Source organism: Anas acuta, chromosome 1 (assembly GCF_963932015.1).
Source record: "Anas acuta chromosome 1, bAnaAcu1.1, whole genome shotgun sequence".
In the NCBI taxonomy this organism is placed as follows: domain Eukaryota; kingdom Metazoa; phylum Chordata; class Aves; order Anseriformes; family Anatidae; genus Anas; species Anas acuta.
The window spans coordinates 122,185,952-122,246,899 of NC_088979.1; the positions used below are offsets into that span (position 1 = coordinate 122,185,952).

The following is a 60,948-nucleotide window of genomic DNA, read 5'->3' on the forward strand; positions in this document are numbered from 1 at the left end:
TGTGTTAATCCATGTATAAGTTTATAAGTATAATATGCACGCGTGCCCGGTGGACATAAATGCGTGCCTGGTGGACATACATGCTCAGCCTCAGTAGTGGCAGAACCTGAGGACATGGAGGTGCAGTAGTTTTGCCACTATCAGATCTGGCAGCTCCTAGATGTTGACGGCACATAACCCACTACAGAGGTTTTCTGTAGACGCTGTGAGTGTAGGACAGAGATGTAAGAAATGTACCATGCTTGAATGAGATCTCTTTTGTACCACATCTACTCCCATGGTGATAGACTCTTGTTAACTTCTGGCATTTCCCACTTTGCAATGACCATGTTTTCCCTAGCTGTCCATATGTCAGTTGCCTCTACTGTCTTTTTGACAGACACACACCAAAGATGTGTTTTGAAGCATCTTATTGAGAAGGATATTAACTCAGCATTGGATCTCTGTACATGGCACGTAGCCCTTCCTAGAGTGCATCACTCCTTCTTCTGCACCAGTACAAACTCGGTGTGTTGCATGGGGCACAGGAGGTGGACAAGTACGTTCTTGATCCAAGATCATGCCATTGCGCTTCTCTCCAGCTGAGGCATACTGGGACCTTCAGGGTCCTGGGATGAGGCTTAGGAGGCTGCTGAGATTCATTCTCTAGGACTAGAACTGAAGGTAGTGGCTCTGTTAAGCAGTGATAATTTCATAGTTACTGAAGGAGTTAAGGCTGATGAAGTTCTTACAGTCCAAATCCTGGGTTTCACCTTATTTAAGAAATAGACCTTTCTCTCTTTTATGGTGAAGTTTGTTCCCATAGGGTCAAACTGCTTCCTGCTTTGGACACCTAGATAGCTTTCTCTGCTGATAGCACTGGAGCCTGTGAATGACTCGCCAAACTGACAGTCATAACCCTGTCCGTAGGAAGACTTGCCTTCATTGAAAGATCATCAAAAAGATGGAAAGCTATACTTACTATATTGCTGCTTTGAGACTTTCAAAGTGGAGGCCTTCAGGTCATCAGAGCAATCCCAGCCATGACTCAAGCTGCATCTGCACAATCACTGAGTACAATACTTATTGCTTAACAGCTACCGTTATGAGCTCTGTCTATAACTTCACTGGTCACTATGAGAGATAAGTGGAAATTAGTTCCTTTGTGTGTTACTTTGCAGAACATGAGGAAGGGCAAGGTGATGGTGTCCTTTAATTATACTTGAAGAATAAGAAGTTCTTCATCTGCATATAACATATACATATGTGCAGCCAGAAGGTGGACATTTGTGTAGATAACACATCTTGAAGAATGTCACCCGTACATAAGCCCACATTTTATTCCAGAATATATCAGAAAAGTTTTAAACAGAAAGTTAAAATATTTCAAATATCTTGTGCAGCAGGGAGGCATGCAATTAGCATATAATTTTCCAAAAAAAAATAGATTAAATGGGGGAGAAAAAAATAAGTTTGGGTTGTTTTAATTCAATGTAAGGAGTACAAGTTCTGAGTAAACAACTTCTTCAAGAGGCCAGTTCAGTGTGAAGAAACATTTTTGAGCTATTAACCTTGATTTTTTAAATTCATCTGTAATAGGAATAAGGACTCTGGAAGATCTCTTTCAGTATATGTGCAGGCTTATCTACTTGAGAGACTGAAAAAGACTTCTCTGTTCTGGCACAGAAGGACAATGAAATGCTGGTACATGAACCGCTTCTACACTCAGAAATTTCATCAGTTAATTTAAGTTAGAGAACAACTGAAAAAGGCTGAAAAGTAACTTTTTTGTTTGTTTGTTTAATTTGCTTTAATTCTTCACTGATTACACTAACATTATTCAAGGGCTCCACACATTTAGCTATAGAAGTTTCTAAGCTGATCTGTTGAATCTGTATGACCTCTGTGTGCAGAGATAGCTATAAAAAGAGAAAAGACAGAATCAGTTAGACTGCTGATTCTGTTCAATGTAAAAAAGAAGATGAGCGAGACTTTTAATTTCCAGCTTTATACACAGTGCCGACAGGAAACAGTGCATTTTATTTATATGAGTGTGTTAATTTTGGTTCAGAAGTTAATAGCATAAATCCCTTTGTGGGACCTGTCATACATTGAAACTAAATCATCCCCTGCGGTGTAATAGGAAAGGGGGACTATGGACTCAGGAGAGCCATTTCCCTGTCATTAGCAAATTTCATCCTTATGTCTGGATACCCAGTACACTGTCCACAGCATGACTGAATCTTTTTTGCTAGCTTCAGAGAATGTTGTTGCCTTTGAAGAGCACAATAATTTAGCAATTTAAAATTCTGTTTTTAAAAACTCCTTCGAGAGGACAGTCTGAGAATATTTCCATTCCCCTGTGTTTGCAAACCATTCTGCCATTAAGGTACCTGAGTTTTGTTTGTGTCTCACCACTAGTCTACTATACAGCCTGCACTGACTTTCTCTTCCTTGGATTTTCATCTGCAAACTGACGATATCTACTAAAGTACTTTCAGAGCCTAGGATGAACAATATTAATGGATGATGAGGGATAGTGGCAGTGCACATTTTTAGGGACTTCTGAACACTGCAGGGAGAAGTGCTGAAGTTTGTTTCTCTAAAACTCTCCCTCTGTCTCTCTTTCCAGATGGTTGGGCTGGAATTGCCAATTAAAAATAAAGAGAACATTAGGGAAATGAAAGAGAAGAAAAGTAAGATATACAGAGCAGCAATTAGAAAAGAGACAGCTAAAATAGGTTCATGATGGCAGAGATTCCTTCATGTTTGTGGAATGTGTGTAAGGTGAGGCTTTTCTACTGTAAAGCCAATTTTGTATTAATAAATGGCCCCCCACATTCTTTCATCCTGAAGATAATGTGATGAAATGAGTAGATCTGAAGTAGTCTGGGAACAGCTGAGCAATTACAGCTGGGTCTGCTGTGAGCAGAGGAAGCAAGAAAAGGTCAGCCTATTTATGAAACTTGTGTGTTGCTGGTTCGCACAGAGTTAAATGCTTGAGCTTCTATTTGTGCCTTTGGAAATCTCCCACAAAGCCTCCCAGGAGGCATGTTTGCGAGAAATTTGCATCAGCTTAGAGTAAACTGGTTTAAAACAATAATGAATTGAAACTATTATAAACTCTTGTGTGACTATTTCACTGTTCACCAAAGTGCATGGCCATACGGAATTTAATCCACAGGTCTCTCCCTACATGAAGGCATATGATTTGTCACTGATTCAGCTGAACATGTGGACATTCTTAACATGCTTTAGAAATGAGTTACATTGATTTACTACCATAAGCTAAATTGATTATAGAAAATGTTAAAATGTTGTGGACACCAGCACCAAAAGTTAGGAAATACCCCACTTAAGGTGACCATTATAACATGCACATGTTGCAGTCCTTTGTCATGAGATCACATCACATTCTCTCCAAAGACACCCCCCACTCAGAGCATGGTGTTCAGTTACTGACAAGTTTTTGGTGTTTGGGTTTAATCCTCATTGTTCAGTGTGTGGTCCCTGCATTACTGATTGCTGGTCAGCCCTGCGTACAAAGGCAAAACTGAGTCTCCATGTAGGTTTTGTATGGAACATGTCCTGTGAACATGAGTGCCAAGCGGTAATAAATAAGTGGAAGTGGAATAAATAAGTTCTTGCTTGCTTTTACAGCACCTCCCATCTGCAAAGCACAGCTCTTGCTGGCTCAGCTCACCGCTCTGCAGACCAGAGGAGGTGGCAGAGATGCATGGAGAAGTGTGGCAGTCTTGCTGGACTTGCTTGTCCTGCCCTGCCCTGAGGTGCCACCATCACCCCTCCTACTTCAGGGCTGTGTTGTTCATTTCCAGAATGGTGGTGCAGAGCTGCCCAGCCCGATGCAAAAACAACCTGGGGCTGTCAGGGCTCAGGACTCTGCATCCAACATGCAGCAGGCACTGTGCAGCTGTACTTCTGCCTCTGCAGCAAATACCACTTTTCTGACGTGGAAGCATTGGCTCAAGCAATTTCAGGCACTTATATTCTTCTCCCCTCCCAGTTTACCCATGACCCTCCGAGCCTGACCTTGTCCTGTTCCTGCTTCCCCTACACTTCAGCTCCCTCATCTCCACCTCGTCTCTCCCTCATCTCAGTTTCCAGACAGTCACCAGCTGCTTCCTTCAGTCCCAACCTTCCTTTCTATTTCTAGTCCTCTCTTTCAACCTCTCCACATGATGTTCTGTCACGACATGTCTCTACCTCTCCATCAAGCACTGGCTGCTGGTCATCCTGGCACCAGCTTCTTGATGAAAGTCCTGCCATAAAGTTACACTAAAGATAAAACTGAATTTTTCTGCCATATTTTTTTTCCTGGCTAATAGATGAATTTTTTGTTGTTTTGTTTGTTTTTAAAAAAATGTACGAACTGCCCCTCCAGCATCTCATTCAACATTTCCAGCAGTGGCTCAAGATCAGCACAGTTCATTAAAACAGAGTTGAAACATATGATAGGAAGGGCAGAGCAACATTTAGTGTAGGTGTCCTTTTGAGCTTCAGTTGCAATATCCCCATGTGGCCTTCATTTCCAGAGATGAGGGAAGTGAAAAGCAAGACAGTACAGTAGATTATAATCTCTATGCCAGGTTATAATGCTGTCCTGTCCTGAGAGACAAAATGCCATACCCAAATATATATGGTCATGCCCACCAGTAATCACTAGTTTGTTCGCTATGGAATAAATACTAGCATATATGGACTTCTTCCACAGCAGTTTAGGAAGTTATTAGCTTGCTGCCTGTAAAGCCTGTTCAGAAAGCAGACAGTTCAGTTGTTAGCTTCCAGGTCCAGGAAAACATTTTTCTTGATACTCATGTGTACTGCATCTTTCAGTGGATTTCCAAAAGCTGTTAATAGTTCTGGAAGTGAATTGCTCTTTCCAACAAGAGAGGAAAGAAAAGCTTTGATTCTGTTCATCCTGTCTAGTTTATCACCCATACTAGTAGGAAAAGAAAAGTCTCTAGTTGCCCATTTTGTGCTGTGCTCATATATCTCTATGCATGTGCACGTGTGTGTGCACATGCATATGCGCATGAATGTGATTGTGCATGCAAGAGTATGTGTGATAACATCATCCAGATGCCACACCATACTGTTGGATTATGTCAGTCTCACCCAATGAAGCACACTGAGCAAATGCTAATAGTTAAGAGCTAATAAACACTACACTAGAAGGTCAGTGCTGAATCGTTCGGATTGTGCACATGGTTCTCAGATACTTTCCCCCAGTATTTCCCTGTAGCTGTAGATAAGCTGTGTGGCTGCAGATCTCCCTGTAGGAGGGATGTTTAAAGCCCTACACTTTACTGAGTCAGCTCAATATGTACAGAAAGGAACAGCCCCAGTACAGTTGGACAGCATTATTGCCAGAAAACAGACTTCACAGGTTTCCAAAGGATGCTCACAATGAGAATTCCCGTGTCTTTGATATGGTTGTCTCAAAGCAAAAAAGAGGTCACATGTACAGAGGTCAGAAATAGGAGAACATACGATTCTTTGACTACTTTGTTTTATTGCTCAGTAACTTTTTGCCTGTGCCTTCAGTCCATGTACATGATGTATGATCATGGTAAACTTCAGGTTGTGCTTCTTTCTTGACCGTGCAATCTTTATGTAAATCAAAAGAAAATATCTTTGCTACCTGCATGATGAAGGACTCTGCTTCACTGTGTGCTATATACTTTTGGCCACCTGTAACAGTTAATAAACTGGGGCCTTTGTTGCCCAAATCACTGCCCACTTCCTCCCTTCAGCTGACCGTTCTGTGAACTGCAAGGAGTTCCTGCTGACACAGTAGATGCAGTTAAAAGTCGACCACACAGTCCTGGAGACAACTTTGGGAATAATAAAAACATAGAAAAAGTTCAAAAGAATGTTGAATTAGTAAAAGTTTGTATTAGTCTTCAACTATTCATTTAACCCCAGACCCAAACTCCTTCTTCTGCTTTACAATTATTTAACTTTTTAATCTAAAATCTGTGTGAATGCCAACAGACAAAACAAACAAACAAACAAAACAAAACAAAACAAAACAAAAAAACACAACATTTTACTGCTTAGGATGGTAGCAGACACTTCTGAAGTCCCACTCAAGACAGATTTCCAAAAAGTCAATGTCTCTTGATTTTTTGGTCTGTATTGAGAAACGAACTACAACTATTTCTAAAGTCAAGGCAACTTCCCAGCCATAGAGGCAGTTTGGGACCCCTGTTCAGAACAAGTTCTTCTGTTTTCTTGATGCCCCTCTAGAATATGTGCTCTCCCGGCTGCCCACTGTGCACTGCTTGGCAAGTTTGGAGATGATTGGTCAGGGCCGAGGTGGATGGAAGCTCATACCAGAATGAGTCAAAATAAGGTTGGGAGAATAAAAGATTCTTATAGGTAGAGAAGTCTCCCAAGAAGACTGACGTAAATTCAGACTGGGGACTCCAAATGCAAGAAAAGAATGAGCAGTTGACAATGGCTATTTTTCTTAAGATTCATGATGCAGATGTAGGAGGAAGGGTTTACCTTGTTCAGTGATCCAAAGGTTAAGATTCTTCCCACCTGTTTCCAAGGGTGAAGCACTCTGTCCCACAGAATAGCCTTTAGCCTTTATTTTTTAAACTGAGATGGCCAACTGGAATCTGGCAGTTGAAGTTATGTAACTAGTCCTGGAGGTGTGAAAACACAGCTCAGTGCTAATGCCTGTATGTCAGCACCCATAAATAACCTGTGAGTGTGTGAAGATGCTGTTTTATCCCACAGAAGTGCCTGACCCCCTCAATACCAGTAAAGATGCTGTGCGCAGCTAGGGAGCAGCAAGTGCAACCTACATTCCTTAAGGGTAGATGCCCTTACTTAAACTGAATCCCATAGGGCAGGACTTCTACTGCTTACAGGGGGTCTGTCCACATCTTAAGGAGTTATTTCACCCACTAGCAATGTGGTCAAGCTCAAGGGCTCAGTTCTCAGGTTAGTAATTTCATAGACTGTAAAGCCAGAAAGTACTTTAATGATCATCTGGTCTGGCCTCCCACATAGCACATGTTAAATAATGTCACCAAGTAAATCTTGCCTTAACTCCAACAACTTGCAGCTGAACATTTCTTAAGAGAGAGAGAGAGAGAGAAAGAAAGAAAAGAAAGAAAGAAGGAAAGAAAGAAGGAAAGAAGGAAAGAAAGAAGGAAAGAAGGAAAGAAAGAAGGAAAGGAAGGAAGGAAGGAAGGAAGGAAGGAAGGAAGGAAGGAAGGAAGGAAGGAAGGAAGGAAGGAAGGAAGGAAGGAAGGAAGGAAGGAAGGAAGGAAAGAAAAGAAAGAAAGAAAGAAAGAAAGAAAGAAAGAAAGAAAGAAAGAAAGAAAGAAAGAAAGAAAGAAAGAAAGAAAGAAAGAAGAAAGAAAGAAAGAAAGAAAGAAAGAAAGAAAGAAAGAAAGAAAGAAAGAAAGAAAGAAAGAAAGAAAGAAAGAAAGAAAGAAAGAAAAAGAAAGAAAGAAAGAAAGAAATTCCCGTTTTTCAGTGTAAAAAGGGAGAGGGGAAAAAAAGTAAAAAAAAAAAAAGTTGGGATGTGGAAATTTTGTGTGGGAACAAAAAAAGTTCTGAATATGTTTCCTCTTGAATGAATCAATATGTTTTGATACATTTGGATTAACATTGATCTGCATTTGTCGGTTCCTGTGGTGCCACACCTGCTTACTGCTGGTCTTGGCAGCCAGTGGACCAGAAATTTAAGACTGGCAACTGCACCGTGTCCTCAGAGCAGGGTGCCTGAGCCACAGCATAGACCTGAAGGACTCCTGTAGATCAGACACAAAGTTTTGGAGACCACAATCGCAGTTCCTCGAGCTGCTTAGTATAATTTCCTTTTTGCTAAGGCTCAACATGCTCAGTCTGTGAAAAAAACAGATCGGAAAAGCCCATCCATGTCTGACCTTATTCTATAATAAATTGTAGTCCTCCTTTGTGCATGGCTTCATGATAGTAGGGTACCATGGAAGATGACGGTGAGCCTAAGCTAGCAATACACTTCTGACACACTAAATAGCTAAGGGAATTTGTATTATTCAAGATGTTCTGTTGAGTGAGACTCTTGGTTGCTAGAAGTAAATTTGGGGTTTAGCTAGTAGAAGTTCCTCCATAGTTTCTTAAGGGCAGAGATCATCATTATTTTGTCCTAACAAATGCCAAGTTAAGCAACTTAATTTGGCTACCCTATGTTCCTGTGCTGTTTCAAATATCTGCTCTTTGCTACATAAGCAGCTGCTGAGTACTGTTCTTTCTGTTCTTGGCAACTCTTTTACTCTTTCCAAAGTGTCTTCTCAAATCAGAATAAATTTTGAGCTCTCGAACTCTTGACTGACAAGAATTTAAACATCAGCAGAGGCAAATGTCCATTACTCTTCAATTTAATCTTTACCACAGGAAACTGGCTTACCATTTTAAAGATTATCACACATTTCTGTTTGATTCACAAATGATAGTAGCATTCTCCCTTTCCCCTTGTGGTACCGATTTCTAGTCAACCACAAGCAGGAGCCTGGAAAGAAAAAATAAATAAATAAAAGGAAAGGCAAGCCTGTTAATCCACCATGACACATACACCTTGATTTTATTTTATTGGAGGGATTTTATAAGGGCTATTATCTCCTGGTTTACATAATCCAACACTTCCCTTAGGGCAATCAAAATTGAGATTCATATGACTTGGAGTTTACAATCCAATGCAGCTGGCAAAACCAGGATTCTGATTCATGACCACAAATGCAATCCTACTGCACACATACTAAGGACAAGGAAAAAAAAAAAAAAAAGAGATAGAGAATAAGAAAAACCCTGGTGAAGTGATCTATCATATTGTCTGAGCAGGAGTGTTTGAGAACTGGTATCATTAAATGAGTTGAAACTTCAGTTAATTTGATTCAAAGGTTGCATGACCTCTATTAAGTAAGGGACTCCCTTTCCCTGCTGTCTTTGTCTGTTCTTAATAATCTAGCCAGCAACAAGGTAGGATCCAAAATTGACTTTTTCTGCTATGAACATGACTTCAGTCCAAGTATTTTAGCACCTGAACTCAAGTGAGGATAATAAATGTCAAAGAAATATTTATAGCTTGGTATATGGAGAATTTCCAGTTCCCTATCCTGCAATAACACACATCCATCTGCTAACAGCATTAGAGTTGCAATTTTAAAGCAGATAGTGCCTGAAAATAGACCACTGAAGTATACGCAGATAGCTGTTGCATTTAAGTGTTTAAGTTGATAATTAAATTAGAAAATAATTATCCAGCCTTGGGAAGCCACTTTCTTCCTGGATTTGGACATGCCCAGAGGTTCAGAGCAAGCTCTGTGCCTCTTTCACTTCTTCTGTGTGTATTTAGAGGAAATCCATTCCTGCATGTACCCAGTTGAGTGGAGTGAGCCTACAGAAAAGAAGGTCACACAGCAATAATTGAAATTTAGAAATGGAAAAAAAGATTTCTTATCCCATCTAAAAGATCCCTCTGGCCACTACAAGTGAATTATTCTTCAGGGTTTTGTCAGATCTAGTTTTAACTGACCACAGTGATGGAAGCCCCATCTCTTCCTCTGGGAGAAAGTTGCACATTTGAACAAAGCTCCCTGCTAGCAAATATTTCCTGATGTTAAGCCTGTATTTTCCTTCTTTTTTAAAGTGATCCCTTTAATGCTGGCTTGATCCAGGATTTTTTCCCAGTGAACTCAGCTCTTTGAGACCTGGAATGTTTACTGGAATGTATGTCTTTTCACCCTGAGATTATGGTTTAAAATCCATCTTAAGCTCATACTGGCAAGAGGCTGCAGTTGAGCACATGCTCTCACAGGTCTGTATGCTATAGGTGGAGGTGTGCAGTCCCCTTCTGAAGGTGCTCACATTCACACAGCACAAGCAGTGCACAAAACTGCTGTCACTCCCTGTTGCCAATCCAGGGGCTGGTAGGAGCTAAAATATCTTTTGGAGACTTGCAGAGACACCAGACAAGTGATGAAATGCTAAGGCACAGGTGGTATCAGGGGGATTTTGCTGTTGCTGTACTAGGTGTAACTAGTGCTTTGCTTTTCATACTTCTCCACTTTCTGGCACCCTTCACCAGAAATTAAAATGTAGGCATACTGTAGGAAAACTGAGAATTTGGCAGAACTGGTCTCTCTTCTGTTTATAAAGGATGTCTATATGTGGGGTTTTCTTTTGAGATCCAAGGTACATAACTGAGTAACTTCCTTACTAATGAAGTGTTTAGCATCTTTGGTTGCAACAGAAATTGAGATGGAGAACCACGTAGTAGGCTGGCTGAAGTGAAAGCACACTCTGATCATACTGGTTTTAACCCTTATAGGACACCCTTGGTTATGGATGAGAAAAAATATGGGAAATGATAGAGGCAAATGGTTTCTGCCCTGTGATTGGATGGGGTTGAAGGGTTTTTCAGCTGTGGTTACAGCACTGATATGCTTCAAAGCCCCCACTACACCAAATTAGGATGGGTGCCACTGGATCTGGGTGGTCTGAGGGAGTCCAGTCTTTCAGTAGCTCCAGCTTCAGCCTAAGTTTAGGCGAGTTTAGCAGGGGACTGAATGTGCCAGGGCAAGTGGTGGTGCCCGAGGGATCTGAGATGGGGACTGCAGGAGGTCAGTGCTGCAAACCACCCTTGGCAGCTACTGCAGGGCTGTGAACCTAGTCTGCTGCCAAACCAGCATGACATTTGGTCAGCCCAGGCTCAGCCACAGAAGGTGAGATGGCACTGTGCTCAAAGATGACATATGACATGGCTTTGGCACATCAGGATCTTGCAGAGATCTTGTCCTGGGAGGATATGGGAGTATCTTCTCAGAGAGCTGAAGGTTTTGTTCTTCATGTTTTGCTCTACAGAGCATGAGGAAATACCAGCAGGCACTTGGTCAGTCTTTTCCCTCAGGGTCTAGGAGCATTTGCAATATGTCTCCTCTATCACTTGTGCATCATCTTTTTTGTGCATCTATCACTTGTGCATCATCTTTAATACTTGGCTCATGATACAGGTGAAAGTCTCACAGGGAAAGTGTTCCTCATCCACTATTTGCCCTCCCTTGGCTAAACCACAATAAGTACTGTAATAGAGTTATTCCAAAGTTTTACTGCAATGAAAAAATGAGGCTGCTGTTTTTTATTTGAATGTCAGGAAAATCTCCTAGCCCCTGCTGTATAAAGAGGTTGCATAGAAAAGTTATTGATCCTGAAGACTACCCAGGTTAAGTCATGAAAATATGCCAGTGAGACACTGTTCATATAATTACAAATGAGAGCTTACTTAGTGATTTATTCCTCCTTCTTACTTCACCTCTTGGTTATTTATTCACAGATTGCAGTCTCCTTGCAAAGCACACCTCATTCAAAGTTATTTATTTTTTTTTTTCTTCGTCTCTCTCTAAGAAATTGCATTCCTATCAATTAAATCCCAACTGAAATATTGCTTATTAGCTATGTTCACTTTCAAAATTTATAATTGTCTGTGTGGTGCTCAAGTTAACATTTCTCCCTGTCACTAAGGAGGGCTAGAAGAAGCTGCTGCATCTTGTCAAAAGACAGCAGATAACTCAGACTAGCTTGGTGTACAGTATTTCAAACAATAAAATAAAATTCCCTCCTGGGTGAGCCAGACTAAACCATCATCCTCTAGCAAACACTGCTGCCCATGAAGTTTAGGGTACAAGTGCAATGTTTCTTTTTCTTTTCTGTGATCGCAGTCACATAGTGTTATAATTATTGTGGATCCTTATTTGAAGAGGTAACATAAGAACTTACAAGCTCAAAAGCTGCAACACCATGGCTCTGATAGAGGGCTTTGGAAGCACTTTCCTGCTTTTCTTAAGCCAAGACCAGTTTCATATCAGACTGTAAATTCTGAGGGCAATATTAAAATACATCACTGCTGAGTATGTGAGGAAGCAAACTGAAAATGTGCCTTCTGCAGGAATTTGTGTGGGTAAAATTTGATCACTCTGATGTTCATGGGAAACGAATGAAGAAGCAGTATAAGCATGGCCACAGTGAATTAATTTGGAAAGTTACACAAATTCTAGCCAAAATTATTTTTTTCAGCTTTTGCTGAGCTTTGCTGTGAGTCCAGTTGTGTAAAACCATCTGTTCTCTTAATAAGAGGCACTGATAATATTTCATCTCCTTCCTATAGAGAATGTCTCAGCCTTTATTACAGACTCTCAAATGCAAGGAGCTGCAATCTTTCCGTCTTGTTTGCACTCAGAAAATTTGATGATGGTAAATCTGTCATCTCTCCTCAAATAAAATCATTCATTCCTCACACTGTCTCTCTTATTTAAGGTAAATTCCTCTTGTGCTTTAAACAGTTACTTATTATTGATTGGCATAAATTAATGTCTATGCTGTGACTTATAGTAGCTCCCATATTAGATTTATATGTCTAGTAATTGCTCTGATAAAATATGTTCCTACTGTAGATGTAGGGGTGAAATGTGTCCTGGAGACTGCCTGTTGCCAGCTGTAGTGCTTTGAAACATTAGCTCAAAAGGCCACTTTATATAGTGAAAAGCCTTAAAAAAATTATTCAAAGTTCTCATACAGCATCTTCTGGAGAAAAATTCTAATCAAAATAAAATGAGTTGTTTTATTTCATGTCATGGTGAAGTTTTCATTTAACTTTGATTCCTAAAGAGAAACACATTTTATTTTAGTTTTTGTTCCTTGCTTCTTTTCTCTTCCCCTTCCCTCTGCAAAAAGGCAAGAAAATGAGAAATACATGTACATGAAATATGCAGGAAAGCACAGGAGAAATCTTTGTTACGATTTTATTTTTGTCAAAGGCAAAAGTTAAAGAAATGTATCAAAGTTTTATTACTATTATTAATGTTATTATTATTGTTGTTGATATTATTAATATTATCTTCCAAGAGAAGAAAATAAATATGTCAAAATGCTTGTCCTTTACTTTCTCAGGCTTTCAAATTACTAAAAATTCTTTCTGGTGAAGAAAGAATGGTGAGAGAAGAGAGAAGAAGAAGAAAGAAGAAGGAAGGTGGAAGTGACAATCTAACAATTTAATACCTGGAAATTCCATAAAAAGAGAAGTTCACAGAAAACAAACACACTAAAAGACAAAAAATAAATAAAAATGGCCACACTGACTTCATCTGGGAAGTTGCACATTAAAAATACATCTGCAAACTTAGATTGTTTCTAGGCAGAGACTTTTCTGACCAAAAAAAAAAAAAAAAAGAAAAGAAACAAGTTTTTCATCAAGAAAACTTCCTCCATCTCTACTCCTTTGATCTGCAGTGAAAGATTATTTTTTTCCAGGAAACTTTTCCTCTGTTAAGCTTTCTGAATCTTAAAACAACACCTTCTCTATTTTATCTGATTACAAATACACGGTATGTTTCTGGAGTGGATTCATCTCAGAGGACTGCTGTGGAGAGTACAGCATATACACGTAACTACTCTGTAGGCTGGACTGCCATAAAAAAACTCTGTGCAGGATAGCACACAACTGCACAGAAGGGAGTCTGGAAAAAAACTTAACCAGAGCCACTGAGCGAAACTTCTGCTCTTACCACTAGCATCATGAGGTCTTTACTTTCCGCAAAGCCCAGCAATGAGCTCAGTCTCTGAGGCCTCATCTAAAAGATCTGAGCGCAGCAATTACATGATATGCATTTTATCTGTCCGAGGATAAACTGCTTAATAGGCTCTGCTGGGATTTGAAACTGTGGTTTCTTGAAGTCTATCTGCCTCAAACCAGTCACTTAGGTTTCTAGCTATCCCCAGTGCATGACCCACACTAGCCTTGGGGAGAACACTGTCTTGTCTACTTATGGAAGAGACTCGGCCAGACAAACAACAAAAATATCTATTTGTGTGGAGGGGCATCTCTTGTTCACCAGTGTATCTGGAAGGACTGGGTCACAAATTTTGCAGTTCCAGCCCATCTTTCCTCTGTTGGTCCTGGCAAAAGTGAAGGAGCATTTAGCTCCTTTCCAAACACTTGCGATATTTTTCCACCATTACTATACTGCATGTAGCGTGCAGTTTTTCATTGACTGGAAAGCATTCAGAGGATGGGAGAAGAAGACTGTTCCTTCTTTCCTCCAGGAGCAGGAAATGCTTTAACTGGGAGAATGTCAAGGGCACTGTATGGTGGTGGGCTCTGACCTTGAGACAGAGCAGGGGGTGTTGGTCTACCAGAAGGTAGGGATCTGTTGAAAAGAAATTGTTTCTCTAAAATCAGACCAGATCACTGCCACCTTCTGACTGTTTCCCTCACTTGCTCCTGTTGACCATGCTCAGGGAGTCTGTCTGGAAGAGGGGGTCAGAGGTAGTGGTGCACAGGTGGTCATTCCTGTGTCCCCCCTGGTCTGACTCCTCCCGATCTAATAAGTTTTTCTTGGCAACAACAACAATAACAGAAGACCTCTTTTCTCTTTTGGTCAAGGGTGGAAGCTGAGCTCACGTTTGTGTATCCTGGCTGTTGAGATGGAAAGTGTGAATTTTACAGAAAATTAAATCTGCAGAAAAGAAGAATGATGAAGGGAGAGAGGGGTCATTGTGCAGAAAGAGACTTGCAGACGGAGTTCCCATTATGTCCAGACCTCACAGTGTCTCCCCACTCATTCATGCCAAGTGCAATGTGTGCTGGGTGAGAGGCAAAAGTCTTCAGACCTAGCCAAAGAAAGAGGCCTCAGCATGTGTTGCTGTGTTTAGTGCTGAAGTCAGTATGGACCCTGGCCAGCTGCCAGTCACACTGGCATTGCTGTTATTAGATACCATTGTGTTAAGCTTAACACTTTTTTCAGGCCAGAGAAATTCCTTTTGTGTTTTCCCATACTCCTAACACATTTAGAAGAGTTTCAGCTTCAGATAGAAAAGGCACACGTAGTATAAACAAACTTCTGACAACCAACAGGCACAGATGGGAAGAGAAGGTTAAGGCAAGATGAAATCACCCTTGCTGTACTCAGTGCAGACTGAGGTTCATTTGCAATCAGGCTTGAGGTGACATTTTATAAATAGCTACACAGGGAAAGACATTCCCTGAATTGCCTTTTGCAGAAGTGCCATTGGATCTCTAGAGCAAATTGTGGAAAAAAAAAGAAAAAAGAAAAAAAAAAAGTAGCTAATTAGAGCTATGGGGAACTGCACGGTGGCCATGCCAGTTGGCTTGTGTTGACCTGTTTGTGACTGGAAAGTCAGTTTGGATCCATTTTTTGGTGCTCCGTGACTTTTCTTTCTTTAAGTGATGTGATTTTATAGCTTAGGAAGAGCCAAAAATAGTGGAAGAAAAGAAATAAGTAGTGTGTGCTTTTTCCAACATTATTCCATGAGGCAACCCTTGACCGTCCCAGTCTTCAGCTCCAGGCACCATGGTAGCCAGCTGCATGAGTTAACCTCCTCGATCTCCTCAGACACTTCCACTTTGCATGGCAGAGGTTGCAGATTCTGTATTTTTTTATTATTTTTTTTTTTATTTTTTTGTGGTGAACTGTCTTTTCTATTAATGACTGAGGTAAAGTAAGATAAGAAAAGGTCTCAGATTTGTACAACTGCTTTTAATGACAGGACTCTCTGGAACAATACCTAGGCAGACTCCTGCAGATACTAGCAAAGGCCACAATGCCTGCACCCAACTGTGCATCTGCACCAGTGCACTGTCATGTTAGACCTGTGAATCCATGCAAAGAGCAGATTGAAAGCAAGGCAAGGCATGCCTATGTCAGAAAGCATGTTTATATTTAAGATTTCAGCATGTCTGAAGTTCTTTGATTTCTTAAAATAGAAACACTTATTCTTGACCTGTGTGAATCCAATGTTTTCAAAAATTTTCTCATCACCATCTCCACCTCCACAGTTTTCCTGCTCAGCCTTTCTGTAAGCCTACATTTCTGCTTGCTTTTCCTTTCTTCTTCACCAACACAACCACTCATTTTATGTTGTGTGTGAATTCAGCTTCCTAAACATGTACCCTGAAAGCTTTGTTCTTCTTCTGTCTCTCCTCTCCAGACTATGAGAAAGCAATACCAACTATGCCTGTCCATGTCCCTCCAAATGGCAGCACAGCCTTCTGGTGTGTCAGCCACTCCTCCCACCTTTGTGTCATCAGCAAACTTGCTGAGGGTGGGCTCTGTTGCATCATCCATGTCATCGATGAGTAAGTTGAACAAGACTGGACCAAGTACTGACTCCTGAGGGACACTGCTAGCTACAGGCCTCCAATTAGGCTGTTCTGAGCACAACCTTCTGAGCTCCACCATCCACCCTGTTCTCAGTCCACCTCACTGTCAACTCATCTGTGCCACAGTTACACAGTTTGCCTTAGGTAGCAGTAGGGTTACTATGGGGTCCCAAATAGACAACTGGAGATTTGATGGATGTAAGTGGGGTTGAGGCAAGCCCCATCACAGTGTCAAATTCCTTCGTCATTTCTACCTTAGGCAGAAATCACTTCCTTCTAGACGTGCAAATACAAGATGCAGAAATAACAGTTGCAGCCACAATAAGATGTACAGCTGTCCATCTAAATGTGTCTTCTTTTAAAGCACTTCTCCATGAAATGCTCTACCAAATACAAACAGTACAAATGGAAGATTTCCATGCCAAGTGTCTACCTAATGATCATTTTTGGAGGATGGTTATCAACTGTTTCACTTAAACTGGAGCAACAGTTTCCAAAAACTGAGAGGGACAGATATTTCATTAAGAAACTCTGAGCTTTTAAGCATTGGCTTGAGATCTGGCATAGGGTTGGAGCCTTAACATATGAGATGTGCTTTTCCCCATAGCCATGAAAATTCTTCCAAGTTTGACCTACATACTAGCCTCTAAATTAGTATGTCTGTGCTTCCTGAACAGGGTTTTTTTGGACACTGGCAGCTTTATCTCCTGAAGATCCAATATTTTCTGGGCATGTTTCTGGCCCCATAGCTCCAGTGTGCTAGTGAACAGTGTGCACTGTTGAGTTGCAGATTCCTCTCTCCCCCACTTTCTCCCCTCTTCCCTTCTGCCAGCTTCCTTGTTTGTGCCTTAAATGACATGGGTTGGACCAGACAATTTTTCAACATATCAGTTTGTCTAGAGGTATCCCTTAGTGTACCCATGGGCTTGATTCTTGATGTGCAGAAAGAACGGAGATGAACCTGTGCTTCTCCTTCTTCCTCCCTTTTATCCAAAAACATAGAAGAATACAAAGCATTCAGTATGAATCTTACTGCATATGGGTATGCATCAGTCCACTGAATGAACATCTGAGAGAGTTATGAATGTATTTGAGCAACGTTATTATAGAAATTGTTTTGTAGTTTGGTCATGTTGCTATCTGCAGTAGCTATAAACCTGTTCTAAATTTGTTTCTCAAATGTTTCAGGAATAGGGTAACTGGGAGTCATGTTTTTTAAAAATCTTAAACAACATGTTAAAGGCAGACATCTTCACATAGCCTCAAAGTAAAATTTGTCTGGCAATCAAATATGACAGTAGATTGGAAATAAAGCTGTGACCAGACAATAGATATTGCACACAGCCCAAAGGAGAATGCTCTGAATCATCAGGACATGAGGAAGGAATGCTCCAGTTGTCCCACAGTAAGTTGGACTGTCTGGGAGGGACATTCAGATGTAATTCTGCCATCTTCACTGCTGCTCAGAAGTTGGAATTTAATGACTGAGTTTAAAGGAATTAGACAGGATTCAGAGTTTCTGTTTGACACAAGCATTGATTTGAGCTGTTTTAGGCACCACATAGTTTTACTTAGATTTGCTCAGACATGCGAATTTCCCAACAAAAGTGCATGAAAGTCTGTGACATTGCAATAAGAACAATGGCTGAGAAAAAATGAGACCAGGAGATGTTAACAATTCCTTTGCTAGCTGATGATTTAAAATCAATTAGAAAACAGCAGAGCAGTGACAAATCCTATTAGAAAATCATAAGACAAGAGCTCAGTTCAGTTTGAGTTATCATTAGACTCTTTGCTAATGCGTGTGTATTTGTATGTAAGCATAAATTCTAGGCATTCAATAAATGCTGTGTTAAAAATAATGATATTTAGTTTTAAAAATCTATTGTGCCTGGATTTGGGTTCATTTTATTCTTCTTGTTTTTATACCATCTTTAAAAGTTTTAAGTCTCAAAGTAGTCATGAAACAGTTCCAGCATGATATGGTTGAGGTCAGCAATTATACACCATAAAGTTCAAGGAGATTACAAATTATCTATTATATGAAAGAAATATGTTTCTCATTATTCTTCAAGGCTATACTAAGTGATCAATAGCTATGTAACTGCTTGTATCTAAAATGTTGATTCACAGTTAGTAATCCTGTAGCTGATTTTGTCATATTAAAAGCTAAATTTAATTTTCCAAATTATTAAGAAAAAAAAATGCACGGTTAGATATGCTTAACAGTGGCTAATATAATTAAGATTGTAATGTATTCCATTACCAAAAATGACAGGAAATAAGGAAGTACAATGAATGCTCTACAAAGGGTTATGCATAGATCAGTCTGGAGCTCCCCAGAGATAAGTTACCAAGTCCAGGAAAGATTGACATATCATGAAATTAGTTCAAAAGTGTTTTCTAGAAGCATTTGTTTCTCTGCCTTGAAATTGCTTTGCTATCCCTCCTAGTCATAAAACCTCAGTCAATCATTCAGAGATTGGAAATATCCTTGTTAAGTGAGCAAGGATAGACTACTCAAAGTGAGATGGCAAACAAAATGATTTTCAGGATGAAAAATAGTGACAGAAGTATCTAACAAGCAATTTAATACAAAACAAAAATGTTTGCGGATAAAAGAAGGCTTTCTTTACTATTTTTGTTGAGATTTTTTATCCATATGTATCCTGTAACATAATTAGCTGGATATAGAAAACAGGAAGGTAGAATTCAGACCATCAAGCCTTCACTGAAGACTGTACAGTGGATCCAGGCAGGTTGTTCAGGCTGTACGGGCATGTGCAGAAGATGATACAGGAGAGCAGTGTGATACCAAAAGGACAGAAGGAATGGAGGAAAGAGCAGGCGAGCACTGAGTGTATAGACGGAATATGTAAACATGCCACTGATTCTGAAACTCTTGGTTATTTCAGAATCCTATGTAAAAAGTACAAACAGCATTTTGAGCTACAAGTGCTAGTTAAATAGAAGACAGTAGGAAAGCAACCTTATTTTTTCTTTTACTTTTGGCTTCTTCAATAATGCTTAATGAATTTCATAGTTTTTGCTAAATTTAGGAAGATAACTCTAAAATAATAGAATTACAGATTTTGAAATGTTAATTAAATATATATATATATATTCAATACTCAGATAGTACGGAAGAAATTCTAAAAGAGTTTATAACTTCCCTCTTTTGGGCACATAAAGTCCTGAGTAACTGAAAAGAGGCCAGGTCAAGGTAAAAGTCTTTTGGAGAAATCTTAGATAGAAGTTACAGAAAACTGCTTAATTACTTTTGTCAAATAATTTAAGAATTACCACGCAGTGGAAATCTCTCTTTTCCAATCCCCACAAAGAATAGACACTATGATGAGTGCTTGGATATGCAACACAACAGAGATTTCACCTACATTGAGAAAAAGATGAGGAGCAGTAGAAATGTGCACAGTTCAGATGAAGTCAAACCAAACATCAAAACAAGCCGCACACTGTGATAGTGTTTATTAGGTAGAAGATAAAATGAAGCAAATGTAACGGCTCCTAGCACTCTGCTAAACGTACTTTCCAACAAAGTATCTATGATGTGGTGAGAAGACAACAATAAGAGTACACAGATGACTTTCATAAAATCAAATGCTGTTCTTGCTGTAACTCAAGAAGATAAGACTCTCCAAACCATATCCAGTGAGACATATTTTTATACTGAACACTAACTTAAAAGATTATCTACACACAAAAGAGGGTAAAAATGTAGTGATTTTATTTACACTGAAAAGTGTAGATAAGAAGTAGATTTTATGTATGTAACAAATTGGAAGTCTTGAATAAATACAAGTGCAAAGAAGAACAGCCCTTATTGGACTAAATATGGGCTGGTCCTTCAGTTTTTGCAGAAAATTGCCTTTATTGTAGGAGGGAGAGAGCAAGACACTAAGGAAGAGTTTGAGAACATCGATCATCTTCATCTTCGAGACAATAAGGAAGCCACTAAGCACAGTAAAGAATAAGGATAAAAGTGTCCAACTTTTATACGATTCTCTGCAACATGAAAAATACTTTTGCCTTTAAATGGAGGCTTAGAGAAGATCTTGGATAGGCAAGCCATGCTGAGAATCATATTGGCAGTGACAGAAGTGAGATTGCTAGTACATTTGATGAACTTTTGATCCCTGAAAGAACTGAAAATGTAAAAAGTCAAGACTTCCATTACCTGAAAGGAGAAAAATAATGGGGCCCATTTCTGAAGCCAAATAGTTTCTGTGCTAGATGCCCCAGCAGGATTCTGGCAAGAGCCCCTCAAAATACAAGGCATATGTTTGTACATGTTCAACATACACTTCAGGAGACACTGTTTCTGCAGGCTGTGTTTTGGGCTATTCAGTATTCCAGGTGTTTTATTCCAGGTTCTGGGGATAAACATAAGAGACATGACCAGAGTCCTCAGGCATCTTTAGAAAAAGTCAGTGTTGCTGGAATAAAACAACAACAACAAAATCACAAATATAAATTATTTGCAGTATAAAAAGGAGTGGAAAGAGCTGTTAAGACAGCAAGACATGAATGCATATCTCAGGATGATCAGAAGAAAAGCAAACAATAAGCCTGTCCCAACAGACTAGTAAGACACAGAGAGATTCCTTGGACCAGTATAGCTCATACAAAAGTTTGCAACTAGCTCATTTGCTTGAAATAGCAACTATAGATCACAGGTGTGTAAAGGGTGACCGATCAATAAACCCCTGCAATGGAAAAAGGCACAGAGAAAACAGACAGTGGTGATGCATTGATGAAGTTCAGAAAGGAATGCAAGAAATGGCCACCATGAGATGTCCAGAAGGCACAGAGTGCAAACTTTCAACAGCTGGCAAAGCAAGGAGTCAATGAAAGAGACTGGAGTCTCAGGAGACTATAACGGTAAATGCAAAAGCAAGTTATCCACAGATTCCTCCAAGTAGGGTATCAGTACGGCTTTCTTATACCAGTGTGGTCAAAGTTGGAGACCAGTGGCTTATATGTCACACACACCAACAAAAACAGAGTGTCAGCATGTTCAAATAGAGAAGGCGGCTTTGGCCCTGGTCCACAAGTGTAAAATTTCACATCTTTATTTATGGGAGGACAGTGTTAACTGAACTGACCATAAAACATACAAGCATTGCCAAAAGGGACCTGGTAACCTCTCATGTTGTACAGTACACATTTCTTTTTTAGGTACAAGATTACAATTTTAAGATTAAAGACAAATCTGGGAAAGACTCAGTGGTTTCAGAGATGTTTTAGAACATTAAAGAAAAGGGCAGTGGAACAAAGTTCAGAACTAGATAACATATATGATATCTGGTTTAAAATTAAACAAAGTGAAAACAAAAACATGACAACTCTCAAATGAGACATAGACTCCAAGTATTACAGCTGCGGATACTCTTCAAACTACTAGTTGATAATGCAAGGACAACCACCCCTCCCTCCCCCCCAGTTTGAGGGTAAGATCTCATTACAAGGTGGAATTTTGTTTGTGAGGTTGATAAAAGAGTAGGAGATATTTACCCTTGTAAAAGAATAATTGCTCCACAGGGAAAAGTAAGCATGTGTTTGTTTGCATTAGCTGCAAACACAGCTATCCTGCATTACTATTCTAACCAACATGAGATACGCTTAGTGTATGCTATTGCAATTTAAACAGTTGTCAAATCCAATTTTCTTTTACATGGCTTTCCTGATGCAGTGAGGTTTGATAAATTAATGTCAATTTGTGGCCATGGGTTCAACAGTTGTAAGTGAATTTGGGGTTTGGACATGAACTACTAATCACTATTATTCCCAGTACAACAGATGGGTGGGAAATGGTGTAAAAATAATGAAAGAAGAATGCTTAGTCAGACTCTGATCCATATTTAACTCTGTTAAATTGCAGATTGTCAGCATGGCTTGTCACTCTCTGATGTTTTGCTGAGAAGAAAACTAAAACCAGGAGTAACCCAAAGTGCTAGAAGCTGATGTCAGAGATACTAGAGGCTTTTCAAAGTGAAAAAAAAAAAATCTGATGAGGCAAAAAGAAATAAAAAAGGATTGGATTAATGAAGTTGGAAACTGCCTCCACTTCTTGAAAATGATGTGTTAATCCATAACGATTTGAGATCATCATCTGTGATGGACTGAGTCTGTGGGAGGACAGTATTCACCTTACTCAGTGAGAGCTACCTTATTCAAGGAGAGCCAGATGTAGAGCACTGAGCCTGAGAGAAGCTCAGGTGGGCAACAGCAGACTGAAGTGCAGTAGCCCTAAGATGTGGCATCAGTAGAGCAAGAATTGTCTCCTGAGATCAATGTCACTGACAACCTGGTTATACTTGCAGATCCTTGCACCTTAGCACCTTGTAGACCTGACCATTCTTAACCAACTTTGCTAAATGCTTGATTATAATAACTATGCATTCTATTAATTATGGGGTTTAGGTCTTCTGACTAACTTGTAGATTGGAAGGGAGGTGGTGGTATTGAATGACACATGGAAAAACTGTGCTCTCAACACAGACAGTCTTGTCTGTGCACTAAAAAAATAATGGTTACTGTCATATACAGCTGTGGGGAATGAGAAAAAACATCTCGCGTGTAACTCCCAGATTAGACCATGAATCAGGGACTTGGGTGGAAGCATGATGTGGCAAGCAGCAATGACAAAATGAAAACTAGATTTTGCAGATCGCTGCTGACAAAACAGCAGTGGCCAACCATCTTGGTGGTGCATGCACTGTTTCACCAGGCACTAAGTCCTGGTGGATCCCAAGAAAGTAGTCAGGAGCATGCCCTTCATTACAGGACAGCAGTCAGTAGGTGACTTTGAAAAGGACATCCCAGAGAAATACAGATACCTCTGGAATGTGGCTAACTCCATGGTTCAGTGACATGTGAGCTGCAGTTTTAGAAACATAGATGACTCTTTCGTCATGAAACTTAGTGTTCTTGCAAGCACTAAATTATCTTTTTAGAACTCTGTCACCTTCTGCCATCTGCAGCCAAGACCACTTCTGTATTCTCAGGCCATGTTTTATGGGGGGCTGCAGCGCACTGGAGCTTTGCCTCTTGCTGGGATTTGCCTTGTGACTGCTTTGCACAAGAACTCCTCTCAACTACCACTCTGCTGGTGTCTTCTCACATTCCACAAGTAGTGTATTCAGCTGCAAGAAAGTCATCAGCAAAATGAACCATTGGGCTGGATGAGGCACTTCAGAGGCAAATTCCGGAGTGGGAAGAACGGCTGAGTTTGAGCACGAAAGCTGAGGAGAGAGAAGGTCAAAGTCTAGACATTTGGGAGCAAAGATTCACTTTGAACAGAGAAGGGGCCCTGGTGGCCTCTAAAATTACCATAAATGTCTGTTTACAGGAAATGGCTGAACGGAACAGATCAAGTTAGGGTACCCAAGGGCCTTTAAAACTCAGAGAAATCCTGTGTTTATGAGGTAGACGGGAATTGGTCAAAGCTGGGAACATTGGAAAGTTGTTGGTAGACAGACTGGCTTCAGCCAACCAAAGCTCTGGGAAAGCAGGGCTCAGCTGACACATCCATTTGCAGATGGTAGCCCAGAGCGGTGTCCACACTGCAGAGCATATGCAACCCACAGGCAGCTTAATCTGCTAGCAAAATAAATGGGAAAATATCCCCACAGGGGAAACCTTATATACACTCAAGAGGCTCATTCCAGTTGCAATCCGTGCTCCCTGAGCTGTTGAGCTTGTTCTCTGGAGTGCCTGAACAGCAGTGATCTAATACAAAAGGTCTTACCAAGTTGTCTGAGTCTTTGCTCTCTTCAACCATCATATGGCTAAATGAGACTAGAGGAAAGAAATGGGGGTGGGGAGGAGAAGAAAAGTAAAGCAGAAGAAAAATGGGGCTCCCAATTACTGGCACACACATCTCCACACAGACTAAGCAGCAAGGGCTCACAGTTAGCAAACTGCTCATTAGAGCCAAGGCATTAAGTCATTTCTCCAGGGAAGAATAAAATTGAACTCAGAGTCCAAAACTCTGACAGAAAATGCAGGGTAGGGGGAGGGGAGGAGAAGTGGTTTGGGGGAAGAAAGTAAAAAGGAGGCATGGGGAAAAAAATACCAAGCAGAGAAAATGAATGGATGGTGGATAAGCCAGGAGAATGAAGGGGTTGAAGGGCAGGGAAGGAAACAGAATTAAGAACAGCTGAACTGTGGGATAACTAAGGTGTTACAGTACCCAGTAATTTCTTAGACTATGTTCTCTCTAGGCTGTGGTGTAAACAGTTAAGCAGGGAATAATTTCTGTCCTGATGGAGAAAACAGCAAGTGCTTAAGCAGCTTTGTGGCTACAGGGTCTGTCAGCACCCTGGACCTTTTTTCAGCATTGCCTACTAAATTAGGCCTCCACAGAAATGTTTCAATGCAATGCGGCAGCAAAGCCATGCAGAGCCCTGACACAAGTGCTGTGGCTGCAGTGCCCAGGGACACATCATAGACTTGGCTTTCTGGGAAGGCTGGCTCCCTGTTGGTGGCTCAGTGGTCCTGATAGCAACTGTACAGCACCAGGCTCCCTGCTTTGCTTAGGCTGTCTTTATATTTTCAGCAGCTTTTCTCTTGAATTATACAAAGGAATAAGTTAGTGGAGAATCAGGCTTATGGTGCTTTGCCTTTCGCTAGAGCCTCCGTCTGGCAAACCCCAGGCATTCTTGAGAGGTGAAACCACCTAGCTGGCTAGCTATCATCATGACTGCACTAAAGTTGGAACTGTATGGATAGGTGACGTGTATCATCCACCATCACCAAGCTATGCAATCAGAATTGGAACAGTTATAAGACTTCTTGCTTTGCAGTTATCAGCTGAAAGAAAATCTTTTGACCCAGAGTCAATGCGTGCATCCAGTTGGATCTGCAAAGTCCATGTGGGTGGTGATGTTAGGTTTCCATATCTGTATCTCCCGGGGAATGCCCTGCACATGCATCTGACTGGAATGGAATCATTACGCAAGACAAACATTAAATTCACAGAGGTTGTGAATTAACTCAGAGGTACAGAGGATTTTATTCATAGGAAGCTGGCCAAGAGAAATGTTCTCTCCAAAGTGGAACAGGCAGTTTGTAATGGGCCTAGCCATTGGTGAAGAAATGTCACCTTAGGCTTTCTAAGATTGCGTCCCTTGAAGGTTTTCAAAACACAGCTGTACAAGGCCCTGAGCAATCTGATTGAGGTTTGCCTACAAGATGCTGCTTACTCCAGAGAGCTGGCAAACCAGACTGTGTGAATGACCTTTGTGTTAGGGCAAAGTCAGACTGTTATATCTCAAATCATTGATAAAGGTAATTTTTACTAATCTGCCTAATTTACATTAGAGCAGATTAGCTCTGGCTCATGTTATGCCAGCTGAGCTTCATTGAAAGTTTGGTTGAAGGAATTGGATATGATAATGTGTTCAACTTTCACCGATGTCTTGAAGATGTCTCCCTGCTTGGCCAGTGATGACTGAATGTATCTATTACTCAAAAGAATTCTGAGAGGTTATAGTATCTCCTGGATGAGTGTCTATGAATGTGGAAATGAGAGTTTGGTTAACCACCATTAGACTATTTTAAAATAGTTTGTAATAGATTTCAAAAGGAACATGATATTTTGCATTGTGTTTAACTTCTAATGAGCTCTGACAGAGTCTTGGGTCTGGATTTGTGTGAGGTTTGCACTTTATTCTTATGTTGAAGATGAATTGCATTTAGTACGTGTCTGTTAGTACAGCAAGGCATTAAGCTGCTACGGATGTTTTAAATTAGTCTTCTTTGCAAAATAGTGGTAAACAATGGTAATACTAAACAAGGAATTGCTATGAGAAATTCCTAACTTTAAAAAGTTATTAAAGTTACATAGGATTTTCCATCTTCTGATCAGCCAGTCCATGATTTGCCTGGGGTGGTTGTCAAACTAAATGGCCTACAATTCCCCAAGACACCACACTTACTCTTCAAGCATTGACACATCTCTAACTTTTTACAGTTCACTGGAACTTATTTCTTCCAAGATACATTAAAAGTTACCATTGTATCCAACAATGCTGTTGACCATGCGGTGAGGACCCTGTCCTGACTCCTGACTGTACTTTAGACCTCGGTGGTGTTATTATTTGCCTGCGTACATTGCAGTAACTCTCAGACCACTGTGACCCAGACCATAGATAGCAGCCTTAAACAATGTGACCCTGGCTTTGTGTAATCTTTGCACTCAGCCTTCCAGCTCATGTTGCAACTGCCTTATGAGGTCTCTGTTATTTTGGTATGGGATCATTACGTGTAAACAGGTAAGCAAGGTCAGGATGGGCAGGAAGACCCACTGAAGTCTCCCATGCTTCAAAGGCAGACAGATGCAATACATGGACCTTGTACTCTCCTTATTTTCCAAACAAAGGATCAACAGGATTGTTTCTGAAGGCTCTGGCTGTGGAGGCCAGAAAAGCCAAATGACACATGATCTGAAAAAGATCTTGCCAACCTTATTTTAATTCCATGTTTAGGAGAGATTTTCAGGCAGAGCTAGGAAAAAAAAGAAACTAGTCTTCCTGACTCCTCTCCTGCAACAAGATAGAAAGAAAACCAAGTTATAAAGAAAAGAAAGAGGTCTGAGCAGTCCCCATTCCTGTTTATTTTTTCATTGGCACAAGACACCCTTGCTTAGCATGGGCTAGGTTGCTGCTATGGGACCCTGCTAGGAGCTCAGAGGCTCACAACACACATGAGGCAATGGAAAAGCAGCAGGCAGGAACTGGAAATGGCTGAACTTTTATTTTTCCAAAGTGAAGATCTTTGGTGGGCCACAGATTACTTGGAAATCAGACCCTACGCCCCAGGATCCTGCAGCTGTCCTCCTCCCCTCTAATTTTTCTCTGTCAGATTTCAGAGCTATAATTAACTGCAAGGCCTTAGTGATACCATGTGAATGTGTGTGTGTGTGTGAGTGTGTGTTTGTGCCTAGGTTCCCTCGCTGTAGTGGGCCTAATCCTCTATGGAAGATTGACAGGTTCACATGGAGAGTAACTTTTTAACTAATTCATTCCTAAATTCTCCTTTTGCTCTCTCTCTCTCTTTCTCTCTCTCTCTTTCTCTCTCTCTTTTTCTTCCCTTTGCTGCCCTCTTCCCTCCAGACTGCAAAGGGCATAGTGAGACTAGGGAGATAGCAACATCTTGCTCTACTTCTGTCCTGCATCTTTGCTGAGGTTCCTCCATACTGATCTGATGAACCACAGTGCAATTCCCATCCCAGGCATCTCTTGCTGCTCCCACAGTGACCATCACAGCTGTCCAGGAAAGGGGTAATCAAGGGCAGTGAAGAGCTCCAGGTTAAAATTCAGGTGCTGGAGCAGAAGAAGATGGAGTTCATTTTTCATTCATTCTTTGATGCACTCTGGACATGTGCATCTATCCAAGAAGATGCACCTTGGACTGCTCTGTATATCTTCTGACCACACCACCAGTGAGATGGAGCTCAGAAGTTGTGCATTTGCAAATACTTTTTTTTTTTTTTCTTTTCCTTCTAGTTGTGCTAAAATACTTTGGAGACCTTTGCTGAAGTGTTAGCAGCATATCAGTGCTTTGGTCCAGACGCATGGCACTGACTGCTTGCCAACTTTCACACACAGCCTTGTCAGTGGGGTCTTTGCACTGAAAGAGCAGGTGTGATCCTGTCCACATCCAAGAACTCCTTTGTATTAATCATGGTACAGATAAAAGGTGCTTACTGATGTGCTGCTTCCTCTAGTTGAGCCAGGTTTCTGTGAACAAGCCTCTCAGTATTTTGTGAGGTATCAAACTACGTTGTATTACAACTTGTTGGATATGAAGGGTCTGTCTTCACAATGTTTTGCCAAAACCTTGAACTAGGCAAAGAAAAAGTATCTAAAGGCCAAATTCTTGTAGTGTTTCAAATTAAAGTGTCCACAGTAATCACAGGAGTTCCCAACTACTACTGCATTTTGTTGCATGGAGGAAGAGGTGGCTTAAACCATGCTTTCATAGAACTGCCATTATGGAAGTAGATCAATGTGCTAATAGGAGAGTCTGTCTTGTAAGAGAGCTATTGTAGTGGGAAGGAAAGACTGGAGAAGTCTAAAGGAGGACACTCCTTGATGTTCCAATGCATGGTAACATATAGCCATAAATTCCTACAATCCTTTCCACAGGTTCCTACAAACTGCAAAATCTGCTAAGCATTGTAGGCCTTTTTCAACACAAAAATGAGGTACAGTGAGTACATCTGTATCACTACTTGAATTTCGGTTGGTTTTACTAGTATGCTGAGCTGCTGGTGCTTCCACAGCATGGATTATTCTCAACTGATTAATATTTATTCATTAAAAACAAAACAAAACAAAACAAACAAAGAAACAAAATTTTTTTATTACCTTGAGTTAACATGGTATAAATCACATTTTTACATGACCAGGACTGCCTGCTTGCATGGGTTCTCTGATTTTAAATCCCAACATAAGAGTAACATGCAATTTGGCCAAAGTCACAGAAAGTAAGTGGTGTACTGGCCATCACAGAATGAGATGAAAGGGATCTGGGAGGAGAATTCAGATTGTTCGATTTCTGACATAATCTGACATAATCTCTTAATGATCCTCTGCATTAAGCACAAAAACTGTTGTGCTACTAGCCCTAGATATGAACACATGGGGACATGAAAACCACATCAGGGTTTTCTGATTACCAGTGGGAATGCCACATCAGTGAATACTTACCCACAAATAATGTTTGAATTTGTTGGAGCTGTATGCAAAAAGCAGCATTGCACGACAATCTGTGCTGCTGTTTCCTTTATCTGTTTGTGCTGGTGCAGCTTCAGCTTTCATACTGGCAGTAGACAGAAAGAGTTCAGATGTAGAGACAATAATTTGCCAGGCTACATAGGACTTCTCTGAGTGAGTCTTTGGATGACAATCTGGATCCTTTCACATGAAAGCTCACTGCCACTGAAAAGCCAGACAGTGACTTCGAATAGCTTGGTCTATCTGGCAAGGCAAAAAAACAACATTTTTTTCTCTGTGTGACTGTTTTAATTTAAACAAAGCATATGTATGCCTAATCCAACCTAATCTATCTCAGTTCTTTTATCTCATTAATCACTGACTTGTATTAGCACCTCACAATGTCATTCCTGTCACTGCAGAAAGCTGCTGAGACCACTGTCTCATCACAAGCATTCTGATGATTTGTCACTGGATTTTGTGTAAGCAACAAAACACCTAAGAAGCCAAAACCATTCCCCTCTAACACTATTGGCGTTAGAGGAATGATACAGACAAGAATCCATGTAAACTAATGGTCTCAAATACAAACGGCAAATTCAGTAGGGCAATCACTGCAAAAACATGTCATACAACACTTATTTCTAGGAATTTTTCACTAAATTACATCACCTGAAAATACCGCTGTTTTTTTTTTTTTTAAATTAAGGTGCCTTTTAATCTATCACTCCATTTTGTACTTAAATATTGGTTAAGATCACATGTTTTTAAAAAGTTTTATTAAAAAGTGAAAGTAGCCAAATAAATAAATAAGCAGTGACATAATCTAGGACATATATAGAGATGCTATATATTATTTCATAGGTAACTGTCTTCCCACAGAGAGAGTTGAACAACACAACAGAGATGAACTTTTTAAAAGACCAGCTTTTAATAGCTCCAGCTATAATCTGCATTATCTCAATTGTTGAACTGAGTGGTTCAGAGTATTTTTTTCATGGGAAAAAATTTGGTAAAGCCCACATGCAGGCCAGGTTCCAATTAAAGCAGGTAGATTGACCCTAATTAACATTAACTCCCTCAGTTTAAGTTGATATTTTTCACTCTCTGGCCTCTTCTATCAGGGAAAATTAAAATGTTATGAATTCTTGCCCAGAGATGGATTCACTTCAGTTGTACACAAAGATCTAATCTATTTTAGACAGGTTTATTTACCACAAGCACCAGGATAAACTATTTCAGGTCTTGCAATTGTGAATCTTTGTACTATGTACCAATTTCAAAATCTTTGCTTCTTTGTTCAGGGCTCCAACACACACATAACTCTCCCAGGTCTGGTACTGGGAATATGGGATGGCTGGATCAGTCATTATAGGTCAGTTGTGAAGAGCTTACAGTCTGAGGAAAGCTTGGACAAAGCATCTGTTTAATAATTTCAGGCAAGAAAGAAACCAATAGAAATCCAAGTCTGTCTGAAGAAAATTTAGAAATAGATTATTTATTTATTTATTTATTATTTTTTATGAATGTGGCTAGCTTTAATCACAGACACAGGTCTATACAAAACAAATAGCACATTAGCCTAAACTATGACTGAGCAGTTGACTATATTTATAATCTTGATATAGACCTACAAAAAATCAAATTAAGGATATAAAAATACAAGAACCACTTTAACCTGACAGAAAGTGAAACCTATTTGTCATTAAATGTAACGTGTTTTGACTTGAAATAATTCAATTATATTTTCAGTATAGCTTGTAGTCAGTGTAGAGCTGACTGTACAGTAGAAGGAATTTTCTTAAAATTTAAATGCAGCAGTTTCAGTTCAATTAGCTATAATATTACTATCTATATTGTGAAGTGTTCACTAAAAAAATTACAGTTTTGGATGTGCAGGTCACAGGTGCATCTTGTAGGTATGGCTCTTAAGCCGTATGCTGAAAGTCACTTTGGATTTAATTTTGAAAATTTCTCTTATGAAGGATAGATGTGTAAAGCCATTTAAAACAGGGAAGGGTTAAGCTGTTCCCTTGAACCTACTTCTGATATCCGTATGGGGCTGAAAACGCCAGCTCGCTGATTGATGGGTTCACATGGGGCGACCTTCACATTAGCAACGCGACTTTGGTTGCTGGGTAAACACAGGCAGATGGATCCAGCCCCAGTGATTTTGAGCAGTGACGGATGGTGAAGGTATTTCTGATCCACATCACACCGTGCAGATCCCATGAAAATTACTTGGCACAGGGCAGAAAGTATTAGATTCGGGTGACAAATAATTACCTGATATCAGCTGAGGTTTCTTTAGAAAGGTTATGCTGCAAATAACTAGCTTTTACATAACTTTGTTTTTACGGAGTGATAGAAAGTCAGACATATACAACTTATTTATTTGAGGAAATATAATCACCCAGTGACTAGTAAATACAGCTCATTGGGAGCATATATACAAGTTTCTTAGTAATTGTATTCCAGGATTGCTTAGGGTTTGGGGTGTTTTGGGTGGTTTTTGTTTTTCTGTTTAAAACATGCATGTTTTTCCTTGATGCTATTGTGCTTTTTCTTTGGCAAAAAATAACATTTAGATGACATTTACTGAGATTCACTGTGATTTCATAAGTTCTTACTTTTCAAGAGCTTTAGTTTAAAAGTTCTTGACTTTATTCCTTCTATTTTCCTGGGTGTCATGCTTTGGCAGCCAAATCATTATTTTAAATAGGTGTGTGCCCAATAAATACCCATCTGAACTTCTGTTTTCAAAAGAAGTACTTTTTTTTTTTTTTTTTAATGAGAATGCTACAAACACTTTTTACCACTCTTTTGCTGATAGGTATTTCTTCCTCCTAATAATGTCCTCAAAACACGTTGTGTGAGAGTGCATGTATTTCTATGGTGAGTTAAAATGACTGTTTGCACCTTCTGTGCTGCATGCTACCATTCCTGCCAGGATAATCTGGTGTGGTTGTATCAGCTAGGACATCAATAACAAGCCTCAAAGTTGGTATGTGTCATCTCCCCAAGATGGAGTGTCTTGTTTCTCTGTCTGTGTTGTGCTGTAAAGCTTCTGTCACTATTTAAACCTTTCTTCACTAGAGATGGCAAAATTTCAGAGTGGCCTAAAGTTCTTCCCTTGTCTATATGGTAAAGTTGTTCTCCTGTTTTACAATGCAAAGGAGTGCAAATGAGTAGAAGCAATTGACTGTAATTTAAGTTTCTGGAATAGCTGAAGAAAAGAGGAATTGGTATAGCATTCTATCCATCAGCGAAGAAACTATCTTTCAATTTCTTCTTCATTCTGGAATAGGTTACTTGTCTAGTTTTTAATTGGACTTATATGTGTATTGAAAACTCTATACAAGCTGTTAAGTTTGTATGTAGTTTCAGTAATCATGTTTACAGGCTTTTTTCCTTATGTTTTTATTATAACTTATTCATCTTCCCTCTCACCTTTTTCTCTCCAGTTCTCTCACATTATTAGTCTCCAGTCTCCTTTATTTTTTCCTTTCCTTTTTCTCTTCCTTTCTTTTTATTTTCTTTCTTTTTCCTTTTTCTTTTTAAATTTTCATTTCCTCCTTCCTTCCTTCCTTCCTTCCTTCCTTCCTTCCTTCCTTCCTTCCTTCCTTCCTTCCTTCCTTCCTTCCTTCCTTCCTTCCTTCCTTCCTTCCTTCCTTCCTTCCTTCCTTCCTTCCTTCCTTCCTTCCCTCCTTCCCTCCTTCCCTCCTTCCCTCCTTCCCTCCTTCCCTCCTTCCCTCCTTCCCTCCTTCATCCTTTCTGTTTCTTCCTTTATTTCTCTTTTCTTCATTGAGGCAGGCAAAAGAAAAGAGTTTCTTTCTGAAGGTCACTCCATATGGGACCATTCTCATCTCCTGCAAAATCCATGCCTTACTGCAAAGAACATAAGCAACTTTTGCCCTTTTGACCTAGGAGATAGATGACAATGGTTCTCACAATATGTCTCTTTCTTTGTTATTACAGAATCTATTAAACTGAGATGTGAGACCTGAAAAGCTTAGTGTTCAAAGATGAGCAGAGAAGTCAGTAAAGCATTAATATGATGTTCTCCAGTGTGTATAAGCAGGTAAGCTGCTCTCTCCAAGACTGGCTGGTCCTTTTCTTTCAGATCACTCCAGACTACAAGAAGTTTTATCTGTTGGGTCTGAAGACTTCGATCTCATTCCTCGGTCACGGTCTGATAATAACTGTCTTTGACTTTTGGCTATTGGTACCAGTATTTAGAGGCTGTGAACAATTTAGAAAGGCCTCTAGCCCACCTGAGAACGTCAGTGGTTTTCTCTCAGTAAACACTCTACTACTTCCCTACATCTTTCGTGTGTTTTCCCTTTTTCCTGTGGCAGTGCTCTCCCTAGCAAACTTTGCTGCAATTGATTTTCAGCCCTATCCCTCACATCCACATGCCTGTCTCCACCAGGCAGGGATCTGGCTGAACAAAAGCCAGACGTAGTTCAAGAAATAAATGCTGAGTACAGCCTGCTGCAGACAGCAGGCGTGTTCTTCTGCAGCACACCAAGACCTCCCACACTGGCTTCCTGCAGACGTCAAAGATGGAGAAAGAGAGCTTCAGCATGAATCTCCACAGGAAGATTCACTGGTGGGGAAGGAGCAGCTGTGTCACTCCTCCCCATATACTTGGGCACTCAGAGCAGTAGAGTGCAACACCGAGCATTACACAGTGATTTCTGTATGGGTGTCCTTTGCAGAGAACTCCCAAACAGCCAGGCTGGATGGTACCCTTTCTCCAGTCTCACTGCAGGGTGTTCATAATGGGCAGATGAAGTGTGAGGCAGTTTTTTGTTACTTTTGTCTATATGGCTAACATTATTTCTTTTTAAATCACAAGCTGAACACTGTGACATTTTTATTGAGGCCTGCAGGCTCTAACAATGAGTTCTTTAATACAGCCCCAGGGTATTGTGTTCATCCAAGAATAAGCCCTAATGTTTAGAAAGGGTGTATCAAACATAGATGGTGTTCTGTTTGAAGCTGCCTTTTGAGAATGAATGATGGTCGCTACCCAGGGGTGTGTGGCAGGGGCACTCTTGTTTCAAAAAGCTGTTTGCAGTCTTAAAAATTCAGCTGAGTTTTGCTTAGCGTCATCTAGTCGGAATACTCAGAAAAGCAGTGTGATGCTGGAGGGCAGTCATAACCAAAACGGATCCAGCTGTCAACACAGCAGAGAGCCCTTTAATTTTGTGGGCTTTTGCTAAAGGCCAAAGTTGGTGGCTGACTCAGCGGTGCACATGGTTCCCCATGTCTGGGGCTGAAGGAGGGTGTGGTGGCTCTGGGACTCTGTGCTTGGCACCGCTGCAGCAAATCCAACAGAGACAGCATGGTCCTTGCCAATGCAGCATCAAGGAATCAGAGCAGAGCACAGGTATCTCTAAAAACTGATACCATTGTGTCCTGAAGAGTCTCATGCTGCAGTTGTCAAGGCTGTATCCTGTGCAGTGTCGCTCCACAGGAAACAAACTCATCTCTAATTTACTGTCATCTGTAATGCCTTGTCTTCCATGATCTGATCAACAGCTAGTGTGCAGCGTGTATGGACTGTCCATCTTTCCCCTTTGTATTGTGAGGCACATTCATGTGGGCAGGAGAGAACAGCGTGCCCTGCCTGGGGAGCTGCCCTGGGTGACTGTGTCATTTGCAGGTTCCCTCCATTGCAAAGAAACTGCATCACATTCAGGTGAGAAATAGTACAAAATCAGGCCCACTATATAAATAAATGGCATGTTTATTCAGGGCTTAAAATATTGATGATTCCACACAATTAATAAACAGGAGTACAAAAATTACAGCAGAAAAAAAAATCAAGATGGAGAGAAGGCGACGTTATTTAGAACAGTGTATCACTACTATCTGGTGCCACAAGCCAGAATGAACCAACAATTACATACTAGCATCAAAATCCCCACTTTTAAAACGTTGATGTGATGCTCAGATTTATAAGCATCTAGAAACATTCCATAAAACTACTGGAAGATGTGAATTTTCAGTCAATTCTGTCGTCTGTGGCTTTTTCTTTCTGATCAGATGCAAGCGAAATAATAGGATTCGTGGAAGATAGAAAATTTCCGCCCTGCCAAATTCTGTATACGTATATTTTCCTGTTAACTTTCTAGGCAGATTCACAGCAAAATTACCTATTCTTTTACAAATACTATTGTTAGAAATATCACTTCATAATTTAAGAAATGGAAGAATTTCAAGAAACTCAACTGATTCACATAAAATCATTTTTGCTCCATGCAATTAAAATAAATTATCTATTTTCATATTTGCTTCTAGTCAATTTTTAGGCAACCAGCTGCTGGTAACTTCAAGCTGCAGTCTTGCTGAGTAAGGTACTCTTTAGTCACTAAGGGTCTTTTAGACACTAACTGTAGATTTAAACTTCAGCAAAACTTTTGTTCATGCTTTAGTAAAAACAATTACATCCACATTTCCTAGCAAATATTAGTGTGTTTGTTTGTTTATCTTTTCCCTTGTTGCATGGACCATTATTTCACAGGGGCCTTGAGACATCTGACAGAAGCCATGAGTGGAAGCTGGGTTTTCACGTACTGAAGATGCTCTTGTACAAGATTAATTTTGTTCTAAGTATTCCTTGCACTTACAGTTTCTGATTTCTTCATGGATCTAACTCAGAACCACATAACACTGAATACCACCTCATCATGTGAAGAGTCTTAGTGGTTTCAGTGGAGCACTTTGAACAATGTAAATTCTGAATGTGAGCACGTATGACAGACTTTCTCCCTTTAGTCACAATGGGTGGGATGTAGCTGACCAGATGTGGGCATCTTCCTCTGATTTAGATGTCAGGGTGCATAGCCTCCCTTTACAGAGTGGTAGTTACCTCAGTGTAATGTAGCCATCTAAAATGAGTGAAACAGATCATGTCCTAAAAGTGTTTATTTCTCTTTGTGACTGTAAAAAGTACCCTAGGCAACACACTGAGTCATAAAATACTTCCTTGCAGACGTCTGAAATTAGACATGGTGAATCCTACCCTAACAGTTTGATTCAGCTACCTCTGAGGTTAGCCCCAGGTGATGCCGTTGGGTACTGTATTGGTCTTTAAAGACATTTGCTGTGAAAAGTAGGGCAAAGAGTAGATGAAGATGTAGGAGTGGGTCACACAGATAAAGGGAAAGAAATATCACTGAATTTGAATGCTGCCATGAAAAATTGCTGCAGCAGGCTAGCAGCCACATCTGTGACTCTGAGACAGCTGACACAAAGTAATGACCTCCCATAAGGAGGCAGACAGAGGCTGAGACCTAAGTCATGACCAAGCTGGGAATAACATGGGTGCTGCTGCAGATGGAATAAAAATACAAACTATTTTTATCACCCTGTCAGATTTTATCCAGTGAGTTTCCTTAAAACCACAGTCTCCTTTCAACAACTCAACTTTCCAGCTGGGAGATAGAAATGGTTGGGTCTTTCTGTCTTTCAGGGATTCCCTTGTGCTGTATTTGATCTTTTCTCCACTCACTTCCCCAAAACCCAAAACAATCACATTAGTGGCTATCTATATGACATGTTTAAATTCAGCTTGCAACCATTTCACGGTACGGTTAGCACTAATCATGGCCTGTGCTTGCCACAACAGAGTGGGTTCTCAGAAGTCCAAGTGGCAACTGGACACCCTATCTGCTATGCACAGGCTGGGAATATCACTCCAAATATGATTAATAGTTCATTGGTAACAGAGGAAATCCACAACAGTTTGTTTCTCCTACTGATCTTGGAAGGCACATCTTCCCATAAGTGAATCTATATACTGTCCATTTTTAGGATGCAAAGAACTTTCCAATTAAAACAATGAATGCACTTCTTCTTGTCTGCCTTCTTCCCTTCACTATACAGCAGGAAATCCCAGAGTGTTTTGCTCCTAGCAGTGGTATTCTGAGGGACCAGCTAAGTAAACATAAATGCTACCTTATCCACTGCTCTCAAATCACCAGCTGCAGCTGCTTCTCAGAATGACCTGGCCATCTGGTTTGGCAGTCTTGTTCATGGCATGAGAAATGGTGTGGTTCAAGTATGGCACCCCTGTATCTCTTTTAAATAGCCTTTATGGCTATGAGGATGAATGCATGCATTCACCCATGTTCATCCCACCCCTGAGCAGCAACTGGGAGTGAAATCGAAGAAGGAGGAGCTAGCAGCTACAGTAGCAATTTAATTTCTCTAACAGTTAGCCATGAAACATGGGAGAGGCTTAGATTCTCTAAGAGGCAGAATTCAATCACTGGTATAAGGAGAGAGAGCAGGAGATATGTAGATGGTTTCCTAAAGAGGGAGCAGGAGATATGTAGATAGTCTTTTTTGATGTGCCCTGATCCCTGGTAACTTCTCCCTCCAGTCTGTATAGCAGGAGAGCATGAAAACATGGGGAAGAAAATTTTACAGGTTTTAAAATATTGCTTCTGCTCCAGCAACAATTACTTCTAAAACTAGAGGGTTTTAAAAGCTATAGCTAAAATTGTCTTCAGCTTCCTCTCCGTCTTAATAAATGATTCCCATCACATAAGAAGACTTTCTCGCTTATTAGAGTTGATGGGTTCTTCAGCACTATTTCTTGAACGGTAAGTGTTTGACAACACGTGGCTCTTATTAAAATATATTGCAGTCAGCTGGCCTAAAGGAGATCTTTAAAAAATGGAAAGGGAGTCAGATGTATATAGCTTAGAGCAGTGTTTCTTGTATGGTACACTGACATTAATATTTAAATTATATTCAAAACTTCTAGTGGATTTTCTTCCCCTGGGCATGGCTGGTTTTCCCTTCATTTATCTTCCAGGCTGCAATGGAAAGAAGGGAATGGTTTGTTATGATGAGAAAGGTTTAGAGCTACCCAAGCTCCAGGGAACAGGACACCCACAGAGGGGTGTCATGCTTTTTGTCTTGTTTACTGAAGTGGTTTTGCTGCAAAGTTAGGAATCCCAACACAGAAGAACCATCCATGTGGCTCAGTACATGGTGAAGATGGGACGGATCCTCCTGAAGATAACAGCAAAGCTGTTACTAGCCTTGTCCATATAACACTAACACTGGCTGGCTATACTCAAGTCATTTCCTCAGCTCTTCTTACAGCTGACAGTCATCCAGACCATACCCACACCTGTGGCTCAGGAGCCTTATATTGGCTAACACATAAGCATTTTGAATGCCACAGTCTGTTTTGTTCATGGTGTTGCCATGTCTCTTTCTGCTGTGCAGTGAGGTAGAACTAGATCATCAGTGAGAGTAGCCTGGACATGTCCTTAGTATCCATTAGGGCTGCAAACGTCCCCTGTGTTAATGCCTTGTGTTGCTGGAGAAGCCCTGTGTCGGGAGAGATCAAAAGCTTTGACCTGACATGGAGCAAGCTCTCTGAATCCTTCACACCTTGTCAAAGCCTTTTCTCTTGCTCAGATGACATTTTTATGAAGTTCCCAGGTATTTGATGTTGGCTCACCATGTTGCAGTTTAAATCATTCATCACCAATCTGTTTTGGCCATCCAGATCAATTACTTCCTCCCCCACCCTGCCACCCCAGGCTTACACCATTTTTGCAAATTATTACCACCTCCTATAAATATGGCTGTGAGGTTGCAAAGTGTCAGTTCTCCTTGGAACAATAATTTATTTAAATAAGTAAAGAAAGGAGATTTGGATTACCTTTAGGCTTCTTTCTATGATGCTATACAAGGATTTACTCACCATATTTTCTTGTTCAGCTATGCTGTGGAAGAAGGTGAAAAGCTGTTCATCCACAGCTATGCTCCCATACAGCTCTCAGCAACTGGCTTTCGCTACACAGTTTTATTATTATTCATTTATTGTTTATCTTGTGTTCATCAGTAAAACCAAGGGACATCCTTCAAGGAGGTTCTTTCTCCTTCAGGAAGGTCCTTGTCTAGAACGATCTGCTCAGATAAGTATAATATCTAAATGTCACTGCCAAGAAAGAGTTTACAGTATATTTTCTGTTCACTTCAATGGAAGCAACATTGAAAAACCCATCTGTCAGGTGAGACCAGCCCAAAGTGAAAGCTGCAAAATGTTCTTTGGAATGGGGAAGAATATTTAAGTAGAACAGCTTTTTATCAGGAAATTGCATCTTTTTTTTTTTTCAACGGGCAGAGCTATTTTTAATGAAAAACTTTTACCTGAAAGAGTCTCTTCCACTCAGAACAAGTCCATCCTGACCTAGAATAACCAACAGCCTGGTAACTAAGGTATTAATGTGTAAAGAAGAAGAGTCTGGCTCAGGTGTCTGAGTCAGACTTTTGACTTGGTCTTGAGCCTCTCACATGCTGGGTGAATGATCCAAAGATGCTGTTACCACCTATTCCATCTACTTTGTCCTTCTGTAGATAATTTTAAAAGTTTTGGGAATGTCTCAATGAAAAAAGCACTAAATATTTTTAAAACCAAGAATATTGATAAGGTGGAAAAGCAATTTTTCTCCTGCTATTGCCACTTGCCAGTGCAAAAGTGAAGTACAAAACAGTTCAATGACTTTCCAAAGATTACTGAAGGAGCAAATTGAGCTGGGTCACCTCGTAGATGAGGTCCTTTTCTAGACGACAGGTCTATATACTTCTTCTTTTCTGTTTAGATCCCAGAAAGTACAAGTCTGATCGTTGCCCTTCCTAGAAGTCAGAAAAACTTGCATGGACTGAACAGAGCTAAGTCACAGGAAACTGTAGGTCACCTTATTCGGTGTCAAGCTTCTCACCTTCCCAAGGAGTTAAGGCACTGTAATTCTGCACAAAACGTTAAGAGCAAGAAGCCTCTGCAGGCTTCCTCCTGAACTCTAAAAATAAGGCTTTTCCTGATATATTTCAGTACTAATTAAGTTTTTGCTATTCCTCCCACAGAGGGTTATCAACATAGTTTACAAAGTGTCATCTTTTAGCAACTGCTCAAGAGTTGGCTGTTTCCCATCTTCCCCCCTCTGACACATTTGCATGTTCTCTTTATACCACAGATAAAAACCTCTCTACTGCATCTAGAGTATTTTCAACCAAAGAGAAAAAAAAATCCCTTGCCAAGTTGTTCAGTAGCTGGAAATGACTTGTCACGTCCACAGACCAGTAATTCTTTTTATTTTTAAATGACTAACCATGCTATGATTAATGGCTCATATAAATGAGCTCAAAATAAGTCTGGCATAAATATAGGGGAGGAGGAGGGTAAGTGGGATAAGGGCTGGATGGATCTGCAGCAGGACATTGGTGTCATGAATGGCATAGCGGGCACGGAGGAAGGAAAAAATGTTTCATGCTATTTGTAGCTCAAATTTGCAGCTACAGATGGTGATGCTGTCATGTAGAAAGGGCTCAGGACACCGAGAAAAGGCAACCTGACTGCACAGGCTTGTCCCTCCCCAGATGCTGAAATCTGCCTGGAAGGTTCACAGGGTCTCATTACCACTATATATGCAAAAACTGGAAGGACCATCGACTAAGTACTGAAGCTAAACACATACTTCCTAGAGTGTTTCTGCCCTGTTTTACCATCCAATGCATTTTGCTGTTCCTCTTCCTGAGGCAGTATTTTCCAGCTTCTTTTGTCAGCTGTTATCCTGTTTATCTTCAGCGTATTTTCTACAGTGATACTTTTAAGTGGAATCACCAGACGTGCAGTCTTGGCAAACAGGGACTAGTATATCCCCTCAGGACACTGTGAGAAGCACAAAGTCATAGCCAATAGAATCTGCAGACAAGGCAAAGCTGGTGGTGTTACAGAGGATGGGTAGAGCGGGCACTCATTCAGACTATCAGTGCAGTCCAGATCACCTAGTAGAGCAGGACCATTCAAGCAAAAGTAAGCTTGAATTAACCCAAGTGCAAAGGTTTGCATCTATCATCACAGAACAGCAGCTCTCTCCAGCCCGGGGAGGCTGGGCACACATCCTGGAAAGCAAAGACTCTGAGAAGGTCACAGGAGTAGATAACTAGGCAAATGTCTGAGACAGAGCAACAAGTCAGATCTTGTAACTGAACGGGCAAGATGAGGAATGGAAAATGGGCAGCCTTGTTTGCTTATCAAGAAACCTCTCAGAGCTGCTAGTGGTTATGGCATTCAAAGGAAGAAAATTTCAGGTACAAATGGTTGTGTAGTGGAGCAGGGGAATGAAGCAAATAGCTGGTGGACAGAAACCTAGGGATAGGGGAAGGTTGGACATGACTCTCCCTGTGTGCCCCTGTCAATGAACTCTCTGTATCTACAAAGTCTTCTAAAACTTTTGCTGCTTGCAACCCCCATGGCATCAGAAATATCCCCTCCCACAGCCCTCCTCACTGTTGTTTGAAGCAGGATCTTGTTGATGATGTAGCCGTGGGCACTTTTGCATCACAAGCCAGGTTACCACCAGCAATGCATTTCTTACAGAAATGACAGTGAATCTGTGAGAGACAAGCATTCTCCCGATGCCAGCAGTGTTGCTGTGAGAATGGTTAACCTTAATATATAAAGCTGCTTTGCCACATTTTGTGTCTAAACTAGTTTACAAAGATCTATGGCTGAACAATAAGTTCAATAAGTGGGTAATAAAGAACAATAAATGGGTAATATACTTTTCCCATGGTGATATCTCATTAAAAACTGTGAGATGTTTGGATTTGATGCTGTTCACACCTTTCCACATCTAATGCCACAGTTTCTGGGGGCAGGACTCTATTTTGGGGCATAAACAGAAAGCTTGCCTCCAGGAGACAATTTTTTAGGGAAAATAAAAAGAACATTTTGCTAGGAACCCAAAATGAAATAACTGACAGCTTCCTTTAAGTGAAATCTTTCCTAATAAATGCTAATATGGAAGGTGTACATCAACTTCTTCCAACAATACAGAAACACTAGATTTCTGCCACAATGCAGTAACAGAGCTCTGTCTCACGAAAAGAATAAAAATGAAAAAATCCCTTTTGTAAAAAGGGAAGCCAGAAAACTATGCAAAACTAATGAGATGTTTCCCAATTGCTAGGAGCATTACAGGGTAATAATGAAGTAATAGTGGGCCTGTCAGTGTTGTGAACACATCAAGGCTGGGATGAAATGCACAATCTCTTCCTCTCTGTTTTCTTACTTTCTGTTCCTGAGAAAATAAGAAAAATAACTTCCAGTGAGCTGAGCTTGCCGCATATTGATTCAACCATATAGGGATTAGAAAAAAAATGCTCTATGACTTCCTCTGTCTGACTTGCTACTTGGGTATTATACATCAAACTGTAATTTATATATCACCAAGTGTATATTAAGCACGTTAAGCTATATTTAACAGACCTGGCTTATATTTCTGTGTTTGGTACAGTATATCTATCTATATATTTATATAAATATATGGAAATGGAGTATGTATGATAGGGGGTCAGATATTTCCCATGAATATCTTTTTTCTGAATGGAAATGCAGTCTTCAAGAACTCTGAATTTCCCCATGGCATTTTGCTCAACTATTTATTCCCCATTGGGAAAAATGAAATGCTTTGTTTTGAATTAGCTCAGCCTAAATTGAAATACTTTGCTTTGTCAAACTGAATTAAAACATTTCATGATGGGGGAGCTCAGCTTTAATTTATGTCCACAAGAGTTACTATGTGCCTTGTGGACATTGTAATTTATAGACATCTTACTCCCATAATGCATCATAATCATCTCTCTCATTAAATTTTTGCAATGTACTCTGAGAGTCAAATGGCCACAAAACATCACAGGATGCTGGCTGGGAACTTCGTCAACTGAAAAAAGTGATGTATCACCCTCATGAGGCACTGCAGCAGTTCCAAGGGACACACAGTTATATTGAACCAAGCTGAAGCTAAGCATTTTCTGAGAAAGGACAAGTTTGCTTTCAGTAAAAATATTACAGTTCCAACATTTTGTCCAGATGTGGGTCCAAAATAAATGTTGATATCAGAACTTTCTATAGAACAAGACATATATAAACTTTGTCAATTTTACTGTCTAATAAGTCCTACCTAGAAGGTTTTAAGTGTTTTTTCCCCTCACAACAGTATGGTCTATAGTTTCTGATGTAGTACAACCACCAGTGACCTGCCATTTAGGTAGAATTATTTGCTGTGACTTGGGTCAGGAGCATGAGAGGAATCTGGTGAATTTCACTAAGAGCTTGAAACCTCCCCGTCTCACCAAGGGCATGAGAAATGGTAGATCAGAGGAACTGAAGTACAGGAATAGATAGGTTGTAAAATATGTTTGTGGCACTTAAGGAAAACAAAGTAAATGATATAACATGAAAGTTAAGACTTTTATATCAAAATATTAGGAAATTCAGAGCCATGATTTCTTTAACGAGTCAATTCCTGCTAGCTGCATTCTGGTAAGGTCTTTAATTACATCAGCACACAACACAGGACATAAAGCTTGAAAAATATTTACATTACAGTCCTGGATTAAATCTATTCAGGCATAGAAAAGTGACATATCTTGGGGTGATGCTGAAAGAAGGCAGAGACTGTTATGGAGAGGGTGCTCAGGCAATGATGGAGCATATAGTTTGTTATGGACTGTGTCAGAATGCATGGCATAAAACCTTGCAGCAACACTGAAGAATCTTGATGCTGGTTGGAACTGCATGGAACTACAAGAATCTAGTATGCTATTACCTGGGTTGGCCTTCAGCCAGGACACCATGGCTAAGACTTTCTCTTCTTTTGAAAGTGCTATGGCAGGTCTAAGTTCAGATTTTCACAATGGTTTCTGCCAAGCTTAGTTCTCCAGCAAGTGCAGCCAGAGAGAACAGGCAAAAGCAGCCCGTACCACCAAGAAAATAACAAGCTTAGACACTGTTTGCAGTGTGTTGAATAATAGCGAAAGAGCAGAATAGTGATTTTGTTTGGGTTTAAGGGACATTTCACTTAAGTGATTATATTTATTTATTTATTTATTTTCATTAGGCTGTTGAGGGACAGGAGGACTGTGTCACAAAACTATGCAGATTCAGACTTCAGACAAAAGAAGATAAAGGTTATGTACAACACCTGACTGCCTCTTCCAGAAGAAAATGCATACATCTCAGGCTGAGAATTCCTCAGCCCAGTCTTTGCTCTTCTCTGAGAGTAAATGTCCTTGAGGGAACAATTCTAGTTACAGTGAAGTTAACTATGTATAACTGAGAACTGTGTTAGATCAATTGTCCTATAATGTACCCATAAGGATTGCAGTGAAGCTGCAGGCCTATGTTTAGAAGACCTTGCAAGAGACTCATTTTACCAGCAGAAGTAGTGAGGTCTACAGTAACAAAATTAATGAGAACTCTGGATGCTGCCCTCAGCTGGCCCAGAGACAGAGACCTATCCATGTTACTCATGACCTTGACATGGCCAAGGGGAAACATGGCCAGCTGCTTCCCCTTTTCTCTGAATATTGACCATATGCTCTTAAAGGTCATGTCAACATCAGATCCAAGAAAGTTGAAGTCAATTTCATGCCATGTCCTCTTTTTCTGCTGGTGCACCCAGACCACTCAAGCTGAGTACACCACAGATAGCCTCTCATTCAAGTCAAAGCCTTGGATGGTCTGTATCTGTGTCTATTTAAAAGACTATCTCAACATTGACATTGACAACCAGAGGACGTCAATGTAAAATGCTGGAAAGCCACTCTGGACATATTCTCAAAATACTGCCAGAGCAGAAAGGGATCATGGAGGCTGCTAATACAGAAAGCCAATAAATCAGTTGCATATACCCAGATTAAGGGGAGGCCAGTCGTTTCCCCTTTGTACTACATCATGTGAAAACAAACAGGAAAGAAGATCTGTCCTAGAATCAGAAATGATTATACAGCAAACTCCCTTCTCTTCCTCATCTTGTTACCACCCTGTAGCAGCCTTAGAATTACATAGGTCTGGATTTTGCATTTTAATAGTCACTTTGTACTTAATAGACTTGGAAATGTCAGGAAAGAACATCCTCTACATAGATTGTTTTTTTATGTGTCACAGTTTGTTCATGAACTCGCACCAACTGGCTCCACGTGTTGCTGTATTTGGCATCTCCACAGAGGAGGAGGAATCTCCCTTCACTCCTCTCTCAGGAGGTGACCTCCATTCTCAAGAAACACAGGGATTAGCTGAGCCAGTAGAGCATGTGCAATAACGCTTCTGGGGAGAATGGAAAGTGCAGCATGGCTTCCAGTGGAGTCCTGTTACATGTACAGAACTGACAACTGCAAAAAGAGAGGAAGAGGTTGAGAGAGCATGAGACAGGCTGAAGCATACAAGGTAATGTCATGGTTCTTGAACGTCACCTTCATTGTTAAAAAAGGCACTGCACTTACTGCTTGACCTGCTCAAGAAATTCCTCAGATGCTCCATCTGCTCTGCAATTTTGCATGCTTATTATGAAAAAGGCAATTTTAAAGAACACTTTCAATAACTCCCAATTACCAGCCTTTGAAAAAGGGAGCATTAAAAATACAGACCTTTATATTGACATAGTTGAGTGTTAGTGTTTGCTATGCTTTTCAAAAGGGAGTGTTATGTCTTCTCTTCATCTAGTTTTAAGGAGGAGGACATGTCTCATGGACTATCTATAGTGCAGCAGGAACAGGAATGACTTACATTTTCTGATCTTTTAGTCAGAAAAGTGATTTTAACCACAATTAACCACAATTATCAAGCAGACCACTAAGGGTTACTGAGGATGGATAAGACAATCTGGATAGATGCATACATAGTTGGCAACATGTATAAGAGATTTAAGAAAAACAATATAGCTCCATGTAACTGCTTTTCCTTAAAAATAAAAATAAAATAAGTAATAAAAAAAAAATTACTTAAAGAAAGTCAATTATTTATTTGTTTTTGATTGGCTGGCATATAGAATCAGTCTCTCAAACTTGTGGTGTCTTAGCAGTGAAGAAAAGAAGAGAAAAGATAAAGGACAATCAGAACATTAAGGATAGCATATTAATAAAGCAGGCAAAATATATTGATATCAGATGTGGTTTTAATAGATGCACACACAAAAACTCAATTAGCACATATGGAAGATACATATATTGTACTACACCCAAAAACAGTAACATTTCAGACAGTTGGATTGTTTTAACAAATCTAAGAAACCCTATGCAGATTAACTTATTGAGTATTTGTGTTGCTAATACCAAATACCTACATTCTGTCAGCTGATTATAAATAAAACTTAAATAAAAATAAAAACACAGAAAAAAAAAATGTTATCCTTGATTAAAAAAATATGAAACATCTCACTCTTGATGTGTTGCTAAACATGTGCCCCTCAGAATTTGGAATTTTCTTAGAGAATGTTTAACCTTGTAGCCGTGATTTTGCACAGAAAAGACCATCATGAGAAGAATCTCTGTCAAACTGGTCATGATCATTTTACTAAGTGCCAAACTGCGGAGACCTCCAAAACCTAAAAACACTATCTTCTCTGAAAAGGAGACAAGAGCCTTTGCAATATTAGGAGCATAGAAGTAGCTTCCTGGGAAAGTAGCCCAAAAAAGGATCTGTAAAGGTACTGTATAGGTAGATGTGCCATGGTCTGGCAATGGCTGAGTAAAACACTATGAAAGTTGAAATATCTTAACGTCAGAAGATCTTGCTAACTTGCAGTCGATACTTTTTTAAGTGGATCAGGAAGCTTTCTGAGGCACTGGATTTAATTTCTCAAGTTTTGAGGAACTAGAAGAATTCCAGCAAAATATTAAGAAGCTAGTCTGCTGACATTTTAAAGAGATAAATGTCATATTATGGGAAGTTATAGGTCAGCTGGGGTGATATTGGCAATGGAATAATAGCAGTGGTACACGATCAATAAACAAAGTACAGAAATTTAATGAATATTAGTCAATGAAATTTGTGGAAAAGGGATTCAATTACATTGTTCATTTGAAAGATTGTGTTCCTGGCTGACAAATCTAATTGTGTTAATGTAGAGTTCAACTTTTGCAAGATGTGATTTTGCAAGATGTGATTTAAAAATATTTTGCATTCTGATTAAAAACTAGGGCTGTGCCAAGACACGATTGCACATATAAACAAACCAGAAGCCAGAAAAGTGACTGAAAATTGTATTTGCTAATGGGGACTCTTCAGTGAAGGGATATGTTTTTCTATTTGTGTCCCACAGAAGTCTGATTTGAGACCGTTACTGTTAAAATATTTGTGCTGATGACTTCAGAGCAAGTACAAGTATTCCTAATTAAGTTATCCCATCACACAGTCTTTATAATGTAGTAAATAAGAATGGGTACATCTGATGGATATAAAAAAAAAACTGGGTTACTCGTTAGGCTGAAAAGAGTCAAACATATATGTCAATACATCCAAATATGCAGCATAGTAACACATAAGAACAAAAAAGTACAGATGATGTTTATAAGATAGGAGATCTCACTCTGAAAAATAAAAATAATTAAAAAAAAGTAAAAAAGAAAAAGAAGGAAAAGAAGGGAAAAAATATGCTATAGAAAGGACATTCAGAGTGAGGAGACTGAGAAATGTGACCAGATAAGACCTGCAGGGAGGTCACGGAGACAATGAGTACCTTGGTCCTCATGAGAAAGTCTGGGGCACTGGCACTGTAAATCCCAAGAGGAACATGCATGGTGTGGCTGTGAACTGCTCTCCAAGCACCTGAAGTGGGGCTGTTTCAGGGGATATTTTTGAGTTAGACCTCTGGAGAAACTGTTATGATAGGAAAGTTTCTGTGGTGTACAAGGTCACACAGAAACATAATATCCCTGAAAGAAACTCATGAACTGAAAGAAACTCATGAACTCTTCTCCTGGTAAACTGACAAGAGCTCTCTGCCAAGGCTAGTCAGGAAGGTAGCCATGAGAATGCCTTCTCAGTGATCACAGCAACAGAGAATTTCAGCCTTGTTATTTCTTTAAGAGGAAAGTGGCCTTTGGATGATGCTCATGTTCTTAGGGACAGGTCCTGGAAATTCTGGGGGAAGGAAAGGGCAGCATGCATTAAGGATATTGATTAGGCTGGAAGGCCATGAAAGTTCTGCTTGTGCCTCAAATAAATGTCACCATGGAAAGGATCTCCTGTTACTCTCAGACCAATATGATATACGATGGCCTCCAGAAATCTGTAAAATAGGGATATGACAATTCAAACTGTCAGACTTTAGCCACCTTACTCATCCTGGTGATAGGTACTAAGAGGCCAAAAAGGAACAGGAATGCAAAATATTTTGTGTGAGACTTCGGAGCAATGTTTTTCTTTTATGTGAATTTCTGTGTCCTCACCTATCACAGAGTTGTTAAAGAACTTTAGACCTGGTGATAGATTTGTGTTGGAGTACTGATGCAGAGTAAGCATCAGATTTACAAAATAGAAAATTTCCTTTCTAAGCTTAAATCATTCTACACTGTGCCTAGCAGTTCAGCAACTGCTAAGGCCATTGCTTTGAATAGCAAGAAACTTGGTAGCCCCTTAATGTTAGCTTTGCAAACCTTTATTTTACTCAGGCTCAGTAGGGTACTTGAGCTCCTTCCATGAGGTAAGAGGTTGAAGTCTGGAAGAAACAACCAAAAAGAAAAAGCTAGTTAATTCAGGGAGACTGGGTGAAGGACTATATGTGCCATTCTGTAGACAGGTGTGGTGTTTGGTACCTCTCACCAAGTTTAAACAGCTTACAAGGGAATCAGAGGCAGCATTGGATGGGCTGGCAGCCAAGTGGGAAGAATGTAAACATTCCTTTTAGGTCTGTCTATGATTCTCTCTGGCCTTGTATGGGTTTGGACTATGCACTCCTGTTGCTGGGAGACATCAGAAAACTTCAAGTCATAGTATATTCTTATTAAGCACGTTTCAGTGTGGAAGATGCAGACTATGTCGTAGCCACTGTTCTTGTTTCTCTCAGAACATGAAGGCATGGGTCATCAAAGCTTGCTAGTTCGCGGCATTGGAAATTGATGGACATCTCTCAGTTGCTCAGATGGATACACTTTAGGTCTGCATTTGTGCTGGAGTGAGCAATCTGCCAGCTTAGAAAGAAACAGAGGCTTCTGTAAAGCTCCTTGGTTCTGCCTTGTGAAGATCAGCTATGGTCTGGATCTGTGTCTGAGGACTGAACACCTCCAGGCAGTGGTTCAGGAAAGGGGTACGCTTGTACCTGTTGTGTGGCAGGAGCAGGTGTGAAGGGTAATCTAGTTACTTTACCAACTATTTGAATTGAATTTGCAATCTGTACCAATGCTGAGTGTATGAAATAAACTCTAATGCAAAATAGATAGTTAAGATAGAATAGATAAATAGATAGTTAAGAAAGAATTGTTCCCCTCCCTCTTCAGCATGCAACCTACCTGAACCAAAACCCTCTCAAAAGACAGAAATACATCTAGGTTTTCACCCTACCACATACTATATAAAAGGCAACTGTAATGCAGATAATATTCAGTGCCAATTTTCCTCGGAGATTGAGTTTAATGTCCCACAGGATCTTTATTTATAAAGAATATATTGAAACCCAAACACAGTGCTGACAAACTTCAGGTTTCTGGTGGGAGCCTGCTTTGTTAGTACAGAAAAGGAGGTGATATTTGACCAATAATGTACCATGAAAGGCCACACTTTGACAGTGACTTTGACCGACCCGTGAAACTCACCTGCCGTTCTTCAATCTGGGGGGATGGTGGAGAATTATTCTTTTTTCAATACCATGATTTGATTTTGCAGGCAGAGATGTAGCCAATCCCTTAATGCAATTCACCAAGTTCATAAACATACACACAACATAGCTTGGCTGCACCAATTTGACAATGATTGAATTCTACAGTATTTGGGTTTATGATTTCAAAATAGGCTATACTCCACACTTGCAAAAGAAAAATCACAAGCAATTTTTTGAAACGTCTTCCAATGTTTGCATTTCGTTCCATCAAATGAACAATGTGAGAATTTGCTGGTAATGGCACAGCTGGCATGGCAGCAAATTCAGATCTGATAGGATACTGCTTTAGTTGCATACTCCTAGCCTGGGCTGTGGCCACACAGATGGAACCGTAAAGAACAACCCCGACTAACTTCTGGGACAAGGCTTGTGTCAGGTGACAAAAATGCTTGCAAGAATGACAGACTTCCATATGCGTCACAAGACCAAAACCGCTCAGTATAGAAAGGAGAGTTGGAAGAGGGGAAATGCTAATAAGAGCAAAGGGCATCTGTGAATTTTAGAAATTGCTAGCATCAGATTATAAAGTAAACCTAATGATTTATTTATTTTTTAACATGGTTTATAATGAATCCGTAGTGGTCACTTCGACAACTGAGGACTGTGTCAATGGTTAAATGAGACTCAAAAGTATCTGGATGTTTACATAGTGAATGAGAATGATTATGTTAGGATGGAAAATAATCTTTCTAAAAGGGATGGTATGAACCAGTAGTCTTCTGTTGGAATAAGCTAGGAAGGAACTTTTCCCATTGTTCCATGTCCAGTACACATGCACAGTATTTCTGAAGACATGGCTATGGAGGGCACATTTCACTCCTATTTGGTCAGGTATGACAATTGTCATATTCTTACAGAAGTAACTACAAGAAAAATATTTTAACACACAATGCAAAATTCCCATTTTGCAAACAAGCAGAATTCTTGCTTCTGTTTTAACCTTGTTGATGGATGTGTCATCATACAGAAATCCTACAAAAAATTTTCAAAAATTCAACCTCATTCACATAATGTGTTTGCCATTCTGTGCTAAACCCTACAACCTTCTTGCCTTTTATGTGCAATTCTTATCAGCCTTTTTGTGGCATACATTCAGGTGCTACCTGAATTCTTCAGGCCTCCCCTGAGATTAGAGAACTTGTTTTTCCAAAACACGCACAAGTAAATCCAGCATCTCATCAAATAGTCGGTTATCCCTTTGAGCCTATAGCAAATAACAAAGCTTTTTCTGAAAAGCAAACATGCCTTATAAACAGTAGTTAAAAACATGCATAAATGCCCTAAGACTTTGGAAATGCCTTTGTAAGTAGTATTAGACTTCCTGTTGCAGAATGAGCAACACAGAGAAATTCAAGATATGTTAGGGATAAGTCTGTACCTTCAGTAGGTTTACAAAAGTCTACTGTTTTTAGATCTTCTTCATTGGTGTGAAAATGCTTCTCCCTGGAAAGAAGGGTTGATAAACACTCTTCAGCTACAGATTTTTTCTCTTTCTGTTAACATCTCTGCCAACAGGCAAATTTCTCATTAGGAGTAAAGATGTCTAGATCTCTTAGATGTCAGAGACCATTAAAACCTCTGATGTGATTTAAATCCATTGTATGCTACATACCGGTGCAATGTCTGCTTAATACCGTGGCCTTATCAAGCCTGTTGACCATCCACATTCTCTGGAGGCCCTGGATGATAAATATATGTGGGCATCTTTTCTGAGTACCCTGCCAGCCCAAGCATAAGAATTGGACCAGATTAAGAAGTTGTTAATGATGATACACACCTGTGTATTATATCCAAGTTCAGAAGAGATCTTTGAGCAAATTATTTATCAGAGATGCCACATCAAGCCTAGAATGATGGGCATCTCTAAAGCTGAAAATCTGACAAGTTATGGCACTCTTATTGTAGACTCACAGACCCTGCAGAGTGACATGTTTGAAAAGGTTGAACCAAGGTAATTATAAATGCTAAAAATTATATGTAACAAAGAAGACTAAACCAGCTCAACTGTTTATGGGGTGACAGGCTGTCCTATGCTAGGTTGTGCACAGCAGAATTATTAACAGAGAGCTGAGTATGTTGGCATTTGCAGAGTAAAATAAATTATGATAAACTTATCTTTATTATTGTAAGCAAATATACACTTATAACAGTGACATATAACACAATGCATAACTAGATTTACACTGTCTTGACACAAAATGGATTTTATAAGAATTTCTTGTATGGAATGTTACTGGATATCAAAAGGAGAAAGAAAATGCAGCAAGGGATCTTTCCCTGTAAAGTGGAGTAAGCTGGAAAGCTTCCTGAAAATGCTCAGCACTTCAGGCCACAGGCATCAGAATAGGAAAACTAGTTTGAGTAGAAAGAAAATGGCTCAGTGCAAGGTAGGGGAGAAACAATTTAATGTAGGTAACTTTGCCAAGCCTGGCAACAGTTTCAGAAAAGAATTGGAAGAAAATTTAATTATATTTATAACTAACATATTTACCTAGGGTTCCTGTTACTTGTCTCAGCTCAGATTAAATATCTCTCAGCTCAGATTAAATATCATAGACTGGAGGTGACATTCAATGGATGTTGGAAATTAGGGAAGTAAAACAATTTGAAAACATGAAGAATTAGTATCATATTATGGCTAAGAAAATAGTCATATAGGTCAAGTCCACCTGAACAAAATGTCAGGTGTATGTATCTGTTTCCAAGAATATCTCTCTGATTGTTCCATGTGTTGGACAGCACACCATGAGAAGAAGAACAAAGGTTCAGTTTCACCCCTGTAGGCTTTAGCTCATCATGACACGATGTGGTTTTGTGTGTGCAACAATCTCTCCATGTTTCTTGTGGACCTGGTCAGCTTTTCCTGTGATTGTGTTGGCATCATCAGAGTCACTCCTAGTGTTCAGATGCTTAACCTGTAGGGTTAATGAAGTATGTGGCTTTCAGAGGATAGAGGAAGAGTGGTGTTTCTTGGTGATGGATCTACACCAGCAAAGACATTTCTCTCCAGAATGACCTGTTGAATGGCCTATTTCTAGCATCCTGAGGGAAGAAAGCAGGGAACAGGGTGGTGTGCCCTAGACTGACCCTTGGAATTTAAGAATGCACATAGCAAGAAGAGACTTTCTTTGCTTAACAGTGTATAAGCAGCTACACTTCACCCTATATTTAAGTTAGTGAGTTTGCTTCATGGCATCTGTGTGACAGCAGCCAGTAGTCTAAAAACATCTTGTGTAAAGTTGTTGTGTTATGTTATCTGATGTGATCTGATTTGGGTGGCCCATGGCCAATGAAAAGGTTATAGAACAAACAGTTGACTTATAGTGGTGCACTTTCTGTCATCTCTCCTATATATGTTCTCTTTCCTCTGCCTTCTGGTGGCATAAAAGCATTGAAAACCTCTCAGGCAGCTGAAGCTCAGTCAGTGAGGGCAGTAAAGCAGGACAGGCTGCCAAAAGAGGTTACACAACACACCCTCATTTGGATAAGGCAGAGGCTTTAGAGACACAGGGGTCTCTGGCAGAGAAGCACCCAGAAGTGCTCAACACCCTCAGAAGATCTTCAGGGAGGCCTCATGAGCAGTCACTGCCTGTGCAGCACAGGACACTGTTAATTCCACAGCTGACTCAAGTAACGGCTGAATCTGTCACTCTCATACTTACCAGGTCCCCTGGCAGTTTGGACTGTAAGGGTCCCCAGGGAGCCGTGTCTATTGATTTACCAGCAGCAGTACACAGGAAGTTGTTCAGTAAATGCAGAAGTTGCCTGTTAATGATTGTGAAAATTAGGAAGGCCTCACACATCATGTGGGAACAGACAATGCTCTGTTGTTTCAACCAAATGAAACTCTTGGGCATTCAAGGCTTATCTCTAGCGCACTTTCTCCTGTCCCTGAGCCCCCTGCCCTGGCTACCTCCCATCCTCTGGCTGCTGAGCTCCAGTGCTCCTGTGCAAAGCTGCAGCCCATTTAAATCAATTCTGACACCCAACACCTCTCTGTTTTCTCAGCCTGCCTGCCCCAAATATTTCCCTCCAGCCTTGACAGAACGGGTATTCACAGGGCAGCTCCAGAATAACAAGTTTCCATTTTTGAGACGGTTGTATGGGGAGCTTTGTGGTGTGGCAGCTGGCCAACGGGTGATCATTTAGCTGGGGGAGCTCACTACTGGGTAGTTAATTTGACATGCAGAACAGAGTAGTTAGGCTCTCTCCAAAGCGTGATCAGATACTTCTGGGTTCCCAGTATTAAATTATACCTGACACATAACTCCAAACTAGCGGCACTTGAGTGCAAACCTTGACTTCAGTGAGGCTGATCAGCCCAGCAGCAGTTCATTCACTGTGACACAATCAATTTTCTCCAGTGAACTGTGTGACCATTACCTGTTTTACAGAGATATGTGAATTGTGCTAGGCTCTCCTCAAGGTCCACAGGCTGGGGGAAAAAATAGAAAGAAAAAAAAAAAAAAAAAAAAAAGATTAAGACATAGTGGTGAAAAATAGTGATGATGAACCCATAAATATGAGACTGGGAAGTATGGGACTTATTTCAGTGTTAACAGTCCAGGCCTCTGAATTCATCCTTTTTCCAGGAATTACAGCAAGTGTAGGAATGAGAACATCATTGCAGAGATGGATTCCCTCTTTACACATGCGCTTTCTCCATCTCGTTTAGGGCTTGGACTGAATAATCGTTATCACCACATGGTAGCTATCAGGGGTTAGCTGACACATTATAAAAGCCTAATGTAGCCAATATGCATTAGATTCCTAGCCAACACCTGAATTGTTTGCCAGAACACTTTGAGATAGACTGTTCTTGTGGTATTTGTATCACTGGCAAGAAGTAAAAGCAAAGGAAATCTGGAAAACATTTCTCTGGGAAAAAAATAAAATAAAATCTGTAGTATTGCAGAGTCTGGAGGCAGATAGATGGTACTGAAATTCTGATTGCTTATTCAAATGGATGTGGAGTGCAGGAGTTTTTTGGGCTCTAAGACCAGTGATTCATACATTCTGATTTTGTTAGCAGTTGTACTGAGCTGGTCCTTTATTTTCCCTGCAATTAATTGGCCGGTCATCTTGCTCAAAGTCTGCACTTCAGCATTGCTACTGCCCTAACTAAGAAAACAGATGGCTTGTGCCTACTTATCTCATCACTTGGAAATCAGAGGAAAAATATTTATACTATTAATAAGAAATGTATTTGCCTATTTCATGTGGCACTGACTTTACCTGTTTCGGTGTTGTCCGCAAATTGCATGCAGGATCCCAAGGTCTTTAGGGAGTACTTACTATCTGATTAGGCATTTTTAGATTAGGATGACAACTGGAATATAAGCTAAAATAGCCATAAAAGAAGCAGAACAGTTACTTGGGATTAGATTTTTACTGCCATTCATACCTCTCTCATATAGAGAAACCTGTGAGAAGTGCTATACTAGAGTGCTGTGATGGCAAGTGGAGAAAAAGAAAATGATTCTACGTGATTGCTGTTGAAATCTGTAGCACCCACTTACCAGAAAATTCTGATATTAAAAAATATTTTGCATCCTGATGGATGTATGACAAAACTATTAAGCTCTACCACCACACCAGAAGGACTGAGACATCCTGACTGACCTGTCTGACATTTATCACTGAGATGAAGTTTTTCAACAGACCCAAACTGTATCTGGAAATTGAACTGGAATATTTCGACTTCAGGGCTAGATCAGCTTTTTATTTATTTATTTATTTATCTCCCCCCCCCCCCCCCCCCTCCCCATCCCCATCCCCAGAAGCTGTGACAGACCTCCTGAGACCCTTTGAGTCCTCTGCATCTTCCCTGGAAAGGGCTTTATTTGAGCTTCCTCTTGCTGTTGCTCCACTATGATTCTCCCAGGCTTTTTAATTTTGGTGAAAAAAAATGCTTGATTTATTCCAATTGTTTCTTTTATTTGGGGGAATATTTGCATTTCTTCCCCATCTGTCCAAAGAAAAACTCACCAAATATCTCAAGCAATTTTTATGAGAAGGTTAATGTAAAACCTCTTTAACCATTTGTGGGGAAATGAGTGCATTTATTTTTAAAACCCTGTGGCTAGATAACTTTCAATGAGGAGTATAAGCATGGGACTAATTCAATTCAGACTTGATAAAAATTAGTTGAATATATTTTTGTCTTTTTTTTTTCTTAATTTTTACCCACTTTAGAAATTTACAGTAGAAGATTGTATATTTACACCTTTTTCCTGGAAAAAAAATAGACCACTGAAGAATTAGTGAGATGAACCTTTACAAATATAAAAAGAACTTGAGTAAGTGGGAATGGAAGGAACTTCTTATCAGACTGATAAAAATGCCATGTGGCAGAATATAAGGAGGAAAGCCAGAGGTAAATGCCTAAGTCCTAAGGATAAGAAGATGAACGGTAAAAATGGTGGTGCATCTGCACATGCTCCAAGCAGGAAATACATGTATTTTGCTGGAAAAGTCCTAGGTGCCATACTAAGAATCCCCACTTCTCAGCTCCTTTTGAGCAAATTTTGATCCCACAGAGCACACACATCTTGGCTATCCAGTAATTTTCACTGTTCTGTTGTCATCTCCAAGAAAAACTATCCCTGAAATCTCCAGGCTTGTGCAGCCACATTTATAGCAGAGCTTGTGAAGACTACTGATGAGGTCCACCAGAATGGACCTACCTTATTTTGTACACACACACACACACACACACAAAAGTGGTCAGAAAATCCAGGAGGGAAACAGAAGCAACCTGCACCCTAAATGACTGTCTGCAAGTGCCACGTGGGTCCCCTGCTGGGTGTTAAGTGACCACAGAAATGCACACCAAGGTCAAACCAAATGGGAGCTGAGGAGCTAAGGACTGCTGTGCTGACATGGCCCTTACCCTATGTGGCTCGAGGCATTTGACACCTTTTCCTAAAGTTCTTGTTCCAAGTACATTCACAGATCACCTTTCTTGGAGGTAACTTTGTTAGTGGCAAATGTGAGGGGACATGATATCAATGGATAGATCTTTGTTATCTTTTAATTCCCTGCATCACGCATCAGTCTGTCAGATTATGGACCACAGAAGTTATCAGAAAAGTTGGTGTCCAGATGGCTGAGGAAGAGCTGTCCATTTTCAGTGCTCTTAATGAGCATTTTCTGGAGCTTTCTCTTTCTCAGCGCTTCCTATCACCTCATGACCTACCACTTACTTTTTCCTCCCAATTAGTTTAATTTGAACATTAGTGTTTGCACCTTAACCTCTGCTAGTCTCTTTTTCACAGGGAATGGGGAGAGGACAAGCATCTGAGTAAAACGCCAGCAGTGGCTGATGCCATAAATCAGAGGGATTTTAGAATCTGATGACAAACCAAATTCCTGTCAGAACAGAGCAGAACTGCCCCCTCCCAAACTGTCATTGAAGCCGGGCCATAAAAATCACAGCTGTCACCAAAGCATGCTGGGCCTCTGGGGGACATGCCATCCTGGGGACTCATCTGCTACATCCACGGCCAAATTCCAACCCCTCAGGCACATTCCACTTGACATTTTGTCACATCTCTTGCTGGTGCATCTGTTCAGGGGCATTAACTCTTCTTAAATCACTTTATCCCTCCTCCTTCCCCCCCCCCCCCTTTTTTTTGCTTAGAAAAAACAAGGCTATGGGAGTTGTAGAGGTCTGCGGGGATCTGCAGCAGGAAAAAGAGTCCATACCCTGAAAAACAGGCTGTGGGCAGCCTGGTGGGCAGCCCTGTGGGTAACTAATCCTATAGGCCATGTTGCTACAGTTACCTGTGTTCACATTAATAATAATAATAATAACAATAACAATAATAATAATAATAATAATAATTTAACTCACATTCATACATTAAAAATGATAGAAAATCTTCCTAGTCATGTCCACTTGAGCTTTCATGACAGGGAGAGATCTGTTTACAAAGGAGAGTGATGAGTGTGAAGGTGTGAAGTTGGACCATGATGGTTATGGTTGTCCTGAGGTGACTGTGCACTCAGTAGCAGCATGAACTTGTAAAGACCTTGAGGCACTTTTCTTTAACCAGTTGATGGGGTCCAAGTTCTAATATACCACCATGTGCATGAATGAAAGGAATATTTATGTGGTCCACCTGTTTATGAGATAATCACCAAACTTGGCTACATAAGTTCTAGAGCCAAAAAAACTAGCAGACCTTACAACCAGGATGACTGTCTTACCAAGTGGACATTATGCTTCATGGTTATAACTTGTACAGCAGGGGTAACAGACAAGAGACTGTGTCTCCAGACACCAGAGAATCTGTCTGTCCTCCGGAGTCACTGTTAATTCAGAATCACAAAATTTGAATCTATGTGGGCTAGATGTCTAACTAGTTTCACTAAGGACAGAGAATGACAGACATCTGGCGGTGAAGAACCAGGGGAGCGTTTGCTGGACCACTCGTGTTACTATTGACAAAACTTCTAAGAGCTTCTAAAAATAAAAAGTGGTAATTTCTTTACACACACTACCCTGCATCTGGAATGAGGTAACTCAGTACCAACTTTTGTGCTGGACCATGAGTTAATAACTAACCTAAGGGTTACTGGTTGCCTGAACACCGATGACTGCAAAAGTGTATTTGGTATGTGTGAACAGAATCACATGAAAGAGTAATTAAACTTTTATTTAAAACTCCAAAAGCCATTTTCCAATGTTTGTAAGTATTCCTGATTAGAAAACACGGAAAAGCCTAGCTAAGCTTTGGAGTCTTTTGTGGATCTCTTACCAGATGAATGTTCACATATTCATGTGCATCCATAAAATGCTACTTTGTTGGATATGGATGGAAATATAGCTGAATAGAAATCAGACTGGCTAAAAGACTGTCTGAAAACAGTGATGAAACAACAAGCTGTCACATGAAGAAAGTGTAGCAAGTAGCTGGTGATTAATATAATTTATACATCAAAAATATGTGAAAGATAAGTCAATGACCAGTTGCTTTAAATATAATATTTAAAAATATATTAGGAAAAAAAAATAAATAAAGGAAAAGAAACCCTTGGTCTCATTCAGGTAGTTTTAACAGCAAAACTGGAAAGTCAAAGGTCTTCAGTTCCCTTTATATCTCAGTTCCACAGAAAAAAAGCAGGGAATGGGTTTTATTAAACATGATATATAGATGGAGTAAAAAGTTTATCATCTGTTGCAAAGGAGGGTACAAGACAGAAACTACTTAAATTAAACAATGAAGATTCTTGAAGTAGTTTAGGAGCTTCCTGAATCATACTCTTTTCACCAATCTTGGTATTCTGGGGAAATTTAGAAATGTCAGAAAATTCTTACTTTCACTTGGGATTTAACAAAGTTTTCCTCAGTGCTGAGCTGACCAGACATGTTCTGGTGTGACTGGTGTGATTTCTGGCTTTTGGGAAGGAAGTAACTTTTTCCTGCTTTGCTTTTTCATAAAGCCTGAGAAGCAACCCATAGTCAAAGACTAGTCGTTGAGTGAGAACTGATCTCTCCTCCAAAGCACTTCTGCTTTAGATGCCCAGGGATATCTTGTGCCACTTTGCTCAAGATCACTGACTTGAGGTGCAAACAGGACTTCGTTAAGATCACGCTGGCATAGATTTGGAGAGGGTCTCAACTTCTTCTGCAGTACAGAGTGCCCTTTGCAGGGCTGTCACCTGTGTGTGTAGATCAGTTCCTGGCTACCACAGAAATACTGCCACAGGTGTCGTCTGAGGCTTGTCCTTGGCTTTGGTCAGGCTTAAGTTGTGGGACTTAAGCCTGGGCAACATGTAGCAAATCGGTGATAAAGAGGAGGTCTCAGCAGCCAGCCAGGTGGGCCATTCTTCCTTGTGAATCTCCAAAGATACTTTCCAGAGTAACTTCAGAAGGTTTTAAGCAATTACTAAAATTGAACATTTTAAGGTCCACAGACTAGGTACATTTTACCAGGAAGCTTAGAAGAGATCTGCTGAAAAGCACTCTGAGCAATTCCTGTTAATATTTCACATGTCCTGGAACACTGAGACAGCTCCAGATGACTATGAAAAAAGCTAGTTGTTGTTCCTGTGTTCAAGAGGATAAATAGGATTGCTCAAGCAAACACAGGCACATTAGCCTGGAATCAGTCCCAGGGAAAATATGGAAAGACTTGTATGAGACATGACTGGTAAAAAATTAAAGGATACTGATGCAATTAAAGACCATTGGTGCAATAATATGGAGAGCAGATCCTGTTGGAAAAAATTAAGATCTCTTTTTAGAGAGTGATTACATCATGACTGATAAAAGTATGTTTGCTGGCCAAAGCACTTGATTTTGTGTGGCAACTTTCTGATGTAAGCTTCAATTTGTACCAATGTCTAGGCTGTGGCTGTTGGTGGAAACCTTCCACTGAACCAATTTTCAATGAAAAACAATTATTATTTTTTTTTAATGGGATTTTGTTTTATATAAGATTTTTTTCCTATTTGGAGAATTTAAAACATCTGTTTTGGTTTTGGTCTCTGTCAAAATATTTCAGTTTGCTAAACTAAAGCAAAGCTGTACTTGCCAATGATACTGCAAAATCTAATCAGAAATGTAGGTATAATATGCTCATGTACTTTTATATTCCATGCTAGGGAAAGGTTATGGGATTGCATCTCCACAAAATATTCTTGTGTCCTCACTGGACTTACCATATCTCTGGTTGAAATCCTATTATCTGTGGGGAAACCATAAGGACTTGTAGCGCTTACCTGGGCAATTTCAAGTTTATCAATTTAACAACCAGTTCACACATACTGTGGATTCATTCAGTGGGCCTTCAGAGTTAGAACAGCAAATCTAAGTAGATAGTCCATAGTTTTGAATGCTACAGACCTCTGAAGTCAGAGCCTATACCAGCTTTTACCAAACGAAAACAAGAAAAGCAGAGATTGCCAGGATTTTTTTATTTTTATTTATTTATTTTATTTTATTTATTTATTTTTTATTTATTTATTTTCCCAGAAACACCTAAACTGCTAAGCCTTCTTCTGCAAAAGTCAACTTTGAAAACAGTTTGTCCAGGCCACCAATGCAAGAGTGAGACTAGATGCACTACTGCTATAAGTTAGGACAGCAGTGCCCAATGTCTCTGTGGATTTAAAATATCCTCTTTGCTTGTACCATATCTCTGTACTGGCTCAGGTAACGTCTGCTGTGCTGTGCTCTAGAGATACGCACCATACAGTGGATGGGTCAGCCTGCTACAGTCCTCCACAACACAGTGGAAGGAGATCAGTGCAGGCACCCTCCTGCATTAATTTGCAGTCTGGTCTTGAACTCCTTTATGTTTTGTTGCTTTCAAGGGTAAAAAGAGAGTAT

General features: G+C 40.1%; 2 long non-coding RNA genes across 2 annotated transcripts; one reads left to right on the plus strand and one right to left on the minus strand.

Moving 5' to 3' along the window:
- The first annotated feature begins 31,014 nt into the window (after positions 1-31,014).
- On the plus strand, positions 31,015-37,649 carry LOC137864571 (uncharacterized). The gene is made up of 3 exons (XR_011101552.1): positions 31,015-31,110; positions 32,893-32,951; positions 33,038-37,649. It is a non-coding gene; the product is annotated as an uncharacterized lncRNA (long non-coding RNA).
- A 14,349-nt stretch (positions 37,650-51,998) lies between these two features.
- LOC137864574 (uncharacterized) lies at positions 51,999-54,504 on the minus strand. The gene is made up of 2 exons (XR_011101553.1): positions 53,273-54,504; positions 51,999-53,199 (listed from the first exon to the last, which is right to left on the minus strand). It is a non-coding gene; the product is annotated as an uncharacterized lncRNA (long non-coding RNA).
- Between the last annotated feature and the right edge of the window lie 6,444 nt (positions 54,505-60,948).